The 71,305-nt window shown below is 49.3% G+C and overlaps 2 protein-coding genes across 2 annotated transcripts; one reads left to right on the plus strand and one right to left on the minus strand.

Moving 5' to 3' along the window:
• Positions 1-2,700: 2,700 nt before the first annotated feature.
• DLX5 (distal-less homeobox 5) lies at positions 2,701-5,087 on the plus strand (the record flags this gene model as incomplete). Its single annotated transcript, XM_084280323.1, is given in 4 exon segments — positions 2,701-2,736; positions 2,739-3,180; positions 4,326-4,510; positions 4,755-5,087. Coding segments are annotated over 4 exon segments (996 nt in total).
• A 9,313-nt stretch (positions 5,088-14,400) lies between these two features.
• DLX6 (distal-less homeobox 6) lies at positions 14,401-18,003 on the minus strand (the record flags this gene model as incomplete). Its single annotated transcript, XM_084260014.1, has 3 exons — positions 14,401-14,652; positions 16,482-16,675; positions 17,643-18,003. 3 exons carry the CDS (start codon positions 18,001-18,003, stop codon positions 14,401-14,403), a joined length of 807 nt encoding a protein of 268 aa, XP_084116140.1.
• Positions 18,004-71,305: the final 53,302 nt, after the last annotated feature.

Here is a 71,305-nt window from a genome sequence, read left to right on the forward strand (position 1 = left end):
CGCTGGCGGGGCCGCCCGGCTCCGCGGCCGCCGCCGCCGCTCAGTCTGGCCCCGGCGGGGGCGGCGGCGGCGGAGGAAGGGCGGGGGGGGGGGGTGAAGCGCTGGGCGGGGGGGAGCGGGCGGCGCGCAGGTAGCGCGGCGGCCCCGCGCGGCCACGCCGTGGCGCTCTTGTCACGGGCACCGCCGCCGCGCGCCTTCGACGTGTCCGCGGCCGCGGCGCCCTGCGCACCGGGACCGGCTGCAACCGCGGCACACACACACCCCCCCCCAACACACACACCCCTCCCTCACCCCACCCCCCATCCTCCGCGGAATAGCGGGGTTTGGGCCCGAAAGGGCCGCGGCTGGACGCGGGGGCCGCTCAGGCGGGGCGGCGGGCATGTGCCGGTAAACAATGACCATATTGTGAAATGGAAAACAGACTCCGGCTCCCTCCGAAACGCTCGGTCCCCACCGGATGTGTTAAATAAAAACCGCTGGGGGAAAAGAACAGCACAAAGTCAGGAAAATCGGGTTCGGGGCGGGAAGGACGGGGGGCAGGAAACCCGCAAACAGGCAGATTTGTAGGTCCTCATCGCCGTAATCCCCGCACGGGCTGCGACGGCTGCGGATGGCTCCGAAAAAAAACCCAGCTTGGGGGTTTTGCGGTTGTATCTGCTGGTTTCTGCCTCTTTTTTATCCCTTTTTAATATCGAAAGTTTTGATGGTTTGGGGGTTTGGGGATTTTGATTTTTTTTTCCGTGCCTTGCCTCTGAATAAAACAAGAGCCAACTTTCTCTGCTGCAGGAAACCGACCCAGATTTGCCTGGTGAGCTGCAAAAACAGCTTGTCAGGACGGCTTGGCCGGGACCCGCCGCCGCTCCGGACGCTGCCGGGGCTGGGTGCGATACCAGCGCCCAGCTCCTCTCCTGTTTTCTCCCTTCAAACGGCACCTTCCTGTCCGGACGTGTTGAAGTGCAGTGCCCTGGAATTTATGACACAAATGGGCTTCTCCCCGACTTTCAGCCCCCTGCCCCCCTTCATCTGTTTAAAATCTCTACCGTCCTTTCCAACTGGATGCAAATTGGGAGCTTTAATAAACTTACTTTCCCCCTTCCCGTTTTCCAGTCGTAAACATATATCCCTCTCCGGTTCCTCTCCTTAGAAAAAATGGGGGTGGTGGGATGGTGGTGACATATTCCGAATGTATTTAAGTGATTCATATAATGAAATGCTTTGGGATTTGTTTAATGTGATTTTATATGAGCTGTGGATATTTCCAAAGCAAACAATAAGTTCAAGTACAACATGCATGGTTGTGTTACAAGTGTTACCCAGCTGGCTAGGAGATCTTCGGTGAGCAAACAGGCTAAATCTGGAGAGTAAACAACTTCAGAAAAATCTACAACTCCAGGTCACTGAAAACAGCCTTTTATTTGTTTTCCTTAGTGTCTAGTAAAATCTGATCCTTCTTTTTCTTTTTCTTTTTTTTTTCTTTTTGCAGCGCTGCTGTAAAATTACCAGCGATGGGAGAGATGGGCATCAGCACCCGCGGCTCGCCGCGGCCCGGCCGCGGAGCCCATTGCTCGGGACCTGAGTGCGCAGACGGGCGCGGAGGAGCGGGTGCTGGGGAAGGAGGGTGCTGCCGGTCAGGGTGCTGCGGAAGGGAGGGACTTGGGGGGCGAGGAGAAGAGGGGAGAGCCCTCCGCTTTTGGAGGGCTGTCACCCGGGAAGTGGGTCCTTGAGGCGGCATCCAAGCGTGGAAGCCCCGAGGCGGCCTCACAATGGTCCTGCCCACGCGTGAGGGTGATTTGATCTCCCCTCGTGACGGGCATCTGACCCTGGGCCGGAGCCGGACCAGATGGTGACATCGCCCCGGGGCGGTAGGGTGCGGCCACGCGTGGGGCCGAGCGCGGCCGCGGGTGCACCTGAAGGGGCACCGGCGCTCCCACCCCCGGGGGGGCGGGGGAGGGCCGGGGGCTCTCCGCCCATTTCGGGAGCCCCACGGGGTGGGCGCCCCTAGGCACCGTGTGGTGCCCCCAGCAGCTCCCCCACGGCAGGGCGTCCTGCCGAGAGACTCCCGCCTGGCTCCGGGCCGCGCTGGGGTCTTCGGCGCAGGAAATGATGTAACTAAAAGGCAAGATTTGGGGGGTGGGGGGGTGGGGGGGAGTGTGATTTACTTTATTTAACGCGGAGGTCCCGGGCGGCCGGAGAGGGAGGACGATCCGAAGGAAACATCCCTGGTTAGACGCTAATGGTTATCGCCACCAGATCGTTTTGGGAACCAGGAGCGCCCGGTGCGTTGTTCCCGAGCCGTCACCGTAGGCAAGAGGGACCGGACGGCAAATCCGAGCGGCGTGGCTGCAGCCCTCCCCCAGGGCGCTGCGGGCTGGAGGTGCGGGGGCACCGGGCTGCGCGCCCGCGGGGCCGGCCGAGCCCCTCACCGGCTGCGGGAGCGGGGGGGGGGCGGAGGGGGGAGCCGGAAACCTCTCGATCGCGACGCTTCGGCTCGGAGATTGCTGTTGGTATTCACTTTAAAAGAGCTTGAATGGGACTTTTTTTTTTTTCCCCTCCTTCCCCCCCCTTTTTTTTTAAGCCAAAGCTTTGTTGTGCTAAACTAGTTGGACGAGTTAGGGTGTCGCTGCTCCCGATTGCTCTGGCCAATGGAACCCGATCCACCCTGCTGTGCGTAAGAGCGCAATTAAGGATTTAACCAAGCCTATGCTGCGCCCCAGCCAGCAGTCTGCCGGAGACAGACAGAGCGCCGCAGCCTCCTCCCCCAGACATGTCTGCTTAGACCCGAGCAGCCCCAGCAGCCAGCTCCAGCCAGCCGACGGCTCCGAGCTATGACAGGAGTATTTGACAGAAGGGTCCCCAACATCAGATCCGGCGACTTCCAGGCTCCTTTCCAGACGGCCGCAGCCATGCACCACCCGTCCCAGGAATCTCCCACTTTACCCGAGTCCTCGGCTACGGATTCCGACTACTACAGCCCGGCGGGGGGAGCCCCGCACGGTTACTGCTCGCCTACCTCGGCTTCCTACGGCAAAGCGCTCAACCCTTACCAGTATCAGTACCACGGCATGAACGGATCTGCTGGGAACTATCCTGCCAAAGCCTATGCAGACTACAGCTACGCCAGCCCCTACCACCAGTACAGCGGGGCTTACAACCGCGTACAGAGCTCCGCCAGCCAGCCAGGTGAGAGCCGGGGGGCCGGGGGCGTGCGGGGAGCTTCCGCGGCGGTGGGGAGCCTGGGAGAGAGCGCCCCGGCAGATCCCTGCCCCGCGGACCGCGGGGATGCTGCTTTCCCTAAAGCAGAGGGACGAAAAAAAAAATGAAAAGGAAAACAAGATTTAAAAGTAAATTTAAAGAAAGTAAAAAGAGGTGGAAAGCTGTTCTAGTTTTCTTGACTAGCCCGCACGATCTAAGACGCAAATTCTAGGACTAATGCTTAAGGGAAGCAAACGTCGGTCAGCTGCCCCCCGGCCCCCACGGCTGCCTCCCTCCACTTTCTCCCCGCAGGAAAAGGGGGAGGGGGGGGGAATAGCCGAGCCTTGTTGCGTGTCTCAAACTCAGGTTCGCGGTGGCAAAGAAAGTTTCCTTCCCCCTGTGCTAGAGGGGCGGGGGAGGAGACTGGGAGGGGGGAGCCCAGCCGTGGTGGGGCTGCGAAGCCGGGAGGGATTTTTACCAGAAAGCGCCGCGTTTTTAGCGCTTTCCATTTACTTCTTTGTAAGTTGTTGCGGGGGGGGGGGGGGGGGGGGAAGGGGAGGAGGAGGGAAAAAAAAAACCGGAGACTGGCAAAAAGAAAAATAAAGCAAGCCCGTAGCCAAGCCAGGCGGCTGGGGCTTGGCTTGGGCGAGCGCGGCTGCGGCGGCGCTTGGGGACACGCCGGCGGCGGCGGGGGGGGGAAGGCGCGGGCGTGCGGGGGAAGCGGCCGGTGCCCCGGGTAGGTCTCGGCTCCCGGCCGGCCTCTTCCCGGCAAGGGACCAATAATCCGCCTAATGCCCGCGGCGCCGCCGCCCTCCGCAGAGGATGCCCCGGGCGGTCGCGGGAGGCGGAGGAGAGCCGGGGGCGGCCAAGGCCACGACGAGGAGGAAGGGGGACCCCGCTCTTCTCACGGCGGGGAGCCGGCGGAGGGTGCGCGGGGCCGCCGCCCGGCGGCGGGAGCCTCGGTGGGAGCCGCGGGGGCCCGTCGGGCCGGCGCCGCTGCCCTACCCGGCCGGGCCCGGCCCGGCCCGCGGGCGGGACGCCGCCGGCGGCAGCGCATGCTGCGCGGAGCGGAGCCCTGACCCGCGCCTTAACGTCTGCGTCTGTGTCTCTCTCCCGCCCTTGCGCCCGTGCAGAGAAGGAGGTGGCGGAGCCCGAGGTGAGGATGGTGAACGGCAAACCAAAGAAAGTGCGCAAACCCCGGACTATTTATTCCAGCTTTCAGCTGGCGGCGTTGCAGAGGAGGTTTCAGAAGACCCAGTACCTCGCCCTGCCCGAGCGGGCCGAGCTAGCCGCCTCCCTGGGGCTCACGCAGACACAGGTACCGCGTTCGACTCGGCTTGGCCCGGCCCGGCGGGGCGCTGAGCCCCGGGTCTCCCTTGGCGCGGCGTGAAGGGCCGGATCTGGCCCCGCGGAGGGGCCGGGAGGGCGGCGGGGAGCGGGTCCCTCGCAGCCGCGGAGCGACGGCTTTCCGGGCGGGCATTAACGGTGTCGGTTTCCCTCCCCCCCCCTCCTTCTTTCCTCCCCTCTCCTTCTCCCTCACACCTCCCCCGCCCCCCCTCCAGGTGAAAATTTGGTTTCAGAATAAAAGATCCAAGATCAAGAAGATCATGAAGAACGGCGAGATGCCTCCGGAACACAGCCCCAGCTCCAGCGACCCCATGGCCTGCAATTCTCCACAGTCGCCTGCAGTTTGGGAACCTCAGGGCACATCCCGCTCCCTAAACCACCATGCCCACGCACACGGTCACCCTCCAAACTCCAACCCATCCCCTGCATCCACCTACCTGGAGAGCTCCGCTTCCTGGTACCCCGCTGCCAACTCCATCAACTCCCACCTCCAACCCCACGGCTCCCTACAGCACCCGTTAGCACTGGCCTCTGGGACAATTTATTAGAGTCTGACCCTTATTATTTTATTTTTTAAATTTTTTTTTGGTTGTTCCTTGGACTCCTGTGTTTTACTGTTAAGGAATAATAACGAAAGGAATGCATATGGGGGATTTTTAAAAGGGAAAAGAAACAAAAAGATTAAAATGTGTAAAGCTTGTGCATGTAACTTATTGCATTTCAAAGGAACCCCTTTTTTATACAATACGGACATTTTTTGGCTCAGCTGTGGACACTATCAATGGTGCCTTGAAATCTATGACCTCAACTTTTCCAGAGACTTTTTTCATTGTTATTTTAACCCTGTAAATAATTGTAGATAGAGGAATTAAACTGTATATTCTGAATAAAATAAAATTATTTCGACCACGAGAAACGTTTCCAAATTACCCCTTCTTCTGTTAGCAAGGGAGGAAACAAACAGGAAAATAAAATAATGGCAATTAGCTCGCCGAGAATGAGTGAGGAAAGCGGGAATTTGAAGGGCCCGATCCTGGGGGCTCGGTCGCCATGCCATGCCACCACAGCCGGGTGGACCTGACCCTTGTAGGTCCCTCACGAGCAAGTCCAGGGGCGGCGATGCTCTCATCCCCGCTGGAAAGGGGGCTTTGGCCAGACCGCGTGCACCTTCTCTCATAGCTGTTTAAGCTGAAGGGAAAGCTGCCCATCCTAACGCTAGAAAGCAAATCTCTCGCCCTAAGCCGTCCTGAATCCTTTGCTGAGAGCAATTAGCGTCGAGAGCTGCACACTCCACAGCCCATCAGTCGCCCGTGTGCGCTCGGCTAATTATACAAATTACGTTTCCGTCAAAGGGAGCCACTAAATATGAGAAAAGGATAAAATGAGGGCCCCGCTCTCCTTGCTCCTGCTAAAAGCCTGCGGCGGCTCCGGCTGAAGAAGGGACTTCGCGGAGGTAATTTTTTTTTTGTTTGCTTGGTTTAATCTGTTGTCTACACGATTTAGGGAAAAGGACGGGCGGCGGAGCCCTCGCCAGCGCTGCCCGGTGCAGCGGGGCGGGGGATGGGGGCACGGCTTCGGCCAGGTGGCCGGAGAGCTGTCCAGGGGCGCGGAGCACTGGCGCGGCGGCCCATACCGAGTGGGGGCCCCTCTGCCAGCAGAAACCCCGGGTGTTCCCCGGCAGCAGCCGGCCCTTGGGAACCCCACACCGGCACACGTTCCTGCGGGGGCCTGCCCTCGCCCCGGCTGCCGTGGGGGGAGCCGCCCTAAGAATTCACGGCCGTGCGGGGTAGAGCCGGCAGCAGTGCATGTGACAAAGGCGTCGCTTGAAAGATCCCCGAGATTATAAAAAACACCCCTTGTCACCCGAGGATGGCGGGGAGAGCTGGCAGGGCCGGGAGAGGAGGCCTGAAAAGGCACGCTCCTGCCCTGGGGCGCACTTACCTGTCTCTAGTCTTCCTCCCCGCTGCCCTCCCCCTCCTTTCTTCTCCCTCCGCTCCTGCCTGCCATGTTTTGTTGCGTGTGCCTGAGTGTGAGTGCGTGTGTGAGTGTGCGTGTCCTTCTCCGCAAAGAAAGAAGCCCGAGGTTGCTGTTTTGTAACAGGTTTGGGGGTTGGTAAATGGCTTGCAGTACAATAGACCAGTCTGTTCGGTGAAGCTGTTCCCTGCACGCCGGGGAGGCGTGCGTGGGTGCCGGCGGCAGGGCGGCGGGGGCCGCCGCCGGTTGCCCACCCCTGCCCGCTGCCGGGCGGGCGCTGGCGGCTAGAGGGCCGCCCTGCCGCCGCTGCCCCGCCGCTCCCCGCGTCCTCTCAGCCGGCTCCCGCTGATTTCACTCGCAAGGTTTCAGGCGCTTACCGCGACTGCTGGAAAGCTCGGCTTTGTCTCTTTTGCTAAGTTCCACCCTGTGAAAAAATAAACCAACAACAAAAAAAAAAACAACCCTAAAACCAAACCCACAAGAAAAGGCAACCCGACCTTTCATTTTCTCCCGTTCTTTTCCTCGCTTCCCTCTAGACAAGCAGTAATTTTTTTTTTCAGTCTGCGGTAAAAGATTCCCCACTCCCCTAGGTCCATTCCCTTTGCAGAAAGACTTGGACACAAGAGGTGGAAGTCTATTTCCCAGGTCGGTCCACCCACCCTTTTCTTTGAGGAGCTGCCGGGGGGCTGTTTGGTTAGGGTAACCTGCCGGGGCCGGGAGGGCTCGGGCGGACAGCGCAGGAACAGCTCCGGGCAGGCGAGGTGCCGGCAGGGTTGGGAATTCACACTGCCGGCGCTGGCCGGGCAGCCTGCGCTCTGGCACTGCTCCCCTTTGCGAGCCAGCCGAGTCAGCTCGGGTTGGTTTCCATGTCGGTCCCTCTCCCTGCTTAATTTCTCTTCCTCACAGCTCAGGGCAAGTCGGGGAGAGCATAGCACCTTTTCCCGGGAGAGGGTAGCCAGATACGCTCAGGAAATGCCCCTCGCCGGGGCACCCCGTCGCCGCAGCCTCGGCTCAGATGCATACACAGGATCTACAGCTGCCCGCCCTTTCGTGAGAACCCTGGGCCGAGGGGATGCTCCTGTCCCTGTACGTACAGGCAGACACACCCCGGCGCCTCTATCCCCGCCCGGGCGCACCCCGGGGGCTACAGCGGCGGCCGGAGGGAGCCTGGCTTGTCAGGGCCTCCCCCCTTGCCTCCCCGGGAAAGGGATGGGATGAACTGTCCTTTGTCTGACGCTGGGTTTGGGCTCGGCGGATTGCTGGCTCGGGGCTTGCCTTGGGGTTTTTTTTTTTTCTCCCCCCCCTCTCCCCCAGCTTCTCCCCCCTCTTCCCCTCCCTGCTCTTTTCCTGGCGGCCACTTCCATGTGGAGCCGGGGCAGCTCGGGGAGCCGAGAGGAGCCACATTCCTGTGGGTGCCGAGCGGCTCCAGGGCTGAGCCACAGGGCCTGACACACACACGCACAGAGACACACACATACAGAGAACAGCCCAGCTCGACATCTCCTGACACCGCCTGCACCCCCGGGGCTCTCCCACCCACAGCAGATCCACCTCCCCACCGCGTTCTCCCCCGGATGGGGCGCACACCCACAACACCCGCACCTAAACACGCACAGCTGGCTGCCCGCGCAACCCCCCAGCTACGGACACCGAGGGAACACCTTCCTCCATTTCCCAGCCCCCCCTCCTCCTCCCCAGGAACCCCCCCTGCTGCTCCCTGCCCGGGTATCTCCGCATCGCTCGGTGGGGAAGAGCCTCCATCCGGGAGAGCGCTGCCTCCTCACCAAGCGATTCAGTTTCCCTCCCCCTCTTCCCCCGAGGAATTAAAAAAACCCACCCCCTCCAACCTGTCACCGCGTCAAGGCAGCCCGCTCGTCAGGCGTTCCTGTCTCCCTTTCGCTCCCCTCGGTCTCCCCCATAAATTCGTTCCCCCGCGGCTCCCGCTGCCGGCGCGGGCCCCCGGGCGCTGCCCGCCCCGCCGCAGGCAGCGCTGCATCCCGAACGCGCATCGCACATGTGGCATCGATTAAAGATTTCTACCACGCAATTTTGCGACTGACAGACTTTAGGTGGTTCGGTTGTGGATTACGGAAAGGAGATCTATTGCTTCAGGAAAGTTGGGAGGGTGGGAGGCTGGGAGGGGGGGAAGCCCCTCTTCTTGCTTTTAGTCATTTGAGCGGTTGCCTGCAGTAACGCAATAACCTGTTTTATAGGTCAGACAAGAGCCGTGAAAGTAGGAACCGCGGAGTTTACGTTCAGCCTCCATTTCTCTCTCTCTCTCTTTCTCTCTCTCTTTTTTTTTCCTGCTTTTTTAGGGAGAATCTGTGTTACATCAATTAAATGTTTCTGCTCTTTGTTCGGCGGTGCATCTATTTAAACGCCATTTGGGAGGATAAGCAACGGTTTATCAGCCAGGAATACAGACCTGATAAATCCCGACACACATCCACACCCCCACCCCCACACACACGCGTGTCTGTGCTAACACCCTCCATGGACACGACCTCCAAGGCCGCGGGAAAAACTCCCAGGCCTCCTCGCCTCCTTATTTCCCTTCAGGTGAGGGCTCGGGAAGCCGGGTCTGGTCTGAAACTGCGACTGATTCAGCACTTTGCAAGGAGGAGCTTGGGGATGGCTCCTCGCTCTCCTCCCGCAGCTGCCTGCCCCTCGGCAGTCCCGGAGAGGTTGCCTAAACCTCGGCCCGGGCTTTGCAGCAGGGATCAGCGAGCTTCGCCGGGCCGGATCCTGACTTGGCTCCCTGCTCTGCAGCGGCATCGTCTGCCTGACTGCGGAGCTGGCCGGCCGGCCCTCCATCCATCCATCCAATCCATCCATCCATCCATCCATCCATCCATCCATCCATCCCAGGAAACCTTTACAGTCTCCTCGAAACGCGCCATATAACGCGTTTTATAGGGTTTTCGCTTCGCGGTATCCACTGAGCTTTCCTTTCCCTTTCTTCACGTTATTTTTATTAATTCCCGCGGAGAAAAGCGCGCAGATGAAGGCTGCGGGCTGCCAGGTGCTGCTGCAGAGGGGGGGAGGCCAGCAAAGGCCGGGCAGGCACCCCTCCCGCCGGGCACTGCCCCCCGCCCCCGGACCCCGCCGATACCTGCCGGCGGGGCAGCAACCGCGCTTTGATGATTTGGCCCATTAAAAATGAAGCGGTTTTGTGTATGTCGTGTCCAGGGTTAATAAAAGCTAATCAGGAGTCGAAAGTGAACTAGCCCGATGAGTTAACCTCGCTAGCTGCAGGTAGTCCTGTTAGCCAGGCTCTTTTGGTTAATTAATTACAATTGAGTCGGTTCCGTGATAATTTCCTTAAGGACCCCTGACGTCCAGCAGGTACGCGAGAGCGCAAAAGGCCGCGGGCTCCGCGGCGTGTCCGGCGCCGGCTTCCCGCATCCCGCACTCCACCCCCCCTAAATCCCCCACCCCTTCACACACACATACACACACACCCCCCCCACCACCACCCTCCCGGTTACGAGGGTTCTTGCCCGAAAGTGACGTTCAGTCACCTGAGAGGAGGCATACGACAAGGGCAAGCCGGATTTTGGGGATGGGTGGGGAGCCCGGGGATCCTTCGGGTACCGGGGCGAGATTGCCGGGAAGAGCCGAGCCGAGAGGCGGACTGATGCAGGCGGGAGCCAGAAGCATCAGCCCCTGCCTGCACATCAGGCTCGCACTCGTTGAGATTTGGACACGTAACGCTGCAGACCACTGATTTGCTATTTTCTTAATTCCCGCTCTTCTCATTCCCTATGAATCAAACAGTCTTTTGTCCTTCAGAGTTTGATTTGATCGCTACTGTTCACATTTCACTTTTGTATTTTTCTCTCCCTATACCATTACTCATTGAGTGCCCCGTGAAATTACAATCGTACATTTTCAACTCAGCAACCCATTTGCAGTGCAAAAATAGGGTCTAAATAATGGCTGAATTAGCCCTACTGGACAGTTTCAGATGTAACACTCTGTAATAATTATATTGCAGGCTGGATTAGGATGCTATTATCATAATCTGGACGTTTACAATTATCTGTAATTTGCAAAGATGCGCCAGGTCTTGATTACAGCAGTTTTTTTTTATCAAGCTAACCATCACTAAACAGTGACAGTAATAACAGCTAATTTTGCTGGCAATATAAGAGGTGCTGGGGTGTGCAAACAATTTCACACCTGGATGTGCTCACTCAACCAAGAATATAGAGAAAGAGCTTCTGCCCTGAGACTCAGAAAAATATTCTCCACTGCTTCTGTTCAGTATAGATTTCTAGACCCCGGTCCTTGCTTAGCAGATTTTCACAGGGGGTAAGTTTTGGGGATCGCTTGGGTTTGGGGTCCGTTTGTGACTGCTTCGCGCCTTCCCCTTCGAAGCACGCCCCGTCTGCGCTCGTCCCCCCGCTTTCGCGGTCAGTCTTGTGCCGGCGGTTTCCATCACCGGGCCGGACCTCGGCAGCTCCGCGTCCCTTTACCCCCCTCCCTCCAACTCCCGGTGTTGCCGGGGGCGGCGGGAGGTGCGGAACTTGGGGGGGGGGGGGGGGGGCGCGGGGGGGGGGCGGGGGTGGCAAAGGAGGGGGGAAGCGGCGGGGGCGTCCCCGGGCTCCCGGAGGGGCGGCGCGGGTCGTCGGCGACCGGCGGAAAAACCGCGCGAACCTCGGGGCCAGCCCCGTCCGCCCGGCCCCGCAGCGGGACGGCGACGGCGCGCCTTTCCGCGGCTCTCCGCGGCGCCCATCCCGGCGGCCCCGAGGCGGCGGAGCCCGGCGGCGGCCGGTCGGGCTGGCGGGCAGGCGGTGGCGGAGCCGGCGCTGTCAGCCCGGCGGCGGCAGGTTTGGCGGCGGGCGTGGGGAGCTGCCGCCGCTCCATCCATAGATGACGCTGTTTCACGAGAGTCTCCCGGGGCGGCAGCCGCGAGTGGGAGCCGGCGCTGCCGCTGCCGCCACCCGCTCCCACCCTGCTCTCGGGAGGCCTGCCTCTCGCACCTTCTCCCACTCCTCTAAGCTATCCGCCTCGCTTTTTTTGTTGTTGTTTTTAATCATTATTATTGTTATTATTATAATGCATTTGTTTGCTCGCTTCCTCGTTGCCTGGGCTTTCTTTAAGCCTGTCTGAGAAAGCAGTAGTGGGGGAGGAGGGCACGACGCACCCGAGAGGCTTTCCACGCCGGCCCCCACGCTGGTGTGCAGGCGAGGAGGAAGCCCCCGAAAGCCCACAAGAAAGCAGCGAGCCCCCTCTGCCACCCCTACCCCCCGGGCCCGCCAGCGGGGCGGGGTGGGGGGGCGGAGGTGTAGGGGGGGTGGGGAACCGCCCGCCGCCGTTCTCACTCGGGGACTGCATCGAAAGGGTTAAAGCGGCTGCGGGGGCCGTGGGGGGCCGGGACCCGCCGGGTTGGGCTCGGCTGGGCTCGGCTCAGCTGGGCCGGGCTTCGCGGGCTTGCGGGGCTCGCTCACCGGGGCATCCGCCTCCCTTCTCCGGGGGCGAGGGTGATCCCGAGCAGGGGCCAGCGTGCGGGGGTGTGGAGCGGGGTTTTCTGAGCGATGCACGGGCTCGCACACAGGCGCACACGGGCGCTGTTGGTTTAAATGTATGGTAGCTTTCCCTCCAGTGTCATTTGAATAATTCAGTGAGCCCCACTACCAGCTGTACTTCTGAAGCCTCTTCCATTCTTTTCAGCATTATAATTTTGGTTAATTTTCAATTTTAGGCCCTACGTCTCTGCAATTTGTGTATGAATAACAGAATAATTTTCCTCTTTTGTTTCGCCTTTCCTGTTCCTGAATCTAAATAAAGATGGCTTTTTAGTATTAAAAGTGGAAGAAAATTACAGGTAATTATCTTTGACGGTAAAAACGCTGTAATCAGCGGGCTACATGAAAAATTACTCTAATTATGGCTGCATTTAAGAGAATGGAAAAAAACCTTCTTGTGGATAAAAACCTTAAATTGTCCCCAATGTCTGCTTCAAATTGGATGGCACTGCAGCTGGAGGCTTTGTTCAGAATTGATCCTGGGGAGCTCTGAACCCAAAGTTTCACAGTGGGAAGGGGAAAAAAAGAAAAGAAAACATTTTTCCTAATGTAACAATACGAATGGTAGAAAATGACAAGACTGATCGGTTTTAAACCACTCTGAAGACTGACTGAGCGTGGAAGTTGCTCAAAAAAAAACAAAAAAACACCCCCCAAAAAACTGGTATATTGGTAAGTAGTCTTTGCTTTGTGTCTAATTATAGTGACTGTCCTTTTGCACGACTGTATGTAGCTGTCATTATATGGAGCACTCTGAGGATCTCTATTGACTTCTGATAAATGGCTCAGTGGTTTCAAGGTTCATAATTTGAAGGATGCCCAGGTCTCTAGCCATTAATTCTCGCAGTATGGGGCACCCAGCTTGGATGAGGAAAGGGCTTTTCATTGTCAGTAGTTGCTGTGCTTTCCACAAGCTGGTGAGGCTGGAGCTGGCTGGACAGCGTGTTGTGTGCCTGGGCACCTCTCAGGGCTTTGCAAAACATTCCTCAGCTTGCATTGTCTGCTCTTTAAAAACAAAGGAGGGCGCCTCCTTTCTTAATAATTTGGAGTCTCCAACCTTTGGGAAGAAAGGCAGGGCTCTGAGCTTTGCCTGCGCGAGAAAGCTCAGCTCAGCTGAGCAGTGGTACAGTGAAATAGCAGCAGAAATGGCTGGGTGATTAGAAACTTCTTCTAGGCTTATCTTTGCGGTCTCGGTGTCTCTTGTCTTAGTCGGAGCCTTAAAACTAAACAAACCACCCGCCCCCCCCCTCTTTCTCCCCCCACCCTCCTCCCCCCAATATCTTTTCTGTCGTTGCTCGCAGATGTATGTTCAGGTAGTGGTGTCTGTGCGCGCAGGCGAGCGGGGGGACAGCGTCCAGCTGCCCGGGCTAAGCTCGGGGGGCAGGTCGGGGGAGGTGGGGATCCGCTAAAGGCGGGGAGGAATAGGAGCCAGGCGGGCGTTTTGTGGCTTTTACTCTATATATGAAAGAAGACAAAAACATACAAAGTATATGTACAACTAAAATTCAACAATATATACAGAAAGGTTGCTCGTGGGGAGGGGTCCCTCTCGCACAGTGGGTGAGACTGCCGTCAGGCAGCGCTGGACCTTCCTCCCCCGGACCGCGGCGGCGGGGCTTGCCGCGGATCCCTCGCTCTGTCTTTCCTGCTCGTCTCCGGGAGTCTGTCCGGCTGCGTGCGGGTGTGTGCGGGTGCGGGTGAGGGGGCTCTTCGCGGGAGAGACGGTGGTTTCTTCTGAGCCGCAGCCCATTGCATTTGGAGAAAGCATGCAGGTTTTGCTTCTTGGTAATGTTCTAATCTTACAGTATATTTTCAAATTTTCAACCAGTTCGACCTTTTTTCCCCTCTTCTTTCTTTCATTTAATTTTCTTCTTCTTTTTTTTTTTTAAAATCCCTTCTTTGCTCTTTTAGTATATTCTTTTTCCCCAGTCCGGATTTGGTGAATAAAAATGAAGGAGCTTTGACTAGTGTCTCTTTCATCATGTAATGTCTTTAGATCATTAAACAAGTAAAAACGGCTGCCATGGTAGATTCAGGTTCTTCTTGTGGGCAAAGTCTGTAAAAAGTTTGTTTTGACGTATACTCCACAGAGAAAGAGGCTGGTGCCTTGGAGTCCAAAGGAAAATATCCTAAAGAGAAGTGTCTTCTGTGCGCCAGAATGAAAATTGTGTCTTTCTGTTCAAGATCAATCGCTGAGGTTACTTAAAAAAAATAAAATAAAGTAAAGCCACTCTGTCTCTTTGCCGCATCTACAAGTTCACACAGAGCCTGTTAGCTGGCACGGCTTGGCAAAGCAGGGGAACTTCTTGCCATGTCGAGACGAGGCGTTCTTGGGAGATTATTTCTCTTGGACAATTCACATCATTTGTGGTCTCTGCATTGTGTCTTGATGTGGAGAAGAATACCAGTGAGAATAGCCAGGCATGTAGCTGTTGGGAGGCATATTGACTCCCTTGGCAGAAGCTGAAACGTCCCAGACTGGAGGCAGAGCCGGAGAGCGAGGGGAGAGGGCGGCGGAGCCGGGCAGAGGGTCGCTCTCGTGGGGGTTGCTGCCCTGCTTCAGCAGCTTCTTGAATTTGGAGCGTTTGTTCTGAAACCAGATCTTCACCTGCAAACCAAAAAGCAGTAGATATTAGGCTGCCGTCAGCACCCAGGGCATGGCAGGGGAGACCCCCGGGGGCCGCGGGGTTTGCTCTAGGGAATGTCTGAGAGCCCGCGCCAGTCGGGTGTGGGGTTGGAGATGGGGAGAGGGAAAGGAGGGGGGCAGCTGCTCCTGCTGCTGCTGCTCTTGGGTTCTGGATGCAGATGGAGATAACAGGAGAGGCAGGGCAGAGCAGAGCTGGAAAGCCAGAGGGATGCAGCTTTCAACCTGGAACCTTATTTTCCCCGGGCAGGCCAGACTGATGGAGATGAAGCAGAGTACATGTTCTGAGCTCTTCTGCTTTAACGCCTCATTCAGAATTTTGGAGGTCATTTGATCATTTGGGCAAACTGTTGTCAAACACGGGCAATCATATGATTTTGTGCCAGGAGACAGGAGCCAATAGACAAAGGGCATCTTACGAGGAAATCGTGCATCCAAAAACATGCATGATCAAGCGATCCTTGCTGATGTGAACGGGGAGGAGGCACAATAGAACCAGGATTGTGGCTTTATTTTAAAAGTAATTTTTAAAGAAGAGAAAATTCTCTCCTCTCGGAGAGTAACTGGCTATTGTGATTTCTTTGGGTCTAATCCTGCTCCTAATCCAGCAGAAATCCCGAGGAGGGAGCCTGAGATGTGCGAGGATGGGGCCCACCGTGGCAGATCAGAATTATTATAGGCATGACATGTACGAAAGGCATATATCTACACACATGTCTTAAAATCATACAAACAAAGAAAACAACTCCCACATGTGTGCTTGGCCTTGCAGACTTCACGGATGTAATGCTAAGGCATAAGCAGGGGTGCTTGTCTTGGTACTTGTTCAGGATCGAACACCTAAACCCAAAATCTGTGCGTGCGAGAGAGAAAAGGGAGACAGCAAAGCAGAGGCAGGGCATGCATGCTAAGGATACTCAGATCCCATTTGTAAAAAACATCGGGTCTATTCCAATGATTAATGCTTGCCGAGTATTTAAAAATCGCTGGCTGGAAGCGACTGTTATCAATGGCGATGATAAAATCCTGAAGTTATTTGTTAAACTCATAAATTCGCGTGATTACATTTTACCCGAATTGATCCCATCTATCCACGCACTCCGCCGCAAACCCCAGCCTGGGAAGCCTGTAATGCTTCATGTGTCTTTCAAGCTTAAATTAGCAGAATGGCACAGCTACTCCAACCACACTTAACTATGGCTTAACCTGCTATAATTTTGTACACGGCTGTCTTTGATCTCCAGATCTATTATCACCTTTTGTACATTTTGCCCAGGGGTAACCACTGCATTTGCGTTAGTCATCCAGGATGAATTAACTATTGATTTTACAGGTATTTCCTAACGTGTTCCTGCCCCCTCGCTACCTATAGGCTGCTACGAGGCAGCTTCGCTGTGCTTTTAGCTCTACCTCAGGCCCAGCGATTCCTTGCCTTTGTTTTGTTCTCCTTTCCATAGCTGGGCAATTGCAGCTCGGCGCTGGAATTATCCGAAAACACAGGCAATTTTAAAAACGTATCAGCGGGATCAAAAAACCCCCAAAACCAGCCCCAAGAACCCAGGAGCGCTTGCTCTCCGGACGGCTGAGGGAAGGGCGCGTTCAGCTCCTTCTGCGGCAGAGCGGTCTCCCCCGTCGTGCATTAGGCAGGTCCTATCACACAGAGTTGGGGGACCGTGTGCGTTACCTTTTCTACCGTTCCCATACAGAGGCCAAAACGCCTAGGGAGCATCGTACTTCGCGCGGCCTTTATTGCTCGCGTAGGATTTCGGCGATTTGGGATTCCCAGTAATTACCTGTGTCTGGGTAAGTCCTAATGAAGCTGCCAGTTCAGCTCTCTCTGGAAGAGCCAGGTACTGAGTCTGCTGAAAGCGATGATTTAAAGCCTGGAGTTGTAGACTAGAGTAAATGGTGCGAGGCTTCCGAATCTTTTTCCCTTTTCCATTGAATCTGATTTCACCGTTTTCAATCACTGTGGTTTTTTGCTGATCTGCAAGCGAAACAGCACAGCTGAAACATCACTCTCCGTAGCTATTTAATCGCGGGCATTTTGGCTGCCACGGCTCCCGAAAACCCCGACGCCGGGTTCAACAGCATCGCGTACACAGGGGCTCCGGCTCCTTAAAGCCACGCCGCGACACACGTCGCTGCCCGGGTGATACCGGGAGGAAAAACAACTGTCCGGGCATCGCGGGCACGGTGCCTTTTCCCCGGGGAAAGGGAGGGAAAGGGGGGAAAAAAAGAAAAGTAAACCCAAAAAAGTGCAGCGCTGGGTGGGTGAAGGGATGTCTGGTTGCAGGACCATCCAGGTTTTACCCAGCTAATTGACTTCGAGTCGCCAGTTTGGTGGTCAATGAATCACCAGTCCGAGACTTCTAACAATGCTTCCCCCCTCCCCTTAGCACCCCCCTCCCGCCGTGCCCCTCTGGATGAATACGTACAAATGAGCGGTTCCCTGGAAAAAAAATAAAATACATAAATCAAACGGCCCCCGAGCGGAATGCGACCCGCTCGCCTGGAAACTTTCACTCCTCAGGTGTTAGCAGGAATTTTGCCTGAAACCGGTCCCGCCGTAACAAAGGAGCACCGAGCGCAGCCCTCTGCCCGCCGGCCGCGGGGCGACCGGGGAGGCGCCGGTGCCCAACGCCGCGATACCGACGGTAGCCGCCGGCGGCGGGGCTTGACGCGGGGGGGTGGGGGGAAGAGCGGCGGCCCCGCCGCCCGGTACCGGAGTGGTAGGCCCGCGGAGGGGCCGCAGGAACAAGCAACATCCCCCTCCCCTTCACTCCCCGCCGCCCCGCGCACCCCAGGGCCGGCATCTCCGCCGGCAGGAGCGGGGGCACGGCCGGGGGTCGTTATGCTGCTGGCCGGGGGTGGCCGGGAAGAGGCCCGGGGATGGAGGGAGAGGGAGCGTGGGGAGAAGCTGGCAGCGGGTTGGGGAAGCGGTGCCGGCTCACCTGCATCGTCCGCCCGCGTCTGGCTGGCCGCGCTGCTGTTGTGGTAGGACTGGAGGTAAGGGCTGTGCTGCGAGTGGCTCACGTAGGGGTAGGCGGCCAGCGAGCGGTGGTTGTAGGAGCCGGCGCTGCCGGAGTAGGGCGAGCTGTGGTGGTGATGCTGGTGGTGCGGGTGCGAGCCGGCGGCGGAGTGCAGGCAGTGCAGCGGGTAGTGGGCGCCGGCCATGGCCGGCGAGCTCTGCTGGGAGTGGGGCGGCGGCGGCGGCTGCGGCGGCGGCGGCTGCTGCTGCCCGAACTCCATGAAGGCGGATTTGGAGGAGTCTTGCGCGTCCAGCCCGTCAGCCATCGTAGTCATGGTCATCATCAAAGTTTGGGAGGGAGAGCGCGGCGCTCCCCGGCTCGCCCCCCGCGCTCTGCCTCCTCTCTGCCCAGCCACCGCCGCTCCCCTTACCCGCCGCGGCACCGCTGGAGAGGCGGCGGTGATTTAATTTAATTTCTTTTCTTTTTTTTTTTTTTTTCTTTTCCGCCTTTTTTTTTTTTCCTTCCCCCCCCTCCTCTCCAAGGAGCCGTTGTGCGAGGGGCCTCGTTCACTGAGGGAGGGGAGGAAGGGGAGGGCGGTGTGCGGGGTGTGTGGAGGGGGAGGGCGGGCTACTCCCGGCGCTTTTTTACGCCGCTGTTTCCCTTCATCCCCCCGGCGCGTGGGGTGGGTTGTTTTTTTTTGGTGGGGTTTTTTTTTTTAGGAGGGGGGGGGGCGGGCCGGGCGTAGAAGGGGAGCGGGGCGGGGGGGTGAGGGGGGGGGCTTTAAGGTGGGAGCTGGGAAAGTTGGGGCTCCGGCGCTTCGACTTGAAGGGCAGGGACGCGCACAAGTCGAATGGTTCGTCTCCGGAGGGCAGCGCCTCCCTCATTGGTCATTCAACCCCCTGACGTCACCGCCCCGCCGCGCCGGCAGCGCGCGCGCTGCCCGCGCCCGCCCCCCCCCCCCCCAACCTCCTTCCCTCCCCCCCCCCCTTTTTCCTTTTTTCCCCACCCGCGCGCGGGGCGCGGAGCGCGCGCCGCTCCGCGCCCCGCGCGCGGGTGGGGAAAAAGGGTACCGCCTGCCCCCATCCTCCCTTCTTCCCCCCTCCCCCCAAAAATCACGCATCCCCACACTCCGTGACCCCCTCCATTCCTTCCCACACCCCCCCCCTTTCTTTTCCTTTCTTTGCGCGGTATTTTCGCTGGGGCGAAGCGACGCGCAGCGCATTTTCCCCCCGCTGGAAGCAGCGGCAGCAGCTCCCGTAATCGCTTTCAAATATATGCAAATGGCTACGTGCGGTTGGCGGTTTTGGCAAAAGCTTGATTAGGATATAAACGACCCAAGGAAAAAAAAAAGTGCCTGCGCCCTAAATTTGTCTTTAGATTACAATTCCAGTTGATTTTATTTTATTGTCAACATTGTTAATGATAAAAATAGAGTCGTTTTACAGTTATTTTTACTTTCTGGAAGGAGGCAATTAGACTTCTAATCAGGAATACACAAAAATCTCCCATGATTAACTGCAGTACTTTGTTCAAATTGCTGCTATAAAATTCAGAACAATTTGCCTGTAATGATTATGGACTGGGTTTATTTTGGGAGGTGGAATAAAAGTGGATATAGCATAAATTATCCTCTAATTATACACCAGTGTCGCCTCAATTATCCTCTTATCAAAATGGTTGTCTAACTGCCGCATTTAGTTTCAATTCTCTCCTTTTTTCTATAAAAAGAACTTCATACCTTGTTATTATTAATCCATTTATTATTTGCAAGGGGATTTATATCCGAACATCCAGGTGGTATTACCACTTCTCTTTCAAAGATGGACTGGGGAAAGACATTAAGTTTGATCCAGCGCGGCGGAGGATCTCTCTCTCTCTCTCCCCTCTCCTCTCTCTCCCCTCTCTCTCTCTCTCTCACTCCCTCTCTCTTTTTTCCCCCCTTTCCCTCGCTTAAATCTCCTCGCGTCCAGCTAAGCATGAACTCCAGAGACAGACCCCACCGGAGAGTACCGAGGTAGGAAGGACCCGGCGGAACTCGCTGATCTTAGAGAAATCCGAAAGTTGCTCTGGATGGGGAAATGGGCTTGGAGGCTTCGGGCTTTGAAAACCAACACCGGCACCAGCCGCCGCCGCTTGCAAAACCCCGCACAGCCCAGAGACACCCCCAGACCGAGCACAGGTCCTGACACTGCCTCTCACAGCGACGCTGCCTGAGGATGGGTTTCTAGATTTTACAGATCTGATTTTATTATTTTTTTTTCCTTAACGCGTCGCTTTTGGACATACTTAAGAGGGGTTTTCTTTTGCTTTCTGGGATTATTATTTTTTCTTCTTCCCTCCTTTCTCCGTTTATTTTTTTGAGTTTGGTTTCTCCCCTGCCCGGTCATTAGCTCTGGGAAGTCGGGGGATGCGAGCTCCCCTGTTTGCATAACGCACAGTCCATGGGGGGTGGAGGAGGGGATGGGGGTTGAGAAACGATGCTCGATCGGTGGCAGGGCATAACCTGCAGTTCTCGACGTTTATTTCAGCTGCTTCGTTTCGGGGGGTGGTGGTGGTGGTGGTGCGTTTTTTTCCCGTGCTGCTGGTATGTTGTGCCCCCTTACCCCCCTCCCCACCCCCACGTTGTTTCACTTCTTGAGCCCTTGGAGTCGGTTCAGTAACTCTGAATGCAGTTGTAAGTGTCTTGCCTTGTTCTCCTGCCTTTAACAAGAGTTCCACTTTAACACGCGAAAGGGTAACCCGATCCAGGCGTTTACAAATCTACAATGAATAAAAATATAGAGAAAGGGGAAGAGAAGGTAAAGAATTCCTACTGGGACCCTTTATTCATAGGTGTAGTTAATGTACTCAATAGGAACAGGTACATTTGGCAGTTTTATTGCTTTATACCCTCCAGCTTGCTGTTAACATTATGAAGGCGTTTTTCCGCAGGTGCACATACTAGCATTTTCTCCATCAGTAAGAGCATGCATGACAAAAGGTGTCAGAAAATGGGCTGGGGAGTGTTTGCAACGCGGTGCTTTCTTATTTCGAACTAATTCAAGCCGCTCAATGGATGCTAACCCGGGAATGGGGAAAAGTTGGGCAGGAGCGGAGACCGGTTTGCAGTAATACCTAAATGCCGCTGCCTTAGCGAGGGGGATAAGGCGTCTGAGCCAGGCAGCGTGAAACAAAAAGAAGAAGAAGAAAAGGTCTTCGTTAGGCAGCAAACCGAGATACATGTGCATCCCTGGCTCAGGCTAGCTGGCGGACGAGCTGGCGGTGGGGAGAAGCGGATGTCGCGCCCGCGGGACAGGCAACGGCTCCCGGTGCGGGCCGGGGGGAGCGGTGGTGCCGTGGGGGTGCGGGAGCTCCCGCCGAGCCGTCGGTGGGGGCCAAGGAAGCGCTGGGCACACGGCGCTGATCTTCCCCGCCGTGCTCAAACATCCTCACCTGTTGTCAGGACAGTTGACTCCATCCAGCCTCACACCGATAATTTTCCCCAATTTAATTAGGCAAATCTCTCGGTATGGAGCTGCCGGTGATTGGTCGATGTTAATGACTCGGCTGCAGAGAGTCACGCTGCTTGTCAATATTTATTGTTTTATTTTCTTTTTCTCGCCCCCATCCTCCTTTTCCCCGTGGCCTCTGCCACGAAAGATCCGCGCCCGCGGGGAGGGGGAGCGCGGCGGGGCCGGGGCACGGCAGGTGGTGGGGCCGGGCTGCGCGGCGCGGCTCGGCTCGGCACCGGCACGGGCAGGGTTTGTATTGGCACGGCTCGGCACTGCTCCGCTGCCCGCCCGACGGAGCCGCACCACGCCCCGCTGCTCCGCCGCCCTGACCCCCTCTCGTTACCCGCACCGGCGAGCGGAGGGTAAAAGGGACGGCTACCGGGAGAGGCAATACGGACCCGGACCGTCAGCTGCAGGGCTGGGCAGCTGCAGGGCTATTTCTTCTTCGGGGACAGGCAGGCCCCGGGCCCACACTCTGGCAGCGGGTCGGGGGGCTCCGGGGCGGCCGGTAGGTCCCTCCCCGCTGGGAGCCCGCGCTGTCGGACACCGGCCCTTCCCCGCTCCAGTTTACGTGCAGCCGAGCTTAGTTACCGGCCTCCTGAGGAAATTAGACCTGAATCAATCGCTCTGGACGCACCGGAGCAATGGGGTGCTCATTTCCATGGTGGGTGACTCACGAAAAGGGGAGGGGAGGCCGGACACCCCGCACCTCCTAGTGAGCGCCTGAAGTGCCGCCGAACGCGAGCCGGTAGTAGTGATGAGCGGGACGCGGAGCTGCGGGGGTGGGAGCCCACCGGGGGGGCTGCCTGGCCTCAACCGAACTCCCGGGGAGCTGCGCGGAGCCGGGCGGGCGGAGAGCCGGGCCGGCTGGGGCAAGGTGCGAGTTAGGGGGTGGCTTGGGGGCTGCCCAGGGATGATAGCTCCCCCGCACCGAGGCTCGGGAGTACCCATCCCTCCCCGGGGAAATGCAGTGCCTGCGACCCCCCCTGCCCGGCTTCTCCGCTCCTTTCGCGGCCAAACCCGCGCTCCCAGAGACGGACGCTGCAGCCCTGGCCTAGGGTGATAGGGACGCGTCCTGCGCGTTGCTCCGCGATCTGCCCGCTCCGGACAGCGGACGACACCGCGCTCTGTCCGCACATCCCCGGCCGGGTTTCTCCTCCCTTAACCCCCCGGTTTAACCTTCCCCGGGGATGCGCACCTTAAATCGCCCTCGCTCGCCAGGAGGGCAGGGAGGCCTTGGCACACCGAGCGGGATTAGGGCCAGTCTCCCTCCTCCCCCAGGTTGGCTGAGAGCCGTGGGGGCAGCTCGGCCTTCCCTTCTTTTCCCCGGCTCCACTCCCCCCCCTCCCCGCCCCCCCCATGCTCCTCCGCTCCGCTGCTGCGGTGGCACCGCGCACCGGGCTCTCCGTGCCCCGGGACTGGGTGACTCCGTGCTGCCGGTCCTCCGTGTCACCTTAAGCCGCGTCGCATTAATGATGTTTGCGGGAAATACTTGCAAAATACCGAAGCGTGTGTGTATGGTTTAAAGTCACATTTATGAGTCGAAAGATGTCACACAACAGACACAACAGTTGGAAGGAGCTGACGAACAACAGGAAACGGGGTTCTATTTTTAGGGTATAATAGGAAGTTAATATAAGCGGCCAGAGGCTTCCTATATGCCTTCGAGCACCTTCTGTTCCATTCATTCATTCATTCATTCATTCATGGCTTCAACAATAACAACAGGGGAAAACAAACATTCCCGTTCCGTTTCTCATCCCCTCCTTCCCGGGAAGTCCCGCTCTGGCGTTTGGACGGGTGGGCTCTGCGAGAGGAGTCCCTCTTTGGGGTTTCTTTCCTTGTTTGTTGGTTTGGGGGGGGGGAGGGGAGGGGAGGGAGGGGGGGAGGATCTGTGATAGGCGATGGCGTACATCAAGCGAGCATCCCCCCACCCCCCAAGGTGCTCTCGCTGGGGGGTTCCTGCTCGCAGAAAGAATGCGCAGTGGACTAGGGCTGTTCTCTGGGAGCACATGTCCCCCCCATATATTCCCCCCGTCCCCTCAATTCACACCGGAGTCACGGAGCGTGTTTTCTGTCCCACGCCGACCAGCGTGGCTGGGCAAGTCCGGGAGAAGCTTATTTCAGGCATTATGTTAGTGCGCGTGTTTTTCCTCGGGAAGACCATATGTATGTTCATTAAGCGGATCTTGCAGCGGGGTCTTTTAAAGGGACAGAGAGGGGGAGAGGTACAGGTTAGTGCGGGATGCCCTGGGGTTTTTTTAGCGACAGAACGGGACGCGCAAAGCAGTCGTAAGGCACTCGGGAGAGAGTGGGGGTCTCCCGCAACGCGGTGGTGGGAAAATCTCGAGGGAAGTGGAAAGCCGGGGAATATTCCCGCTGGCGGCGGCCCGCTCCAGATGCATTTTTGCGGAGAGGCTCCCTCCGCAGAGGCACGGGAGTCTCCCCGGCTGCAGGGCGGCTAAGGCGGCCGCCAAACTCGCGCCCCCGCCCCGCGCGGTCGTGGGCGCTCCGCGGGTGTCCGCGACCGCACGACGCGACGCGAGTGTGCGAGGCGGCTGCCCGGCACGGCTCGGTACCCGCCGTCGTGCCCTGGCAGCGCGGCTCTACCCGCTTTACTTGGAGCTCTGAGAGACGCAACAACCAAGGATCTCGCTTTACATCTACCGATGGCATCTTTCCCCCCGGTCTCTCGAGATTGTTTGCCCCAAAACACATGGCCTCCTTTCTCTCTGCCAGCATGTCATATTGCCATCGTCTTAATAGCAGCTGAGTGGTGAGCAAAGGCTCCCGCAAAAGGAGGTCACCTCCTCAAGCTGGAAGCGAGCTATTTTAAGGAGAGACTGGGGAATTTGAGCGCTGCCAATGCGAGAGCAAGAGCGGAGCGGAGGCTCCTCTGGATTTCAACCCACTAACATTATAACAGACAGGCAGGCGTCAATGGCTTTCCATACCGCGAGTGTGAAGGAAGTGGCAGGGAGGCGGGGGGGGTGGGGGGGTGTAAACCCCAGCCCAGCCTCGCAGATGGATCACACACGCCGCGCTCTATGTTGTAGCGTGGGTCAAAATAATAGGAGTCAGAAGGGGAAAGATCCAGAGGGAACCAGCCACTGTCTCTTGTACAGATTTGTAGCGAAGCTTTCGCTGTAATTAAAACCTTACAGGCAGATTCATTCAATGTGTGGCTCTGCAGAGGGTCGGGGGTTGGGGCTTTTTGTTTGGTTAATGTTTTATAGTGTTGTTGTCGTTGGTTATTTTCCCTGATGGGGGGTGGGGGGCTGGATATCTGCTGTAAAATGGCATTAGGCTTGAGGCGAGTGGCTGCCTGGCTGGGGGACGCCCCCCCCTCCAGCCCACCCCCCCGCGGAGGGCCTGTCCGCCCGCCTCTCCCCGCACCTGGCCAGGTGTGCATCCTCAACGCCGTACCGAAACCCCGGGTACAAGGTCGCTCCCGCGCTGCCCACACGGTGACCCCGGCCCCGGCATGCGGGATCTCCGTTCAAGAGCGTGAGCGGGTGGGTTTGCCTCCTTCGCCCCTCCGCTGGGACTCTTACGTGGGAGCGGCGGGGCGGGGGGGGCATCCCCTCCATGGGTCGTGGGGGAACCTCCCCGAGTGCAGCCGTAGGTTTGCAGACCTCCGCCTGCGAGGCTTTTACTTGGCAGGCGTCCCCGCCTGCTCGGGTGCTGCTGAAATAGAGATGTTGGTTTTAGCGGGGACTTTTGTTGTTTTGTTTTGTTTTCGAATGAAAGAAAAAACAACAACAATTAAAAAAAAAAGTTCCCCTCTTCTGGCAGAAGAAGAAGACGCCATCCAATTAAAACAAAAACAAAAACAAAAAAAGAAAACCCCACCGCTCTTAAGTGCTCATCTTGGAAGGGCTCAGAGGCGAATGGAAACTCGAGGCTCTTTCAAGTCATCGGAGAGGCTGCAATTTCTCCTGCGGTAGCGGCCAGTTTCTCCCCCGAGCCAAGCGCCGCGCCGAGCCCTCCTCAGCTCGGCCCCGCCGGGTCGAGCCGCAGCTCCCCGGGGCCTCCCCACGGCCGCTCGGGTCCTGTCCCGGTGACAGCCGCGGGGAACGTGTCACCCCGGCTGCGCTCGGGAAGCCTCGGATTCCGGCGAGCGAAAGCAGAGGCTCTAATTGCGGCAAACGAGCGCGATGTCCTCTCTCTTCAGACTGTTTCGCCTCCGTTTATTTTTAGCACACTTCAAATGCCTACACATTTCCCTTGTTGAGATCAGTGCAATTATTTACTCTACCTTTAGGGATGCATTTACCCAAGCATTGAATGGAAATGTAGTAAACACTGCGCAAAGTCAATGCAGTTATTGAGGTTTATTTAATAGGAAAAGAAGTAAATATCTCGGCTTTAGTTGTTTCTTCAGACAGCCTCGTTATCTGGAGTAGATTGCAAGGAGAGTTCTTCGCTCATTCCCGTGTAATGAGATTGCCTTATGTGTTTATCTCGTATCCGTATCTAGCTACAGCCTCTTTTGTCAGGGTCTCAGCGGACTATAAAAACAAATCTAAAAGTTAATTTAGAAAGGTAATCCGGAGGGATCCATTATCTGATCTCTCTACAGAAACTCAGCTAGGCGAGGTCCCGTATCCGAGGGCGTAAAAAGAAACAGACCAACAGGGCATCGCCCCTAGGAACCTGAATTCCGCCTGCATCCGCCGGCCAGAGCGGGAAAGCTCTTGACACCGAGCGAGATTTCACCGGCGGAGTGAAACTCCTTTGCTCGATGAACTGGTCCCAGTCTCGCCACGACGCTTTCCTCCATTCCGCCAGGAATTATTTTTATTTTCGCGAGTGGAGATCTCACCTTTCTCCACCTGTTTGCCCTGACCCCTCTACCCTTTTTCCCCACTCCCTGCTCCCCCGCCCCGAGCATCCTTCGCAGGGAACCAACGCAGGAGTAAGGGACGGGGTGGAGGAGGCGGTGAGAGCACATTAGATATCCGCAGCGTGAGACGCGGGAGGTATCCCGGGGTTCTGACAGCTGGATCTGAAACAAATCAGATCTGGATTAACTTGCCTGTTTTGTGAATTGTCTGAATTTGAGCAAGCAGCCCTCGCCCACTCCGCTTCTGGCAGGTTTTGTTACACGTGCCTCTATAAATATATTATCCCAACCCTCTTTCCTCGTTGGAGCTCTCTATTCAACAAAACAGAAACCAGAACGAGGAGAAGCGATTTTCTTTTTTAAATGAAGACATTTATAAGTAACCTAATTTCGTATCGTGGAAGTAAATTTCATGCTAGGATATATTTTGCGCAACATGTAATCTTTTAGAGCCGGAAGACATTTAATTAAAGCCATATTCGGAGAAGTACAGCTTAAAAGCAGTCATACGACCACATACCTCATTCATATTCAGGATCCGTCCACGAATTCATATTGTTTTAATGTGGGACATCGCCTTTACGGCATAACTCTGCGAGGCCTGGGCAGCACGAGAGATAACACAAAGGAGACCAGACGAGGAACAGTACGGGGTGCTTTACCAAGCGGAGGGGTGTCTGTTTAACCTAAAGCCCATCGCTTTCCGCTTGCCAGCTCCCGACTTTCGATCGGAAGAACTCCCGGCAACGCACACCCTGTAGTTGGGGGCGGGGGTGTGTGGGGGAGAAGCCCACCGAGGATGGGCCGGGGGTTAAGCATCTAGAGCTGGGTGCCCCCGCTTCGTTTCCGCACGCTGCTGCCCACTTCACGTCGCCTTGAGAAACACGTGCGTGGGGCAAGGTTTGATCACCTCCTTTGCCGCCTCCCCTCACCCCTCCAGGACAAGGTGGGGGGGATTTCCTCAGCAGCCCCATTTCCTAGCTCTTCGGGCTGGTGCCTGGGAGCGGGCAGGCAGCCCCCCACACCCTGTGGCTGAGAAGGGATCTTTGGAGAAGATGGCACACTACGGCCCCATGCACGGGCGCCTCTGAACTTTTGATCCTCCGTGCCGTTGGAACGGAAAACACACTCTCCGTTCTTTGCCCCGTCTATGCTCAGCCGTTCGATTATTCAAATGGCCATCAGGGACCACGGAGGAAACGGGGGTGCAGGAAGGGAATAGCCCTGCCCCGAGCTGAGCTGAGACGCCGTCCCATCGTCTGAGGGGCTCGGGTGCCGCCTGACCCCGGTCCTTCCCGGTTCTGCCGGCGGAGGACTCGCTCTTTAGTTGAAACAACTCGTAAAAACTGCCCTGAACTCGGTGCGAGTCGGGTCGGGCTGCCCCGCGCTAATTCTCCTTATGTCTGAGCGGTAGCTTGCTCCGTCCAGCCTCTCCCCCGCCGTCCCCGGGACCGCCGGTGCGTTAGGCTGCTTTTCGGGGAGCCGGCTGGCTTGCGCGCCCCGGGGTCCTGTCAACAAGCACGTTCATTTTCTTCTTCTCGAAAGGGGTGGCAAAACACTTCCAAAGGCGTGGGGTAAAAGCGAAGCGAAATAAACCGAAAACATTTTTTTCCACCAAAATAAGTACCCCCCGCCCATCCAGCCCGAGGCAAAATAACCCCACAGAACACCCCCCTGCCCCCATCCCCCTTTTGCCCCCTGCCCCCATCCCCTTCGGCCGCCCGGCTTCGCATTGGGACTCCTCCGTTTCAGAGGGGATGAAATTCATCGGTCAAATCAAATCAGAAAGGTCCTGGTTAGTTTCCTTGTAGCGGTAATTAAAAGTATTAATTGGTTGTGTCGACAGCTTAAAAAGACAGGTGTTGCTAAAAAAGCCTCATTAATCTTCCAGTCATTACTGAGCGGCGGTGAGAACCGGGCTCGGAGAAGGAGCCGATTGTTTACAAGGGTCTTGCAAGGTTTAAGAATGGAGATTATAATAATACCACTGCTAATCGGACGACTTTCTCCATTCCTTTGAAAAAGAAAAATAAATCAAATGGTCTGCCTTGCTGCCCACAGCTAGAATAGGGCAAGCAGTCTTTCATGGACTTCACCGCCTTTAAAATGGAAGTTTAAAGGGTTCGCCTGATTTTATAGATGCACGGACCCGGATTAAAAAAAGAAAAAATTATGAGGGAAATCATTCACGCTTAGTGCCTTCGGACTTCTTTTCTCCAGGTGGCCCGTGGCCCGTGGATAAATTAAGTTTGTGACAAGTTCTCGGGACACTGATCTAAACTTCAAAGGTTCTCACTGCCCGGGCGGGGGCTGATTGCTCTTCCTCTTCCACCGCGCAGAGCAAGCGCCAGGGGTTTTGCAGCCCGTGTGCGGGAGGAAAAGGCAAGGAGGAAAACCAGGCCCCGGCGTGAGACCCGGCCCCGGGCTTCTTAGCCGGGCTCTTTGGGGCTCCTTTGTGTTTGTTTCTGGAGGGCTGCTCGGCCGCGCCCCGCGAAGAGACCACCCCGAGTGGCTTCGCCGTGGGAAGCAGAGCGGCGTGCCCCTGTCCCCCTGTGCACGTCGAGGGCACGGGCAACTACACGGGACGCTGCCGGCAGCCCCGGGGACCACACAGCCGCTCTCTATAGGCGATGCCCAGGCCTCCGGCCCGACCGCCCCTGAGAGGGGAAACCGGCGCCCCCGCTGCCACCAGGCGCCTCGGAGCCGGGTCCCCTCCCTTCGCACCGGGCAGCGCGGCCGGGCCATGTGCCGGGACTCCTCCGACGGCCTCCCCTGCGCGGCCCGGCCTCCTCCTGCGCGCCGCTTCCCTCGGAGCGGGTTGGTGTGGAAGGGAGGGGGGGGGGGCTGCCCGGCAGGGTCCCGGCGGCCTCTCCTCACAGCCGTTACCGCCGCCCGCGCGGCACGTGACCGCGGCGCGGGGCATGCGCGCGGCGATGGGCCTCAACGGCCCTAACGGCCGCTCGCCAGGGGCTGTTGCTGCGGGCGGGCACGAGGAGCCTCGGCGATCCCCGCGGCCGGCCGTGCCCGGGCGGCGGCCGCAGTGCTTCCCAGCTCACCCCCGCCGCCCTCCTGGGCCCCCCGACGGGTCTCCGGCCTGCAGCCTGCCCGCCGAGGCTGAGAAAAGCCCCGAATCGGTGCGGCACCCTATGAAGTCATCCCGTCCGAAGCCGGCAGCCCTCCCGTTCGGACTGTTCCCAGCCGCCAGCCGGCGCAGGTGCCGGGGTGCGGGGGCTTGTCGGCGGCCCTCGCACCTTCCCTCCTCTTCTGGCCCGTCGGGTACGCGGGAGAGGGCCGGCGCTGCCTCCCCGCCGCTCGGGTGGTGGTGGGTGCCGCCGTCACCTGCCTCTGCCCGGCCTGTGGCACCTTACGCCGTGCCCACCTCTTACCGCCATGCCGCCCCTCATCCTTGGCAACGGCCGGCGGGGGATTCTCGCCACAGCTCCGTAATTCCCCGCCCCCTTCCCCCCCCTCCCCCCCAAATAACCTCTAATGGTTGAAGATCCACTCTTGCAGCGTCGTTTATTACCGAGGGGTCCTTTCATAGACAGAGCGCGTCGGCTGCCCGGCGTCGGCACCCGCCGGCAACGCACCGGCGCTGGCAGCACGTTTGCGGGGGTGTTGCCGGGGCGAGGAGCGGAAGCCCCGCGGAGGCAGCGGCACAGCCTGCACCAAGAGAGCCCCGCGACCCCAGCGAGGCTCCCCACGCCCAGGGCAGCCTCCCCTAGCCGGCTTGTTAGGAGCCCTGGGGCTTAACCCCCCGCGGAACCGCAAAGACAGCACATGCACAGCCTCTCCCTGCTGCCTGGCAGTAATGACTCCCCCCCTCCCCCCGCTCTAAAACAACAAAACACAGACTTACCTGAAGTGGTTTTTATTTTCACAACAAGGGATATTCCCCGCGTTACACACATACACACAACGCATGCACACGCACACGCACACAAACACACATATTAACCAATAGAAAAGCAAGATATGAGGGTTTGATGCTCTGCTGTGACATGAATAATTGTTGCATCGTGTAACTTCCTACATCTTGGTTTTAATTTGCAGTGAACCAAACAAAGATATTTGCAATTTTTAAATAAGCACTCTGTGTAATAAATGGGAACATTGTGCATGAATGCTGTTTCTTCCCCTTTTCTTTAGAAGACATTATTAGCTCTGACAGCATGCAGCTCAGGTTTGGAGGAGAGGATTTTGTAAAGGGATGACAGACAGGAAGGGCAGCAATCATGGGCTTCTTGGGCTAAAGCTTTTTTTTTTCTTTTTTATCAGAATGTTCTGTTCGATGCCATTTATCCTTGATGATAGAAAATTGCTCTGTTGCCAGGACGCTGCTGCTGAAATAGAGGGCAGGAGCCACATTTCCATTTTGCAGCTTGAAAGCTATTCAAATGAATTTGCAGAAAGGGGAAAAAATCTAGAGATAAACAAATGAGAATAAATCGAGTTCCCCTTTCCTCTCTTTTCTTTCTCTCTCTCTTTTTCTTCCTTTTTTTTTGGGGGGGTGGGGGGAGGTGTGTATGTGTGCGGGAACTATTCATTTTCTACATAAGGATTTTGGTTCATCAGTGTTTGCAGTACCTGGGAAGTGCTCTAAATCAGGGAACACTTATTTCCAGCCACTGAACATATAAACATATTAGAGAAATTTACGTGTGTGTGCAGATATGCAGCCACCTACGATTTCCTTACGTGTGTGTGTACATACAGACAGACCCAGAAACGCAGCGCTGCGTGTTCCTCCCTGTGCGAGGCGGAGGGGATACCAAAGACACGCACCATCACCTTTCGGCAAGCGCGATTTCTCCCAACCTTTACGTGAAATACCTCGTCGCTTCAGAACAATTATAATCTGAAATGCGTAAGCCACTGTCCTTCCATCATAACTAATTGACTAGGAAATCTTCATTTCTCCCTCCCAGTCCATTTAGATATTTCCGGAGTCCCAAGGAGAAGTAATAACGCATCTGGCTATAATCCAGCACGTAGCCCAAGGGCTAATTTTTAATCATTATTTTTAAATCAAGCATTGAATAAAATAAAGCCAGAAACATTATTTATAAATCGGAATGAATATAATGACAAGTAATTATGCTCTTCCTTCGCTGGTGATTCAAGGCTCAGCTCAGCTCCTCAGTTCAAATCCAAATAAATGGAACGTGTGAAGCCTGTTAAACACTTCCATTTCATTTACTTGTTCCGTCTGTAGGCTGCTGCTGTGTCAGGCTGGAAATACTGGGCATACCTTGACTGGGGCTGTAAAAACTCTCAGAGGTCCGAGAGCCTGGTTACCACAAAATAGCCTTAAATGAGTTCTAACTTCAGTTCCCTGAGCAAAAGCCGGTGCAGGGAGTCACGGGGTTGAGCAGAGCGTCCTCTTAAACACACGACTTTCAGCCACCGTCATACATTTGATGACACTGTAAATTTGATCACCCTGGGGTTTTTTTCTTTTTCACTATGTCACCTCAACCGAGTTTTGCCTCTTATTAATCTATAATTAGCACGCTGGCTTCAAGCATGATGTATTTCAAAGTGGCACCTTGCTAGATGTGGTCCCCTTCTGCAAGGAAAATTCTGGAGGCAGAAAAGAAACAAACAGGACGGAGAAAGAGAAAGGATTGATTTATCGGCCTTGGCCAACAGCTTTTCCATAAGTGCCCAAGCAGTCAGGCATGCGACTTCACTATTGATTTTTAAATCTCCCTTCAGCCGAAAAGATCAGCGCGCAAATAGTAATAAACTCTAATCACTGCTGCTATTAGATTAGGCTAAACGCGGGGATCCGAGGGTCCAGCCGTGCCCAGCTCTTCCACCCGCTCAAGGAAGCAGCCCCTCCAGCCGGCCCCGCGCCGTCCCGGCCGGCAGCCCGGCTCCCTCCTCGCCTGCGACCTGTCTGCCGGCGGGACGGCCGGGAGCGGACCAGGGGATCCGGCCCGCGAGGGCAGAAGGGTGCGCCCCGCCGCCCGCCGTCCCCGGGAGCCCCGGCCGAGGCCCCGCTCTGGGAGGGTGGGGGGCTGCACCCCAGTGAGGAATAAGCGAGCGGGGCCGGGCGGGGGCGCGGCGGCCGGAGGCGGGCTCCGGGCGGTGGCGCGGAGCCGGCCCTCTCGCCCCGCCGCCAGGCTGCCGGGGAGCGGGCGGGAGCGGCTGCAGGGCCTCCGGGAGCGGCGCACCTGGGGGGACTTCCCGGGCCCCGCGGACCTGGCGCCTGGCGGGCGGCGGAAACCCGCCATGCCGGGGAAAGTGCCGACTCCCCCGCCCGCGGCGGCGGCGGCCGGGCTGCACCGCCCCGCCTCAGCGCGGCCCCGGCGGCTGCTCTGGGCCTCCCGCGGCCGGCCCTGTCCCAGGGGGCCGTGCCCGGCACTGCCCGGCCTGGCTGGCTTGGTTGCCGCAGCGGGCCGCCTTAGACTGAAGCCTCCTGACGTCTCTGCAGCCCGCATGTTTACCAGGCACCCCCCGCCCCGAGTTTTGTCGCGCCTGGTACAAGCGGGGGTTGGGGTGGTGGTTGTGGTGGTGGGAATGAGTCCCACTTTGATGCCAGCCGGGGGATCCCGGGAGATATTCGGGTCGCCCCGGCCAGGGAAATGAGCGCTTCGCGGGGAGCTCCCTCAGAGGAGTCCGTGCTTCCCTTGCCAGGTGCCTCACTGGCAATGGAAACGGGTAAATTGGGATTCGAGAGGTGAGATTAAAGCCGCTCCTGCCCAGTCTCCTGCTATTATCTGGGAGATGAGAGCCTCTGTCTGGGCTTCCCACCCCCCACCGTTCTTAATGTGGTGGCTTGACTTGGGCTCAAGAAAGCCAACGCCTGCACATTGAAGTGATTGTGGAAGTCAAACCAAATATCTGTAATACCCACTGCGGTTCAGAGGGTGCTAGCGTGTTTTCAGGCAGCAGATGATTAGAGTCATAACAATTATCTAGAGGTCTTTTGTTTAAGAAAACTTCAGGCCTAGATGAGTCCTTGCTCACTTACAAAGTAGTGACTACTTTGTTCGGAGGGTTAGAAAAGCAAAGATAGCTGGACCTGGGTATAAAGTTTCAAAGGCACAAGGCTGAACAAAGAAATATTTAGAGAAGAGGTGACAAAAGCCACGGAACTGCCAGCAAATACCAGAACAACCAAAAAAAAAAGAAAACCAACAAACCCCACCACCCCAACTTTGTCAGTACTGTACTTGTAATGTGAACCAGATTGCCGTGGAAAACAAAAACGGGTCATAGGCTGGGGAGCAACCTTGGCTGCAGTCTGCCCCTTTTTGTCAGCGATTCCCTTGATGGTGTGTGGCATGCCACGCTGCTGCAGTCCTGGTCTGCAACCTCCCTTCCTCCCTTTCTCCTCACATGGCTGTGCAGGAGGTTACTGGCATGGCAGCGGTGGGAAGGAACCTGTTGACATGGCAGCAGAACATTTCACAGCCTCCCACCTCCATCCAGGGCAGAGCTGAGTTGTTCGACCCATTTCTTGCCACGCAGACCTGGTAATTCTGTCTTTTGTCAGGGCTATCCAGCACAGAACATGGTATTACTCTTTTGTCCTCTAAGTCACAGAGCTCACACTTTGTCCCGTGGAAAAAGTGTATGTGGCCATGCCATAAAAGCATGTCTAATCACGAGCTTACATAAGGAACTGAATTTGGGTTGCATATGTAACCTCACATCTGGCACTTTCTACCTTTTAAGGCACTAACTTCACAATCTTATTGTTCTTTTAGGTTCAAGGTGTGTGTGTGTGTGTGTGTGTGAAAGATCTTAGTATAAACCAAAGCAAAATAAGCAAGCGTGACTTTTTTGTAAAGTTTTTTTGAAACGGTGGTTGTCCACAGTTTGGATGTGTGCCATGAGAGCAGAAGCGTGTCTGCTGTTTGAATTCTGGCAGACACAGTACCTAAAAAAAAATCTCTTCTCTCCAATTTGGGTTCAGACACAGCCAAAGTCTCATGAGAAGGGCTTGAGACACAGCCTGGTTATCACTTGATCTCTGGCGCCTTCTCTTCCCCAGAAGAGAATTAGAATGCCCCTTTTCTGATTACTCGTTTAAGAGATTAGGTGTTGGAAAATTAAAGAGCTAAACATTTGAATATGCATCTGCCTTCTTATTACCACTTTCAAATGGATAAGTTCTAATGGCACATTCCATCAGGAAACCATCGACTTCAGTTAAAAAACCGCGGAGGTTTTTGCCCTATCTTTTTAACAGATTCACATTGTTCCTGCAAGGGGTAAGAAATCCAGGAGATCTCTAGTTTACAGATCACTCTTAGCCTGGGCAAGGCATCAGGGTAAGGGCAGGGCCTGTGCATCCTTGCTTTCTGAGCTTGAAGGACATTCTGGATCCATAAGATGTACTGTTGCCTCTTCTTGAACCAGATTCATGAGGTCACCTTTGCAGGAGGCCTGTTGCATGAATTTGCTATCCTTAGACAAATGCTCCTGGTCTGTAAATGCATCTGCTTTATACTGAGTGATTCGGGAGAACTTTTTCTCAGGTGCTTTTTTTAGCCACCCTCCACCTGACTTTCAGAAAACAGCTCTGTGGTACTTGGCTGTATTGAAAAGCTTTACAATCGGGTCTTGTAGGGCTCAGATGGACCTTAAGCAAGGTCAGACAACAAAGAACATTTCGTAACAGTTTTATTTGAAAGCATCTGGTTCAGAGAGTTGTCAGATTGGCTGCCTACGGACAGTCCAAGATTACGTCTGTGTTTCTCAAGTATTTAAGAACTCTGGAGTTAAAAGAAAATTAACCTCGAGTGTGTGAAGAAAACTTCTTTTCTCTGTGATTCAGTAACTCAGTAAACTAAGAAACTGTTCATAGCCTGTTAATGAAGAACTCCCCACATGAAAATGACCGATTTTAATGATATTTTATAGAAAAAACCCCACCATAGGGGTACATTTTGGCGAAGGGTTGATTGCAACATGGAACAGAGCTACTGTACCAGCCACACAAAAATGAGAGCTCCTCATGCTTCGGGTTAGAAACCTGGAGATTTTTATCACTTGACCTAAAGGGAGGATTCCTCTGCTGAAGACAGGAGGAAAAGCTTGTGTTGTCTGTACAGGTATTTTCACATGCTTCCAGGTGACCGAGCAGTTCCTACCCCACAGCCGAATGTGCTCACCCCTCAGGTAAGGCACATTCGCTCACCAGCTGCAGTGCCCTTTGCTGGTGCAACTGTGAAGCAAAGTGTGAGATGGCTTTGCTCAAGCCAAACACTGTTGACTGTTGGGGGATAAATTACATCTGTTCATTCTACAGATATTATAAATTAGATACAAATTGTAATAATTACACTTAATTGCTACTTAATTACTGATTAAAAGAAATCTTTTTACTTTTCTTTATTACAATCCCATGCATGGGTTTTTTCTTTTTTTTCAAGGATGTTTAATCAAGCAGACGTTCTGAAGAACAGCCACAAATCATATTTTAGTGGAAGGATTAGAAAGATAGTATTCCATACGCAAATTTGAATAAGAGCAATCTACATATGACCCAAACTTCAATACAGTTGGATCATTTTTGTCCTAGTGTTGCCAAAACCCAAAAAACTAACCCCGCTTTTTGGAACAAAGATGTTTTAATTGTCCAGACCATGTTAGTGCACTAAATTGATGACAGAATTACATCTTTTTTTCCTCCTGTATCATAGCCCTTCGTTAAACAGACCAACTTGCAGGCAGCTATGAGGGAAAATAACTTTTAAAAATACACCTGGGATTTTTACTCTTCATAGCAAAGTCCTTCTTTAAATGAATCAAGAGGAAGAAGTGAAGGAATCTTTTCATGCTTTGCTGTAGAGCAGGGAAGGTGGAGATGCTGTAGAGACACAGAGTGGTAGTCTGCTTGCATTTGAAGAAGAGCCAGGCGAGTCATTAATCAAGATCATGCCTGGATAATTGGCTGAGCATCAACAGTGGGGTTGACTCTACATTTATGGCTTTGAGAGAACAGCTCATGGATATCAAAATGATTTTGACTGTGCAGCAAATGCTGGTTTGGGCCAGTTCTTCTGTATGTGTGAATTGACTATCCCTTTTGAAGTCAGTGCAGATACACTGGTAACAACAGCTGAGGTCTGACCCTAGGTATTTACAGTCTGAAAAAAATCCTATTTTGTAGATATGAAGTCTATTTGAAATAATTTCCCAAGCATTAGAGAGACCAACTGCTGCTAGCTGTTTAGAGGGTTGGAGTAATTATGCCCATGCACTGTACAATATAAAGCACTTATGACTACTATATGGATTGTTTTACTGAGGGGGGGGGGCTCGTCATTTGGAAAGGAAAAATAATCACCTATTCTTTTCTCTCTTTGCTTGTTACAAAGCCCATTGAAGTCAATGGGAGTGTTGCCATTGATTTGTGTGGGCTTTCATCAGGCCCTGTGTATGCTACTGCAAACTGGAGGGGGAAAAGAAGTATGGTTAAAGGGAAGAGAAACAAGAGGGAGGGAGTTAAACACAGGCGAAGAATAGAGCCCTTTGTCTATTAATTAGGGTTTACATGGCTTGCGGAAAGCAGCGTTCCTCCAACACTGAATCCTTCTGCCCCATTATTTCATTTTTACATTTCCCATGTTAGTTGCTTTTCAGATCCATATAATGCTAATAAACTCTGTGCTGCTCAGCACTAACCGTAGCGCTCTGCTGCTCTGCTGCGAAAGGATCGGAGAAGGAGGAAAGGAAGGCACTGTGAATTGAACAAGCTTCTCTGGGGTCAAAAATGGTTTTTATTTCTGCAACTGATGCTTGCTTCCCCTGAAATGTGTTGTCTGGCAGCAACACCTACACTTACCACAAGAACTTTTCTCTGGGTTACTCAACAATGTCTAACCATTTGTTGTCTTTGGAGAGGCAGGACCTGGTGGACCCATGGAGTTTTCCTGGTGAGGCCCTGCCAGTGTGCTTCAACCGAAGCTGGAAGGGCTCACTGGACAGTCCCAGTTCATTCCCATGTCCATTTTCTCCTGGTTACACCCACCAGAAGACAGTGACAATTGGTCCCAATTAGAGAGGAAAAGTGCCATTGTATTTGACACTAGGCTGGACTCCGGAGATGTTGTTCAGTCGCTGGGTGTGTCTCAAACTGCTGGGTGACCTCGGGTAAGCCATTTGGGACTCAGACTTATGATAAGTTTATGACAATTTAACAAGCTATTGTGTCTCAGTTGAAGAGCAGTGACTGTCCTCGTGTGCACTCTTACCAAAGGCAAACATGGGCTGTTGTGATCCAAAGTGTACTTACACGAGCAAATTAAGCCAGTGCAACCAACTCTGCTGCTATGAGATTGTACTCCTGAGAAGGCAGATAATCTAGTTTAAAATATGGGAGGTTTTCTGGTTTTATGTCCCCCCATTGTTTTTAACCTCCACCGGTTCCACAGTGCAGGTCACTGCAGGAATACACCACGCACATGCACTTCCTGCTGTTAGGGCAACACTTTCGTTCCATTTTCTACCTCTTTCAGTGGACAGACAAAGTAATGCATGTGTATTTGTCTGTGTGAGTTGAGGATGACCTGGAATCTACTTGAGAACATTAAAGAAGTAAAAAAATAGCTTGCAGTGCAGAAGACAGGTATGTACCTCAAAGAGGAGCCTGCTTCTCAGGGGCTGCAAGGTTGTGTCTCGGTGAGTGAGGAAGGCAGAACCCAGCCGCCACTGGGTTGTGAGAATAAACCGTGTCATGCAGAAGAGGCTGTACATCAATTTTACTACATAGATTTAATTTCATGTCTGCAAGTCTGCTGCATTGATATGCATTAGCTCTAGAGAAATTCCTCTTTGCTGAGCTGGTTTGCAGTCAAAAGCAGAGTATTTACAGTTTGTTCTTGGGTGCTGAGTAATGAAAACTATGTGTTGGTCCTTAAAATTACAATCACATTATATCGTGATGGTAAATATTTGAGTTACAAAGAATGTGCAAAGAGGGGCACCTGGACAGGTCACGGTCAGGCTGCCACCCAGCTCCTCTAACAAGGGCTTCACACCAGCGTGTTCCAGGTCTCTGAAATTATTCTCTTCTTATGTAGTAGCTACTAGCTAGCAATTAAATTTCTGTCTATAGAAAATGAGTCCAGCTGGCTCTGCTTCCTCTCTCTTGAGAAACTCTTCAAGGTTCTAGGTTCCCACAGCCAGGCTTCCATGGCTTCAAAGGCATAATTTGGCACATGCCCACTGGGCATGCGTTTGTCAAAGTACACATACAAAATATCACTGTTGAAGATTTGTGCCCCAGGGAAACTTCCACTCTGAGGTGAAATTACTTCTTTCCAAATGCCGTACTTGAACTGTGTAAGCATGCACCCTTTAACATAATAACAGTGACTTCCAAACGCAGAGACACAGCCTCTGATTTACAGCAAGCATACCCACCGCAGACTACCTCTTACGATATCTGAAGGCAAAGTATTATGGCAAGAGCTGTTTACCTTAGATTCTGCCTCATTACAAATCATCCTTGTACATTATGCTGGAGGAACAATAAAACAACCTCTTATTACCCCTCACAGAGTGGCAGACAGATCAAAACGCTCTCATTCCTTACTGCTCCTCATTCAGACAGCCACGGTGCTCAAGTCTAACCTCCTAAACGAGCCCCACCTTTTTGAGAGGAGGGCATTTTTTTTTCCCACCACGCACAACTTTTTGTGAGAGGGGAATACTGAATGACAAGTAGTACTTTTTCATGGAAAGAAGCCATATGAGGTTTGTTCGTCAGGTGAGACACCCAAGCAGCCTGCGGGGTGGCTCTCTGAGAGCTCTTCTGACATCTTCTGTTCTCATAAGCTCACTCTGTTTGACACTGTCCTTTTTGTCACACACAGGAGAGGTTACATCAGTAACCACAGGTGTGCTGGTGAAAGACCTGACAACTTACCACATCCCAATACACAAGAACTAGTGTTTGTGTCACTTGACTTGTGCTGTCCCGAAGTGGTGTGTCTAGACTCCAGTCAATGGAGTGGATGGACTGTGCTGTTTGTCAGAGATTTGTTTGTTTGGGTTTGGCACCATGTTTCAGGGAGAGAACATCTACCTCCATGACTATAAAAGAGGCAGACACAACTGAGTTATGCTAGATACCCAACTCTTAGACAGCTAAATCTAAGGAGATGGATATCATACAAGTGGATGAAACAAGATGCCCAACTAACAGCTACACAGGAAAGTAAAGATGTGTGAAAAAAAGAAATCCAACTGTGACTGGATGTTTGGCATCCTACAGGTTTTCTTGTGTGCTTAGTCTATGAAGGATCAGAATAGCTTCCAATCAGACCAGTTTTGCTTTTCTGTTATGTCTGTGGAAGTGCAGTATGGTTTTGGCACTAGACATCCAAATTAACTGCTCATCAGGAAGGTGATGGGCACTGCTTGATGCAATGGGAAGAATAGAACATGCACACTTCAGGTACTGCAGAGGTCATCCCTGTGCTCATCTCACCAGCTAGTTTTCATCTCATCTGACACGCTCAGCAGAAAGGCTGTGCAGGCGGGGTTGAAACCAGCTAATGAGGTAGATCTCTGTCTGCTGTTTATGTACCGTTTCGTACATAAAATTCGGTCTCATTGATTGTTTCACGGGAAGGAGGGGATGGGACCTTAGGCACCTAATTAGGGCTTATCTATCTAAGCCATTTTTGAGGATGAGGCCTAAGCAGCTACATACTGAACCTGCAAGGACTTTGTTCTTATGGAAGGACACTGCTCTGGAACTTTGGTCTCACTGAACCTGAAACTTTTGTCCTGCAGAGAACTGTTACCTTCTCACACTCGGTCCTGAGGGCCAGGTTGAGCTTCAGGAGAGTTTCTTTTTGTGAAAAGATGCAGTGTCAGTGTTTTTATCTGTTAAAGCATTTTGCATTTGCAGTGATTTCTGTGCATGTGGCTGTTGATTCATTGCAACAAAATTAATTTAATTAATTACAAGAAGATTTATTACAACATCCTTAGCTTTCTCAGGACAGCATAGGTTTGTAGTCTTCTCTTCAGTCTGTTTTGTTACCTGTAACACTCCTTCCTTTGAATCAGAGCTTGTTCTGGTTAGGAGGCTAAACCACTGATGAAGTCAGGCCTTTCTTGGATGCAGTTCTACCTGTTTACAGAGACCTCACACACTCCCCTTTCCCTGACTGCAGATGCAATCAAACCACCAAAGACAGTATCTTTGCTTATAGCATCACATTTTTTTTGTTCGGCACCCCGATAAGCTCTCCCTTTAGGCATTATATGCCTGGATAGCTTCCTTTTAGCCCCTGTGTTTAGAGCTTATTTCTCTCTGTTTCAGCTAGCTTGTTTTCCTGTACATGCATACACACAGATACACCCTTACACAAAGCAATAACCAGCTGTACCACCTGCCCACATTATTCAGGATTTAGAGTGTGCTTTTGCCTTGTCTCAGGAACCTGTATTACCTCATCAAAGAACTTACTTGGCTCTGTTCTCTCAAATGAAGGGTGGTGGTTACCTCCATCAGCTTCAATGACGCTTCTCCCAATCTTTAACAATAATACATCATGTTCACCCTGCCTTTGCCCTTACAGGATTTTCTACTTGCTTATCTTTCATTCATGTCTGTATTGCTTTATTTGGCATTAAAACACTGCATGAAGGTTCTGTGGCCAGATTCCTCTCTTGCTGACACAGTCACTACCTTCTATCCCCAGATACTAGATAGTGGAGCTACTTTTGATGTACATCTACAAATGAAAGAAGAGATAAGAGTCTTGGTTTTTTTTGTTAGTTTTGTCAACTCCTCCTAGGCTTTTTATTTTGGTTTGGTTTAATTTTTGTGTCTCTAATACCTCAACTTTTTTTTAGTTGACTTTTCAAGGGACATGGTAACTTTAAGCGGCAGTGAAGGAGAATACAGAGCTATCTGAGTACCACAAGGAAATTACATCTAAATTAAGAGAATAGAAGTTAAAGCCCAGTTTTTGTCTATCAAACAATCATCTTTGAAATTAGGCAAATAATGCTTTCACAGTTAGGAAGATATTAACTGCTAAAGCTTTTAGCTGTTTCCCCTGTCAGACAACATCTGATATCCAACAGCCACACTGACAGGGATTCACTTATGTCACAGACTTTCTTTGGGGAGAAATACAAAGAAACATATGGGTCAGTATGACCCACCCCTTCATTACAACTGTGGAAACGCAGTTTTTTTACAACAGAATAACATCTCTGTGATACCTTGGTTGTCAAAAACCACAATTATAGTCATTGTTTATGCATTAGGGAAACCTCATCCTAAATCTGGCACCATATGGGGGTGAAAAGAGCAGCTGCTGACATTTCAGGATAATCATTATGATCTAGCTGCAGATATGACTCAGCATGATGAGCCTGACAGCAAGAAGGGGGGAAAAAAAAAAAGCAGAGCAGCATGGGCAGGTTTCAAATGTCACTTCAAGGCACCAGCCCAAACGCATTTCCAAGGGGAGACACTTTCAACACGCAGAGTGGGACAGCTCCTTATGAGCTCCACACTGAAAGCCTGGCCAGGACTCCAGACCAACATCACCAAAAGGGTTATTTATACTCACGGGTGTTGTAATCCAAGAGAGAAAAATAATTAATAACTGCCCTAGAAGAGTTTTGGAATATTGTTTTTTCTCTTCATTTTTGAGAAAAATGAAACTGTGCCAAGGAAAACTATGCAAGCAGCCCCACCTCCTTTCTTTCAATCCCTCTCTGAAGCACTAGATCATCACTTTTCAGTGAGTTTGGAGTTCAATAGATTCCTTTTGATCAGAAACTAACATATTTTGTTTCTTCTATGCAGCCCCACTGGTACTATTTGGCATCCCTGAGTTTTTTCACCAGGCCACTACCTTCTCTGCTTTCCATCTACGTATGATTTGCCATCTTATGACATCTGCAGAAAAATCTCTCTGTTGACCTTCTGAAGGTTTTACTCTCCGGACCTTTTTTTGCCTTTCTGTTCTTGGAGTGTTGATTTCCCATGGCAGGGATGCTCTTCTTCTGCGTGCATCTGAAACACAGATACACTTTCATTGTCATGGGTGAATCATCATGACAGAAAGATTTAGGAAAAATGCCAGAGTGTTGCTATGTATATCCAAAGCCAAGTTCTGGTACATTAGTTCTGGCAAGAAATAATAGCTGTGTTTACTCCATAAATATGGAATCCACATACCTTGTGTCAATCTCAGCCCTTTGGTCTGAAAGATGTGTGTAATTTTTTAGGAAGGGATTCATATGCCCCTACCTCTGGCTTGATGAGAGGCATGTCCATTAGAAAATCAAATTGCAGCTCTTCCTTCAGGAAATGCTCATTTTGGCAATAGATGAGGAGGTTCAAGTAGTGCCTGCCTCAAGGCTGAGATTCATTAGTACTTTTATCATAGGGCTGTTCGTACCACCCCCTGTGCTGGGGGCATGCCTGAATTAGGATAGGTGCAGTTCCTGGTTGGTAATGGTGTAGAGGCCACGGGGCCTTGGGGAGAATGATACTAAGACCAGGCTGCTGGCCATCTTTTTGCTGATTTAGCAGCTTCCCTGAGAATCAGGGCTTCAGTGAAGGATGTGACAATACAGCGTGGCTATTGGTTGGAGAATTTATCTTGGCCTTTGGAAGCTAGCCCAGAGGCCATAGGTTGAGTATTTCTCCTTTATTCTTAAAGGTTAAAAAATACCAAAACAAAATCCAGAATTAAAAGTGATATATATAATCAATAGAATAATTAATTGAGGCCTTTGGTTGATTTGTAGGTACAAGCTAAGTTTTTCAAAACACTGCAGGGAATATAGGTGTGCATTAATCCTCTCCTGTCCCATTTTGAAAGAAAGTCTCTGCTGTTTTGTCAGTTTTTGTAGATTCTTCCACAACTCAAATATTCTTTTTGCTTCTAATACTATTTAAATTCTCAGAGAGACATTAGGAGCTCAACTCCCCAAACTCCTGTCATGCCAATTCAAAATGATACTGTTTATGAGCTAATAAATATATTTCAATAATTTTCCTGCCTACTTTTGGCCATGTAGGAGGGAAATGAAGCTAAAGAGTCCATGACCTGTGCTCTTATAGAAGACAACTGAATATTTATGTATTTATAATGGATACATGCTCAAGGTTCAGCATTGCTATCCGTACCTATTATTACTGTTGTGTTATCATCATCATTATTTTTTTCCCCTGTGGTAGAGATACCCCTAAAGATCAAAGTCCCTTTGTATCTGAGTCTGCATGAAGAAAACGAGAGGCCCTGCCCCCATGCTAATCACCTCTGCTCATGCTTCAGCCTCACAGGCATTTTACTTAATAAGTAGCCTCTGATTGTACAGTGTTGGACATCAGGGATGGAAAATGTGTATCAGCTCTGTCCCGGTGTCCACCCAAGTCTTTGGAGAATACAGCTACGGCTACATCTTTGTGGATGCATGGCTACATCTGTTTTTCTATAATTTGACTTGTTTACATACTCTATTAATTCCTCTACCAATGGCTCTTTAATGACCTGGACATTTTGTCTAATGCATTCTTGCATGACAATGGGACCTGATCTCTGTAAAGGCTGAGAATTATGTGACTTGATTGGCATCAGTGATGATTTGGAGAGCATTCTCTGCAGTTCAGGACAAGGGATGTGATTGTTTGATTGGTGCTGAAAGTTTAGAGCTATATGGATACGCAGAGTTTTCATCCTGTGTGGTGTACTGCCAGGAGCTGGTGCTTCACTCTTCTGGGGAACCTACTCCTCTGTGGTGATAGCCACATTTGGTGCATAAATAGAACAAATGCAGAGAAGTGATTTCAATTTAACATGGACCCATTAGATAATTCCCCTCTGTTATTTGAAAACCAGTGTGCTTCCTTCAGAGTGAGATGACATCCACTGTGCAAGCCAAGACCGTTGCTTACTGGAAAGGCTGTTCAGATAAAGCTGTGCATACGTGGTAGAACTGGATAACTCGGGACAGAAACACATTTGTGACTGAGGTGTCCAAAATAACTGCTGAGTTGCATTGTCTGTTCAGGAGTTTTATTGCCTCGTATTTTTCTTGATCTTTTGTGAGATCTGTTATAAAGAATGGGAGGAAACACAATGCCTGGGTTATATTTGTAACACAGGCGAGATCTTGTGTTGCGGCTGGGTAACGTGCTCTGTCAGACCAGTGAAACTCTTGTGAATAAAACACAAGATTTTTGCTCACCTTCAACAGCACTGACAAAACTGTTTCAATATCTTAATTCTCAACGTGCTCTTGACTCTGCAGCTTACAGTGGGAGAACTGTGCTCATGGCAGCCATGGTTAGAATAGACAGCTGTTTTTCCAGCTGTGATGTGGCAATCATCATTTAGCTGCCAAAGTAGAAAAAGCTGTTTTTTTAAAACAACAATGGTAGCAAAAGCTGTCCTTCTAACAAATGTATGGTATTATTCCTCAATTCGTTTTTAAGACATTATGTTTCTCTTTCTACTTAACAGTATACAGAAGGAAACAATAAAACTTGCATCATAGATCTGAAGAGTAGTTTTGGGGCTGTGCCCTCATGCTGGTTTAGAGGAAAATAAGGAGCTGGAGGCTGAGCTGAGAACATGTGTGGAGACCAGCACCATGAAAATACTCCGAATTCCTGGTCCGATCCCCGCTGCTTTTTGTGTGCCCATTCTAGGCAGTGTGACAATGTGTTTGCTTACTGGTTATATCACCACTGGAGGCAGAATGTCCTCTGGGGCTCCTCCAATAGGAGGATGATTTGTTGGTTTAGCAATCATTAACTCATCCCTGTGTTGTTTTTTTTTTTTAAACACAAATTAGAGTCGGCAGTAGAATAGGCTCATGCTGCTCAGTGGCAGCTCCTTGGCAGCTCCTTTATGCTCTCTGGTTAGGTCCCCTTTGCCAACCAACACATGGGCTTCAGCAATTGTTTGGAGTGCTTCGGCTGGCTTGCAATTGGACGTATCTTCACAGAGCTGTGCTGGCAGGTAATTAGAAGACCTCTCAGAAATCATCCAGGGTTTTCAATCAAACCACTAAAGCATATGTTAGCTATGTTATTTACAACTGGAAGTAAGCAGCTGGACACCCTGTATGCGTTTATCTAATCATCTAGTAGAACAGGAATTTGAGGTTGCTGAGCAGTTATAACCAGAGTGTTTTGGTACATGCAAATACTTTCAGTGTAGGATGAGGCCAGTAGTCTCTACTGATTTCTGAGGCACTGATGGGAAGGTATCTGTAACATTCAAAAGGCTGCTGACAACATCAATCAAAACCTGTTATGTGACACGTTATTTGCTTGGTAATCTGCTGTATTAAGGTTCCATGTGGTTGGAACCAGATCATTTTAATTGTTATCATATGTAATTGTCAGTCACATAATCGTGTCTGGTTGATCTTTAACAGTGTTTGGTTTTCAGGCTTTTTTCCTGAGGCCCAAGCTCTGTGTGCATTACTTCAGTGGCTTTTCTAACATCAAAAGAAAAACTCAAGTTTTCAGAGACTGGACATTGCAGTGGTCCTACATCTAAACAATAGTGTCTGATGTTAAACCAACATTGTAATCTGACTTTCCCCAAAATTTCAGAGCTCATTAAAAAATGTTATTTAGCTGTAAAAGTAGCAATGGAACATTTTGTTCTGACAATGCAAAAACAAAAAGACAGATTCTGCTTTTAGTCACATTGTTTTGAATGGATTTACTCTCTGGTTTTGCTAATGTAACTGGCTCAGCAAGTTTCTGGGAGGTATCTGGGGGAGGATGCTAACAGTTATTAATTTTTGATATTTGATAGAAGCAGAAAATATCTGAAGATGTATTGTGGTTGTCATTGTTTTAATAGTAACACTGAGGCACACTTTATGCCACCATGTAGTACAAAGCATATGTAGTGGCAGTGTTTTCAGAGTTAGCCTGTTAATATTTGCTGATCTAAGATGAGTTCCATTCCTTTGTTGCATTTTACCTCAGGTTTGCATCTCACAAATAAGGGCTGTTCTCTCCAGCAACTTGTAGTGTTGCATGACAAGTTGTATTGTAGACTTCATTACACTTTCCAAATGTTTGATAAACTTTTTATTTCATAATATCCCTTAAGGTAAGATTAAACAATGATAATCCACCTCCTTAGAAGATTGTTCTTAACAAGCAATTGTCTTAATGAGACATACCACAGACAGGTGAGGAAATGTTGGCTCTGGTAAATTTGCATACATTCATAGAATATGATCAATTTGTCTGCTTATATGTCTTTACTATCTCCAGTCATTCTTATGTTAAACAAAAAACTCTGGTTTTGGCTGAAGCATGTCTTCCTCTTGGCCTTAAGAGACCATAAAATGTTTCTGATATATCCCTGGAGAGATTTTTTTTCCCAACAGATAGGCATCTTCATTGTTGAAAAGGCACCTTGCTTTCAGTCTATCTGGCTTAAGTTTCCATCCCATGGTTCTGCTAGATGGAAGAGTCATTTCTTACTTGGTATTTCCCTCTCTGTGAATTACTTTGGGAATTACTTATGTACAACTCACCTCTTCCCATCTTCTTGCTGGTAAACTAAACAGATGGAACTCTTTAGGTTTTTTTATTTCTTTTTTTTTTTACTGGAAGGAATTCTCCTTTAAATAATTTTGTGGTTCTTTGCTGTACCATTCCCGATTCCTCTTTGACTGCCCAGTCTTCACCATTGTATACCATCCTGCCAAACTCATGTCATTCACAGATTGTAGTTAGGGTTACGGTTACATGACCATTGCTGAAATTCATGAAGAATATTAGGCCTTGTAAGGAGCCCAAGGGAACATTGGGAACCTTCATTCAGTCTGAAATCCCAGCTGATGCCTAGCTTTTGAGATCTGTCAGCCAGTTTTTAATCCATTTGATATGTGCTTTATTTCTATTGCACAATGCTAAAATCATAATAATGTGTCACTTTCCGTGGATATTAATTTAACCCTTCCTTTCTCCTTGTTCCTTCTGTACTACTGCAGTAGCTGAGCACCTTCTACATAGAATAAATACTGCTAAAGAAGTCCTGTTGAAGAGATTCCACAGTATACCTGCCACTTTCCCTACATTGGGATTTAAGAGCAAATGGTTTATTTGACTATTAGGCATGTTTTGTTACTGGTTGAATACCCACTTGACTAAACTGCTATCAGTAGAGGATCTGGTGGTGTAAATGCTTAACTGCAGATAGTAATTGTGAGTTACCTTCCAGTCTTCATTTTGATTTGAACAAAATATTATAGTATACATCCAGAAAGTATAAAAAGAAAAGCCATTAATGACACATACAAACAAAGACAATATTACGTTTGGAATTGTGGCTCCGAATTTCAAAGCATGATGAGTTTAGTGTCTCATGCTAAAAGCTGATCCATTGTAAGTGCTAAAACCAGCATATATACTATTGAAATCAGGAACCTATGTTGTTGGTATTCTTGAAGTTGCATAATTGAATGAGACGTGCGTAACCAATTTAACTATAACGCATGACAAGGAAATTAGCTTCTACGAGCTTTGACTATTCAGTATGTTTAATGTACCTAGAGCCCCAAAATACATGTATTTATTACCAAACCCTGTGGATAAACAGAAGTAAATCGTCCCCAAGAAAACCTGCTGATAACAGTATTCTGTAGTTGGCAGTCAAATAAGTTGTTTTCTGTGCAACTGCGTTAGAGTATCGTACCTGGAGTCTGGAAAACACTGAATACAAGACTAAGTTAGCAGAGCTGAAAACTGCAGTCCTGTAGCTAATATATGTTAATACTTACAGTATGTCTAACGTAAATATGGCTAAATGTAGCGTAACTAATGTGTGATTAGTATAACAGTGTTAGTTAAGTGCAAAAGGAGCTGAGAGGGGTGAAATGTTCACAAGGCAAAGGGCCGTGTATCTTCATGACCTTCATGAAGCTGTAACAGGCTTTCTGCCTCCAGATTCTGCAGAGAAAGTGAAGAATCACTATGGTATTTCAGAGTGAAGGTATCCTTCATTTGTGTCAGATTTGAATTGCTGGGCAAGGAGAGGAGGGTTGGTTTGGTTTGTGCATTTGGGGTTTTTTTTAACATCTATATGTCTGGCAGCTTCTCTCTGGTTGCTCACCTGAAGAAGACACTTAGATACATGATTTCATCAAAAAATAATGGAGTAAATTGGACAAAGTTTAGGGAAAATGGTGCTTTATCCTAGAAAGAATGTCAGTTGTGAACAATAAAAATCTTCATTCTGTCCAATAACAAACCCTTTTTTGACTGTAGCCACCTCAAAAGTGGACACCAGGCAGATCAAATGGCTCCTGAACTCTGCAGGGCATTGATGCTCTTCAGCTTTGAGAATAAGAAGTGATGTTGTTGCAGTAACTTGGGATATTGACTACAAATAAGATGGTAGCTTTTGATCATTTTATTCTAGATTACTAGTATGAAAGAGGATTTGTAAAAAAAGAAATGTTTCTACCTCTCTCAAATAGTAATAAAAAAAAATAAAATTCCAGCGAACAATCAGTTGGCTGAATTCAGGATTCACATACATGTGCCATTTCCTGTTTGCCATCAATGAGAAACTTCTGTATACAGCCTGGAGCAAAAATCTGGCTCATCGTATGTAGCACTTTAACATTAATTTAGAATGATTAATGATCAAGTCAGTAGCTGTGTAGTATTTGTGAATTCTATTCTACCACTGCTTAACTTTATATTATTTTTAAATTTACAGCTGCCATGGAAAATGACCAGAAATCTACAATCTGAGAAAATCCATCCATCATCTTCAGGCAGTCTTCCAATCTGTTAACTTTAGCTGCTACTAATAAGTGTCTCAGTCCAGGAAAAGCAATTATTACAATGTTTCAGAGAATAGCTTCCAGATAGCATATGATGTAAACTGCTCTTGGGCAACATTTATTCTGTGGAAGCCGCCTTTCTTTCTTCAGTAATCGACTTTACCGACGCAAGTGTGATAAAAACAGAGGGAGAGAAGCAGCTCTGTTGGAGATGAGGATAGACTGTAGCTGCTGAGCCTGTTCACATCTTCCAAAGACTTGGATCACTGTGCTTTGTAAAGTCATTGTCATGGATTTTATCAGTGACTCTTTGAGTAAGGAGAGTTCTTAAATGAGATCAAGATGTAGTCACTAACATGCTACATCACATCATGACGCATCCTGTTTTGACGGCAGGTTCATGTCCAGAACGCGTTATTTCATCTGCTCTCTAACACACGTAATCCGCAGTCCAAAACAAGCCTAAACTCAGCACTTTAGCATTTGTATTTTAGTTTGAAATGATATTTCTATTTTGAAGCCCTTACTAAAAATGTGGCATCATTGCAGGCTGCTGCTTGCAATCAGCACGCCCATCAGCGTGCTTGCACGTGGCAGTTACCTGCATTGCTTTCAGGGCTTTGTCTCTGCAGCATGAGGACACTGGGGAGCTGCCACTTGTGAGCATCGCTGTGAGGGTGTTCACCGGGCTGGAGAGATGGAGGCCTCCCCAAGGTTGTTAGATGGATATCCTGCAGAAGAAGACAGGACAGTGGAGGAACTCAAGTGAGCACCAAATACAGAAAGCTTCCTCTTAGAGAAGGGGAAACCAAACAAGGAGAGCATCACAGGAACAGTGTATGCTTTATTTAGGACTGCCATCACCTACAACTGCCTTCACTGTAACCTGATTTCTGTATGTGAGGCACCTCTGGCGAGGAATTGAGGAGGAAAAATTGACAACTCCTTTATGACAACAAACATACATTGGCAAAGCTCTACTTCAGGACCTTAGAGCCAACACATTTAGGATCAGTCAGATAATCATATGGTGGCATCTTACCAAGCCTCTCCGATTAGTTTGTGCTGAAATTTCTTCACTACTGCTTCCTGGCTGTTCTTCGCATGTCCTTGTAAGCAGATGTTAGCTCATGAGTAACTTCAGAATCAATTCAGTCTGCCTCTGCCTGACTCCTTGATCTTGATGGCTGTTGTTAGCAGATGACATTCAGCATGCTTCCAGACACCCATCTACCTCATCAGACTGAATGACTTGTCTTTTCAATTCCACTTTTGTAGCATATTATAGATCGTCTTGGCGTGTTTGGATTTCTGATTGCAGGCTTGCTTTCTGAACCTTAAAGAATTTGACACTAAGAGGAAAGCATGGTCTGGATTCCTTCTGAAAGTTTCAAATTAATGCACTAGATCTTTCTGCATAACATGCAATCCAAACCTAAATACCCATTTACTTTGCAAGCAAAATTTTGGTCTTGAATACCATCGTTACATTGTTTTCTAGGAGAAATGAGATCAACGGGACCATGGTACACTTGTAATCTTTGTTTGGCAGTTGGTTCTTAATGAAGGAGACACATACACTAGGAGGTTAGAAACCATAATTTGCCTGGCTTCAAAGCAGCTGTTTGGTATATTGAGGTATTTGTTCTAAATCATCAAAGCTCTTTTGGCCAGCAGATGTGCAATACACATACCTGTTCTTAAAAATACGTGCAATATACAGGTATTCCTTATATACATTATTTGGATATAATTTGTACATCATTGTCCTTATAAATACATGAAATTCCTTCTTATATACACATCCACATACATCTATATGTTCCTATTCGATATGTCCTCTTGCCTTTAATGGTTGAAGACTGATGTATGCCAGCAAACAATCTGGTTTTGGCATCAGGGTAAGATACATTGCTGAAAAGTCAGCAGTGGGTGTTTGGGAGTTCTCGGTCCCGTGGCCACCCTGAAAACAACTGTGTGGAAAGGCTGACCTTGCAGTAAGGCTGTGATCAGACTTTGACTATAGGTATATCTCTAGGTTTTTTTGTTGTTGTTTGTGCTTCATGTGAAATGTTTTTGGGTTTTAGTGATGAAATATATTAAAACGTGATGATGAAATTGTGATCAGGAAACATTTAAGGGTGCCTCCTTGATTCCTGACAGCATTATGCTATTGATAAGGATGAGAAAGGTGAAAAAATAATAATAAAAAAGACATTTACTATTTGTCAGATGCTCTGTAGCACTAACAGAAAGTCTCACAGTCAGATGATTTTAAGGCTAAAGATTGCCATAGTCCCAGTGAACTGAAAAATGCTACTTCTTCCTGTCTGATATAGTAGAACTTTCTTTTAAATTAAATATGTAAATGAAGATGTGTATGAGCAATAAATACCAAGTTTGAAGTCATGCTTTGTCATTAATTTGAAACCAGAAATCATCATTGCTTTCCTAGGGACATCTGTTTGCTGTGAGAGTGACTCTGGTCTTCTTGGTATTGCTCTGTTACGTTATTTGCAGCCTATAAAGTAAGCACCAGTAATGAATACGTATATATATATATATATATTCATCCAGATACTAATTTTTTTGTATAAAGCAATTTTATTCCCTAAATCTTTACAAACCAATGACTGGGCTTATGTGCACAGCAAGTCATTGACAGCTCAGTATCTCTTCCTAAAACAAAACGCCAGAGGAAAAGAAAGAGTTCTTATGTCTAAGGATTTGAAACTTACTCTGGGCCAGATTACACTATAGCACAACTCTAACAGTACATATTTAAAAAAAAATAATGACTACATGTAGAATACAACATTCCAGGCACACCAGATTGTATCCAAACTCATACAAGCCTTTTGTCCAAGTAATTTGCCCTGCCAAGAGGTATGGGGAAAATGGGTGGTGTTTTTTCCATTTCATCCTGTGCAATTCACTGAGGTCCCACAGTCATGCTTCCTGATGTCGTTCCTCTGTACTCGCTGGGTTTGTCAGAGGACACGTGTGAATGAAAACAGATCTGAAATGTGCATTGATTTGGGGCTTGGCTCGAAGGGGATTGACAGCCGTAGAAGGATCTCAGAGAAGGCTTCCATGACTTACAGTCAGGCCGTTAACAAAGGTCTTTTGAACATTTTGGTCTTCAACCTTCCATATGAAGAGGAACAATGATCCTGCCTTTGAAAAAGGTTTTGAAATTGCCAGGGATGGAGATATTAATCACTGTTATACCTCCTTACAAGCAGCAAGAAATGAAACACCATTTAACGGAAAGACTGTGTTTTATTATATTTACAACAATAGAACTGGAATATAACCTTTTTATTTAAAAATCAAGCTGCAGATTAGGTTTTGATTGCAGCATTTTGTACTGAAAATAAGAATAATGGAAGCAATTAAGTATTCATAGTCCTGCTCTCAAACAAACACCTTCCATGGTGAGCCTGTTTATGCAACTGAGTGTGCCATACAATTGTTTTTATTACCTTCTTATAAAACAGCCTGTATAAAACACTTTTTTTTATTGTTTCTTTGTGTATTGTTGAGCGTGTTTGCATTCTAAAGGGCTTTGCCTCATTAAAGCAATTACCATAAACTTGCTGTAGTTTCTTGCCTTTCCCCCCCACCCCCTTCTCCCTCTGAGCACTAGAAATATCCATAAAGAGCTCTTGCCCAGCCGGGATGTTCTGTGTCTCCCAAGGCTAGCAGTGGGAAGCTTTATTCTGAGGATAAAAAAATCTGCAGAGAGATTTTATCTGGAGCATCAAAACAGCTGTGAGCCTGAAAGGGGAGTGGGGTGGGGGGTGGGGAGTGAGGTGGGGGGAAATGTGATTGCATGCTGCCTGCTCCAGCAGCCCTTCCCTCCCTCTTCTTGAAGCAGGCATGAGAAAAGCAAGACTTCTGAGTCCAAGCTTTGCCAAGTGAGGGGAAGAAATAAAGGAAGGGTGGACAGGTCTGTTAAGGGGCAAGATTTTGATTGATTCTTCTATGGGTTATGTGATTTTCAAGGGGGCAGGGCCATTCTTCATCTCTGCCCATGACAGTCCTCACCCTCTCCCCTCATCTAGGATTCACTTAATCAGATGGAAGGGACCTCCAGTTTCTCACCATAATACCTCAGGTACCCCTGCACAGCTGGTGAGGTGTAAAGTGTATAACATCTGCCCAACAATCTGGGGGATGAAGAAAGAGAGAACTCTCTAAGGTTGCACCTGGGTGAGCATAACTGCACAGTGATTGAAAGCATGGCGAATAAAAAATTATCAGAGCCTATGCAGTGGAAAAGCTGATACTGTAGTCTCCAGTGTTTTTTCTTGAATCAACAAAAAGTTCTTAGAAAAGTGAAGACTCACAGGTGGAGAAGCCTACTGAAGATCTACAGGTAAAGGTAACAGGGAACATTGATGATTGGGAGTTTTTCAAAATGCTGACTTGTCAAATCCAGACCTTGCAATGGGAAGATGTTCACTGATTTGATGAGTTTCCGGTAAAAATAAGAGACCTTCATTTGCCTCAGGGCTGCCAGAAGTTCCTGAGTAGATTATTTAGATCCAGGAGATCACATATAGGGCTATAGTTTCTTTAAGTTGATCCAGGGGCGTGATGTTCAGCACCCCACAGTCCGGATGCATTCTGGGCTGCTGACTGCTTCAGTGTGAGGTTTCTCCTGTTGGAGATCTTCCAGTTTGTGTAGGTGATGAGACAATCGTTAGGCAAAAGAGACAAAGGACCTGAGCTGGTCCTCCAGGAATTAGATCACTATGCTGGGAGCAGATGGAAGTCCAGGTCTCTTCTCAGATTGACATGTCATTACTTGTACAGAGTGAAGTATCGTCAGCCAGGGAAACGAGCAAAAGCACCCCACCCTCTTCTAGCATATTGAGCTGATCTTGGACTACAGCAGATTTTATTCTTATTTCTGTATAGCAATGTTTTTTTTTAAACCCAGTCCTCCAACAGCTCCAATGAGAGACTTAATCCCTGATTGACTGCCCTGAGCAGGCCCTATTTGAAAGGCTTTGGTAGCATCCTGAAGTAGAACAGCAGCAGGGACCTTCTTGAAACTCAGAGATATTTCGCTGTGCAGGGAAACCATTTTTGTAGCCAGCTTTAATAAGGAACAAGTCATTGAAAACTATATTAAAAAAAAATCAAGGCCAGGAAAGTATATAGCAATGTAGCACTCAATAAAGGAGCACTTTATTTTCAGGAGCGTGCTGAAGTAACGAATATGAGTCTCTTGATATCTATAGAAATGCTAAACAGAGCTGCAGGGAGAAGAATTAGTCAGGGAGAAAGTTCTACAGTGTGCTTGGGGGCAGCCCTGGGTGAGGAAAACCATGATTATTACTGCTGTCCAAAAACACAGCAGTGCCATACCCACAGATGTTCCTCCCTTCAGACTGCACACCCAGAGAGCTGGATGTGCTTACTTCCCACTGTCCCATAGCCTTTTCAGTCCTTCACTTCTATGTAAAGGAGTTTCAAAGGCTCAGTGATGCAAGCGCTGACCTCACCAGGGTGCTGTGGGGAAACACAAGGGACAGGGCCACATAGAAACCTGAGGGACTTTGTTCTGAAGCCAGTAGAGAAACTTCTGTGCATGGATGTAGGAAAATAAACTTAATCCTGCTTTCCTGTTTCATGCAAGCTCCCATTTAACTGGAATGTTACCATATTACATTCTCTAGTTCCGCTACAAACAGTAGACTGACTCTTGCTTTCAAACCAGGCGGATATTCCAGTGGTGACTGCAAAGGGTTAATCCAGAAATCTATAATCTCCCTACTTTCCTGGTGAGTTGTTGCTCATGCTGTTGGCTCTAATCCCTGGGAGGTGCTGAACACCTACCTTTCAGCATCTGACTCCAAATCTCTATTCTTTAAATAAACCCAAACCGTAAAACCATAAATAATTCTTTTCTTTATGATCATGAAAAAGAATTCCCTCCCAGTGCCCACACCAGTTCTGAGTTTGCCTTAACATTGTTTTTATTGCTGTTATATTACTCCGATGCAAGACTGTTCAAAACATCTGCATTGTTATCAGAGCTGCTGTGATTTACATGTCAGTAACTGCAGGTCTGTCCTACAGCTTTAAAAGTGCTCACATCAGCACCACTTCTCCTTATCTCGACACCATCGCACTGCTGCACTATATCTGACTCTGAAGAAGTGGCTTGTATTTATTTGTTGGTTGTCTCAATGATTTTGGAAGCTGCCAGTGACTTTCCTAATTCAATAATGCTGCTACTACAGCATTAATCATTCATCGTATCCTGAAAGCAAAAGTGGAATGATTTAAGAACAAAAGGATTTAAAGAAAAATAAACACATGACCCACTGCGGCTGCTTTGGGGAAAGTAGCAATATATGCATGGCAAAGGCAGTAATGAATAGCATCTGCTTTATCTGTGGAAGAGCAAACAGTTGTAGACATTGATCATTTCTCAAAAAGAGTGGTGTTGACCAAAAACATGGAGGAAAGCCATCCAGAAGCTATTTTGTGCAAATGAAGTGCAGATTTGTGTATATGAGTCGATACCCCATTTGCTGTTTCCTTTCATTAAAACCACAACATTAGCACTGGAAAATGATTATAATGGTTACAGTCAGAGCCACTGTAATGCTCAATTCACAGAGAACTCAGTGGGGGCAGGGGAGGAAAAAGGAATCCTTCACATCTCAAAAAAGTGTGTGTTCATGTAACGAAGCTCTAGTGCGTCAGGCTCAGGTATCTTATCATTTCATGCTCTCACTAGCCTGTTGTGTAAATCATTCACTGCACCCTATTACCACCTCAGCTTCCTTCCTGTATTGAGGCCAAATCCTGCTCCTTGCAGGAGGAGCTCCAGTGGGCCAAAGTATTTCACGGTGTCTCTTGGCTGACTTTAACTTGAGGGTTATTTTAGCGCCCTGGCTCCTAGAGACAGAGCTCTGCAACCCCCTGCCCCCCCTCTCCCCAGCAGCCACACATGCCTGGAGCCTGCCCAGCGCTTCACGCTGACCTTGTCCCATGCCCCCATCCACGAACAAGATGAGTGTCCAGGAATTGTGGAAACTAGTACTCGGGGGGATGCCTTGGCTTTACATCCTGACATGTCTCCATATGTGAAGAAGAGTTTCTGTACAGTTTCTTTTTCTGTATCTGAAGTTGCCCTTCATCATTCAGTGCTTGTGAGGGGATTGGTCCAGGGAGATGCTCACAGGAGGAGGGATGCAAGGTTATGTCCTATGACCGCGACTTTCAGCCTTGGAGCAGCTGACTGAGCAGCTCTTTTTTCTTCCCTATTTAATGTTGTCTTGTTGCTCATTATCCTTGCTATCAGGCGACTCCTCCCAAGATTATGCAATCCTTCTGTGTTGAGCTGAGCTTTGTGTCAACAAAACCAGGAGGAAAACCTCCACTGGCTTCAGTAGCAAGGGATGGGAACCCAAGCCGTGCCTACAGCTATCCAGTGAAATCCTCCTCAAATAGCCCTTCCCAGTCATCCCTTTCCCTGGAGGTGTTCAGGAGCAGATCCTGCTTGCCCCTTAAAACGTAGCAAACCTCCTACCCAAGACCACAAAGTCCTTGCTGTCCTGAGCAGCAGCCATAGCACAGTATCCCCTCGCTAATGAGAGACCTTTTAGGCACACAGACCTTGACGCTACTTTTGATGTGTGTGATGTAAAAAGTGTATTAGCCAATTTGTTACTCAGGCCATACACCTCTTCCCTCCTGAGATGGCTATAAAGGGTGAAGGGCAAGTGAGATTTCTTGGCATCACTTCTAGACCTGAGTTAAGTTCGGCGAATGGTCCCGAGAGCTGCCTCCCCTCTTGCCTCCTGTAAAGCTGCAGCCCCACGCTTGAGCATAGCTGGGGTTTGGCACACTAATGCTCCACCTCGGCGTTGCTGGGAGAGGCCACTGAAAATATACAATCCCCAGACGGGAGCGATTTAGTGAAATTAAAAACAGACAGGGGGCATTGAAACAAGGAGGTGTCAAATGTTCGCCCTGCCCCACCAAGATTTTGATGTGGCTGTTATATATACCTGTCTGTCTCCTCTTCGCTGCTGTCTAGGTTTGAAAGTTAAAATGCACCGAAGGAGTGGAATTAGAGCAAAGACACACACACCCTCACAGACACACAGACACACACACGCGCTTTTAATTGTACATTATTACCAGTTGAGTTCAGCTTGTCCAAAGGCAGGAAGAAAACAGCCTATGGTGGGCCTCCAGAGGTATTGTAAAACATAACATCCAAAGGCCTTCCTTCACTCCCTTGCTTCCTGTAGCCCACAAAGAATGTATTAAGTCACATTGTTTAGTTTTTCCAGACGCCGTCTCTTTCCCATCATAGTCCTATTTTTGGGGGGAGTGGGGTGGTGTGTAGAAAATATAGCCTAAATACATGAGTGGATGATAATGGTGCTGCCGTTTAGCAAGAAGAAAAATAGGAAGTCAAGGTAGGTTTTTGCTGGCCCAAGTAACTGAATGTCTCAAACAGAGTAAGAATGCTTTATTTGAATGTATCACAAGCTTCAAGGCTTCAAGGGAATCACGGCATTGCTTGGGCTCACGGGTATTAAAGAGGGACCAAAGGAAGACTTTTTATAACATAAGGTTTTGGAAAGTTCACCTATTCTCCACCTTCTCTTTCTTAGTAGTGGTAATGATGGTACAGAGCGTGAAACAAAGGTGTCACTGAATAAAAGTGGCAAATTAAAAGCAAATTAATTAACATACAACATGAATCTATCACTGTCAAGTGATAGGATAACGTTTGCGTTTCCTTATTAATGATAGGAATAGGAGAAATTCTAGGAGATGGAAGACTAGATTTAAAGTAGTAGACTACCAGTATTTAAAATTGGGATTAATGGACCAGTGGGACTCTTTATCTGCACCCTTCAAATGCCAAATAAAAATAAAACAGCAACAGGAATATGTGAGCAGAGAAGGTCTGGTGCAGATTTTGTCAAATCGTACCTCCTTGATATCTCTGAGTCTTTGCTCATGCTTGGGGGGTGGACAGAAATGAACTAGGCATCTATCCTTCTACAGTCTCAGTAAGTCTTTACAAAACACATGCATGAAGCTAAGGATGCAAGTTAAGCTGAATATTTCCATCAATCAAAACTGTCTAGAACATAGGAAGCAAAGTACTCTTTACACCTCGTGACTAAACAACTGCTCATGTAGGGATTGTACAGTTAGCTTCTGTCAAGGTAAAAGGTTTACCTTTGAGATGCTCCCTTTCTTAGGATCAGTGCAGTTACTTAGTATGCTGCTATTACTCTATTACCATTACTACTCTACTTACTATGCAAGTGGGCAGTGTGATTTAAAATAAACAGAGGACTGAGTTTTTTTAAACGCAAAAAAAGAGCATTTTGAGGAAGTTCATGTGGTTTTGAACAGAGGAACGAGCGATAAAATGATGGCTGACATCCAGTGGTGCTAAAGTATTTGTATACACACATTGAAAGGAGCAAACCCCTTCTTTTGAAAGAGACTGAAACTTAAGCACTGGTTTAGAGGGGAATCCTAGTTGGTGGTTCATTGAGGATGCTCAATTAATGTGAAGCGCTGGGTTAAAACCCTGGCGGGGATTTAATGGGATGGGTAAGGAACAGGACAGCAGAATGCTGTTATGTAAGGCACTGCCACCACTTCCCCTGGTGCTGCATAGGTGGGACTGGTTGTTCTGTCTGCAGAAAGAGAAGGTGCTTGGAAATGAGCTGAGAAATGACTGACTCATCCGTGGAGAAATTGGAAAGCCAGGGTTTGTTTCTCTTTGAAATGGAGAGAAAAAGAAAGGGACATGATAAAAGTAGAGAAAATAATGACTGTGCCCTCTCATACACAGCAAAAAGCAGGCACTTGATGAAAATGAAAGGCAACTAATCCTACAGCACTCGTGGGCAAGTTTCCTGCTCCCTGAGGGCTCATGCTGACTTTGGACTGGTTTGCCAGAGGATACCACGCAGGCCAGGAATTCAAGAAAGTCCGAAGAAGCACTGAGCTTTCTCTTGGACAATAAAGCTATCTGCAATTAAAATAACTAATGCAAGTAAAATAAATTAAAGAAAAATTCAGGAACTCATACTTGCTGTCTTTGGGATTATTCTGCAGTCTTCATTAGAACATGGTCAGGACAGGTAACACATCAGGTTACTATGAGCTCTCTCAGATACAGGACAGTGAGCAGATGGATCAAGCGGCTGGTCTAAAAGAGCAACTTCCATATTATTGTCCCACCTAAGATATAAATATATGTTTTTTGTAAGGCCCTGTGATAGGAACTGTGCAGCAGCATTAACAGCCATGGCTTTTCCTCTGTATTTTTGTAATTCACTTTTATTAAGAAGTAGGATTTTTCCAGACTGAAGTTTGAACAGGATTTCTACCTGGAGAGCTGCTGATAAATGCATATATTTTTTAATTACTGTCTTTGTGTAAAAAACCTGAATGGTTTATTAAATGATGGAAAATGGCATAGGAAAGACAGACACTGCTTTAAGTGTTCTGCTTCTGTTCCCTAACCTTTTACAACACACAGGATCCAGGATCCGGGCCGGTCGGATGCTTGGTATCTTTTATTTTCTTCAAATACTCTGTATTTAAAATACTACTCCAGTGGTTTCTGACAACTGCTTAGGGCAATTTTGCTTAGCCTAGCGGAATGTCCTGGAAACTACTGGCAATGATTTAGCTCCCAAAATTGGAACACATTTAGCAGAGACAGAAAGCCTATGAACAAATAATGGACAAATGCCAGAGTAAATAAATGCGGTTCATGAGCTGTGGTCAGAAATGTCTCTCTTTCAGTATGCAGTGCAAATCTTTTGCCAACATTTACCATAAAGTTATTACACAAAGCAGTTTTTCCTCTCAGTAAGACAAACTCAATGAAAGACTGCTTCTAGTCTAGCAGCCTACCATTAAAGCTGAGATAGCCTGTCATGCCAGGAGAAAACCTGTGTGCAGTGGGCTCGCCTCAAGCTGTGCTTTTGATTTTGCCAGTTGGGCTTCTGTGTGGAAAGACCAAAACGATAGCAAGCAAGCGAGGGGGACTCCTCACGGTTCAACACTCCTTCAGGAGCCCACATTAGACCTCGTGCCTCCCACACCCACCTCTTGGCCCACTGCACAAGTCCTTCTAAATCATTTCATGAGGCTGTCACTATGGAGAGAGGCATTGTGGGCACCACCACCCCCCAGCAGCATCACCTTCCTTTTCGAGCACCCCATTAGTGGCTCTGAGAGAGAGGAAAGGGTGAATGTAAATTGGCAGCATGCTATTGTCAGTGCTTCTTTCTGAAGCTCCTTCACTGCATGTGGCAGGATGATTTCAAGTGTTTGCAATGTGAATTCCCCCGTTTACTGATGCTTGCTGGTCATGGGTCTGAGTGGATGGGACTTCTGTAGTCTTTGCCGTCTTTGGAGGAGGTGACTGATGTCATCTTCATAACTCTGCAGAAGAAACCAAAGAATTTGCAGAACCTCTCTGTACCATTAGGAATCCTGACTCCAAAGCTCCACAGCCAGAGGTGGCTGGCTTTGGCTGTGCTCCCACCAAAAAGACCTTTCCAGCTACCAACCTCCCATGCAAGAACAGAAAGAAAAGAATTCTGGAGGAAGGGCCCAGTCATTCTCAAGCAGTTTGGGGTTGAACCAACACCAGGGTAAAAGAGATGAGGGATCCAAAATGACGTTGTTCTGCTCTAGTCTCCCCTATACGAATGGATGGAAATGCAGAAACAGAGACTATATTAACCTCTGCACACTGCCCATCACTGCTAAGCCTCCGAGCGTACCAGCCCAGGCACGGTGCCATGTGGAGCAACGATCAGCTCCATCCCTTGTCACGTGAACGAGAGGGCGGCTGGTTGGAGAAGTGAAATCAGAATTTTTGTTTCAAACCTCGCCCCACCTCTCCTCCCACGCCCGCGGATACATAACGCACACTGCCCCCAGACAGTTAGGGAGGCACACGGGTTAAAGCAGAAGAAGAATCCTTATTGAAACAGTTAATGGGGATCTTGTTGCGTACAACTTTACGAAATCCTTAATAAATGTTGCTCTGGCAGTTTTCTGGATTCTCAGCGCTGACAGGATCCAGGCAAACAAAGCTAAATGCTTTCAGTAATGCCAGCCAGAATCTGAACTGATGGTACAGGGTTACAATCCATCCTACTTGTAGAATTTGGATTATTCCTGTATCTGAAAACCTCCAAGCCCACTCGAGTATTCTCTAACAGGGACTGAACGAATTTGCTTTGCTTGAACCCCATTCCTTTAATGAACATGCATCATTCTGTGCTGTGCCCAGCAGATGTAATAATAGCAATGTCTGGCGAGCTTCTGCAAGGAGCCCTGCAATAAAAGCACCTTCCCCTCCCGCCAAGTTAAAAGAGAACAGGCTGACATGTATTGGAAATGCACGGGCAATATAATGATAGCAAATTGCTTTGAAAAGAAAAAGGTTCCGTGGCGCACATGTCATTTCAATCCCCGGCTATGAGGCAGTGCTTCAGCTCCATCCTTTGTGTCTCCCTGCGGATCTACCCCCTCCCTCACCCCCGCCTTTGGGGAGAGCTCTTCCAGCGCTGTGGATGAAAAGCAGTTTCTTCACTACAAAGGAGATGAGAGCCCACGAGTTCATACTGCGCCTCTCTCCCCACCCCACTCCCCCGAAAAGGGCAGCCTTTTTCCCCCCTTCATCACTCTTTTAAGAGCATATTGGAAAAATTCATTCCTTTTGGTCTCTGCCGATGAATTCCTCTGACTGGGACGTTCCTGCTGGTGCCTGTTTCCCTGTTCAGCCCCATCCGGGCTGTGCCATGAGGCTTTTGTCACAACAATGGTTCTTCTGAGATGGTGACAGAATGTCTTCTAACACCCAGGAAAATGGGGCTTAGCCATTATTTCTAGAATATATTTAAGCCCTTTGGGAGGTTGCTATTGAAAAGGCCAGGGATGCTGATTATCGCTTTTTATTCTGATGTCTAACAAATATAAAGATTGTCTGCTGTGCTGAGGAGGAGCTTAGTTTTCAGTACGCTGAGTGGGCTGCCACCGTGGGTCCAGAGCTATCAGGCACGGAGGGGGAGATCACGTTATCCCCTCATTTATCCCTCTGGACTCTTTCCTCATCCACCCTCTACTTCCTTGACCCCTGGGCTGTGTTTGTGCAATTCCGAATGCATTTTACAAAGCACTGTTTTTATTTTTGCCCAGAACTCTTCGGCTTTTTCAGCTGTGCGAAAAAAAAAAAACCCAACCCCAAACCACCCAATTGCGAAATGGTGTAAATCACACTCATCCACCTTTCTGATGTGTAATGCGGTCAGAGTATCTGGACATTGTCAGGGCATTGTAGCGCATATCCCAGAGTGACTTTGTTATAAGAAAGGAGTTTAATTTTTTCCTCTTTTGTAACCTTGTGAAATTTCCACATTAAAAAGCAATCACATCTTTCAAACCAGCAATGATTGTGTTTGGCATAATGGCTGCAAACCCCCAGTGTGCAGGGCTGAGCTTGTTTTCACTAAAATGAAATCAGCTTTCAAAATAAATGATCTGCAACAACATTATATTCCCCAAATCTTATAATCCTATTAACAGAGTTGATTTTTTTTTCCTTTTTCCTTTTTTTAATTTTTTTTTATTCATTGCCACCGGACTGACAAGATTGGCCCAGTTTCAAGGTGGAGAAACAGAAAGTCGGTTGAGGATGTAGCCAAGACATGCACTGGAAGCCGAGCACCAGCCCTGCCAGGGCCTGTGGTTAGAAGCTCTTAACGACTATTGTAAGCCCTTAAATATAATCATCTGTATTTCACCTCCACCTAATGCACTTCATGTGTAGCATGTTTATCTGCTCGCGCAGTCTTGCAAGAGGCTCAACAAACAGCCCTGTTTGCAGGAGCGAGAGGCGGGCGGGTTGCCCCGGCTCTCCCGATGAATGAGACTTCTATCACAAGTGACACGGCGGTGCCAATGTGGTGAAGGGAAATGTCTCCAAATTAGCCTGGGCAAAAGAAATCTCTTTGCCAGAAGTGGAAATTACGTGGTAATATCAAAAGGCAACTTTACTTATATATAATTCCAGGTTTCTCTGCAAGTATTTTTATTGGAAGAAAGTCAGAAGTGCTGCTTTTGCTGGGCCTGCCCCCCATGCCCTTCCCTCAGAGAGGACAGGGGCCCCCTCCTCTCACAGGCACCGTGCACCTTGGAATCACTTTGCTGTCTTAAACCCTGGCTTAAAAGGTGAAATAATTGGCCCAGGAGGAAGGTATCCTCATCATCACAGCAGAAGTTTTCCTTTTGGGAGTGGGGAGGAACACCCAGAAAATGACAAGACTGTACAGAAGGAGCGTGGGAGGGTCATGGTCCCCCTGCAATGCCTCCCTTGGGGAAACTGTTGTCTCCCCCAGCAAACCCCACGCTTTTGATGGGTGAAAGCTCCCACAGGCATGGCGGGACAGAAGCTGATGGGGGCTGCTGAATGCTGGGACACAGCATTTGCAGTGAAAAGCTGTCAGGCTTCTCCAGCTGCTCTTGGGATGCCCAGCAAAGCCTGGGAAGGAACCTGGGGCGTGCATGCAAGTGTGCACGGGACGCTGAGGCTAAAACACCCCAGGCCCTCCCCAGGCACCTTTCCCTGCAACAAAATGCTGACTGGGGATGCAAACGTGGCCTTTATTTTTTGAGGTTTTTCTTTTATCAGTGCAGCAGGACCGTCGTGGTGTCTTTGTGCTGACGGGTCCCCGCGGCCACAGGAAAGCCGGGCTCTGCGCAGTAGCCTCTGGTCAGATGCTGCTGTTGCGATAGCAGCTGCTGCCTGCTCGAGCGCTGCTGCTCCCTCCACTACTTAATAAATGGCTTTGTGACAGCTTTATGTGAAATTTAAAACTATAAAGTAGAACCATTAGATGATAAAGTAAATAGGCACAGTCCTCTCTATTAAAACATAACACGTGCTTCTTGTCCCCTTGACTTTTGCTAACGCTGGCAGCTGAAACCTAAGTGATGGATGAATCACTGACATCAGACCAGATCTGCTACCAGTGGAAGCCAGGATAGATGTGGTGCTGATGGTGCTGGGCACCCCTCGATTGGTCTCATAGTCCCAGTTATTTAAAAAACAGCACTGAGATCCCTGGAATAATGAGCTTAGCTTAGAAATCAGGGGACATTTAGATCTAGGAAACAGGGACTCTATCTGATTTCTGATTTTCAAGCCTCTAGAAGACTACATGACTGTGCTTTGCACTATAACCAGGGTGATTTGAGGCTTCAAAAGATAAACAAAGGAAAGCTGATACTCTGCCAGACTGCTTCTGCCAGGAGCTGGGATTTTGATGGGGCACATTATTTCAAAGCTTGTGACAAAAATCTTCAGGGCCACAGCACAAGTAGGTCCATGGACTGGTCAAAACGTTTGTACCCAGCTGCAATTTGGCAAATACACGAGCTTCTTAGGAACTGCATTCATGTTCCTGGCCCCGTGGTTGTAAATGGGATCTGGTATGTACAACTGCTGTTTGGGCAGGTAATTTCAAGATCAGACTCAAAAATTATTACGGTCTCTTCCACTGTTATGATTTTAATAGCTGCAGCTAGAGGTAGGAATTTTCCATCCGAGTTGCTGTTTGGATGTTATTAGCCTTCCAATAACAAACAGACGTACCTGTTGAGAACAGATCCAAGCTGCATCTGTTCACTGTGTTTGTTAAATGGCCATATTATTCCTCAGGTGTTGTTCCAGATACTAAGGGCAGTAACATGAGTAAGGTATAGATTTACCTATGGTTTCTCCAGCACACTCTTCTTAGGCGTGGGCTCTTCTCTGACCCTTACAGTGTAAGGGCAGATGTGACAGATGTCCATAGGCACCTCAACAAGTCTGCTCTGGACTTGTCTGCCTTCCCACTTACAAGCCTCCTGGTGAAACTTCACTGCAGATTTGTTTGGAAATTACATCTAGATGGTGCCTGTTGCATAGCTTCTTTGTACAAAAGAAATTACTGAAAAGGCTGGCTAGTGCTAAGTATCAGAAGAGTTATTAATTCCAGTCCTATCATTATGAACACCTAATGCTGTGTATAAAAGAAAGCAGATCCCTCTTCTGGCTTCTGCCCCCATTTTCAAGGAGTTCCAACCTCTTGATATCCAGATCTGTTAAATACTGCCTCGTTTCTCCGACTGCCAGAGCAAACCCCTCAGTGCATCTTAATGCTGGAGGGGGCAGAGCGAGTGCAGACTGCTGCGTGCGGAATTAAGCATTTGGATAAATATCTTGCTGAACTGGAATCTTTCTGGGAAGGGCTGGATGTGAGCACTGAAGTGCGATGCCGACAGTGAGGTTGTATAATCATTTTCTTTTCAGAGCTCTTTGCCATCCAAGAGAAATGTTGTCATAACAAACGAATGTAGGCAGGTGATAATTTGGGAAGAAATCTAGGTGAGATTTGCAGAGGAGTGAGGGAGATTGAGATGCAAAAGCCTCACTTTTTATTTGGGATCGGGTAAACTCAGATTCTTAAGCAGGTATGATAATGACAGTTTATATGCTAGTTCTGAAGTACTGGGATTTTACCATAAACAATGGTAGAAAAAAGTCCTGGAATAATTATGAAAAATATACTGACATTTTCCTTTTAAGAAATTTCAGTTGTTTTTTTTTTTTTCCTGAAGAAACAGTTTTCTAAGACAATTTACTCAGACAATAATAGAAGTGTATTTATGTAGCTGAAAAGATTAGTAACTCTCTTGAGAGAAAACAACAGATTCCATCTACCCATTGGGGAACTACCACAACTTGCAGTGGCAGAGCAAAAGAATAAGATCTGCAGAAGTTTGAGCCAGGAAGAGACTGCTCACACCCCAGCTCACCGGCCTGTCTTTTACTGGCAGCCCTCCTGCGAGCCTTGACGGCCGTGCCTATAAGCTAGGAGTCTGATGGCTGGTATTTGCACTGCAGAAGTGTTCAGTCAGCATAGCATAAACTTATAAAGTGCTCTCCAAACAGGCGGAGGGCTTGGTGAAGTTTCCTCTCCAGTTGTTCCAAAGCCCCAGCCAAAAATCTCAGTGGGATTTCCCGGAGGAATTGCAGATCAAGGGCAGCAGAGCTGCAGCCCAACACCAAGGCTGGAGGTTTGTGTATTTGCCGCTCTCTTTCCTGGGGCTCCTGGGGTGGACCCCACTTGCTGTGGGTTAGACGAGGCTGTCACCAGCCCTGCTCAGCCACTCTCACCTGAGCCTTTGCGCCCCTCTCCGTGTCCCACTTTTCTCTGTCAGCTCTCTCACTGCAGCATTTCATTGTTTGAAAGAGATTCTGCAAAGGGCATTTTTTATTAAGGCTCTAGAGTGTCTTAATTACATGTTAATCTCAGTTTTTGTTCTAAAAGAAGTGAAATGCGCTAGGGCAGCTTACAGGGCCTTGGTTTTATTTCCTCCCTCTGTTTCCAATACACGCTTCTGCTTTTAGGGATGGCAGGGAGAAGGTTGGACATTGCAGCCTTTGGGGCTTGCAGAAGGCAAATAATAACGCCTAGTGCAGATATATTTAATTTCATGGTTTTGGGGTGGAAGACAAACATTTTACAGTACCTCAAGATTGGCAATAGCACACGTGGTTTCGAACCGAGCTAAGGAGGGTCCTTTAACATAGTTCCAACAGGACTGACTTTTCTTCTTTTGGCCCTTATTTATTTCTGGAGCATGATGTGCTTGTGGCTTGGCAAGTAAGTCTCTCTGGACCATTGTAATATTTTATTGGTGCACATACAGCTATTGGGACAACAGCTGTAAACCAGAAGCGAATTCTTATTTTCTTTTTGTTTCATGCTCTGGCATGGCAGACATTATAACCTCGGTATTTTCTGAAAAGGCAACAAAGTGTCTTACATTTCCTGGTATGAGAAATATGGGTAGAGAAAACAAACACCTCCAATCAGCAGCCTTTTTTTTTTTGGCTTAATGGCCCTTTCTAGGGTGGATGCCTTAATATCCCTCTGTGCTTGCAAGGCCACATATTTCTTTCTGAATCTTACTCTAAATGCAGGGGTCATATTAGGCCAAAGATGATTGTCCTCAGCTAGATTTTATCTGCCTTCTGTGGTAGGAGAACAGGCTTCCAAGAGCTCCGTCTGGAGGGCTTACTACCTTTCTGCAGCTTACAGGGTCACAGTTTTCTTTCCTCCCTCTGTTTCAAATGCATGGCGATACTTTTAGATGATGACAAAAGCAGTTCCTCATTACAGAGGCAAAATAAGTCCTCCATGGTAAGGCTGTACCTGTGTAAGGTGGATCAGGCCTTAGGACAGGCATACAAGCTCTTTCTTACAGTTTCGTAAGTTGTTGCACTTCACAGAAACCCTTAGGTGTTCAGGCATGCTGGGATGGGACCACGAAGGGTTCAAATGACATAAAGGCCATTGCCCTACATTAGTCAAGACAGGTTATAATTTGCCATGGATACTTGAGGTACGGCTAGCTGCGTCCAGACTTGATCAGCTATAAGCACATAAGCATGAAAAAAAACCAACCCCAAACCAAAACAATTAAATGTAACAATGTTGAAGCATCAACACTGCAGAAAGAGTGGGTATCTTCTGATGAAAAGGTGAACACCAGCATGACATACCCAGCTGGAGAGAGAACAGCTTACTTACAGATGATGGGGATTCCTTAATAGTACTTATGCTCCTATTATCTGCTGCCCACAAACTGTGGCCCTTTTCACGAGGGAGGTATGGCTTTGTGGTTTCACTCCTTTGCTAAGTTGGCAGTGTCTTGCCCCATCACATTTCTCTTGCTGCTGACTCTTTCCCAAGAGGAAAACTGTGGAGACATGGCTCTGATGGTGAAGCAGCAGTCATGGAGGGAGCAGAGAGTATCTGCGTGGGCGATGCCAGCTCAAAGGGAGATGCCATTTGTGGAGACACCCTCCTTTTCCACCAGAGTGGTGGGATGAAGGTGAAGCTGGATGAAGGCAGACCCCAGTGTTGCTGGAAAGCGTTCTGAGAAAACTTGGTAAGTAGTTTTTTGGCCTCAGTATGGGCTTTTTCTACTTGAAGGTACAATTTAACACTTAAACTATTAATTGCTTGGTTCAGGAATTTCTGCATTATGACTTAAACATTGATGGCACTTAATAAATAAAGTGCTGCCTCTCTTCTCTGCTCCCCACTTTTTTCTTTTCTTGTTTATCGCTTGCTCTCTCAGAACAGCTGCAGAACTTGTATACTTTCACTCCAGGTAACCTCTGATCACTTCTCAGTCTTCCCCCATGATAACTTCTCGTTTTGGGTTTTCATTTTTCATTTTCAGTACAAAAATCTGTTTTGTATGGAAAGTGACAGGATGAAAGCAGGATGACTGGGAGGAAGGTAAGATTGAAAAATCACAGGATCATCTGTGTTGGCTTTTGTTCAATGCTTATTTATTAAAGGCCTCCATGTTTAATATCTAGGGGAAGCTGCTGCAGAATGTGCCTGCTGAAACTGTAGTTGATAAAGCTGGTTTAAACTTTGTACAGAATATGTTCAGTTTTGAGTGTTTTCACTCATCTTGATGGAACTTCTTTTTGTTTAACACTGAATTGGTTGGCATTTGTTGTTACTTCATTAAGACATCAGCTGAGATCAGGCTCCCTTGTAGCTGACACTGAGCATGTATGGAGTTCTCCATCCCAAAGAGCTTCACCTACAGATACACAAGACAGCACGAGATGGGAAAGGAGACAGAGGAATAAATAGATGCAGGAGTTTGTCCTAGGACAAATGGCAGGAGACTAGCGGTGATGTGGTGAGAAACAAAGTCTTTCAGCACCTAAGTCAATGCCCTTTCCACTGGGCTTCAGTAATAACAGCAATGAGTCCTGCTAACAAGGAGGTAATTTTGGTATTCATAGCAAGATTAACCAACGCACCATGTCCAGTAGAGATAACTCAAAATTCATATATACAAAGGGCACATTTGTTACAAACTCACTGAATCCTTTTAACCTTTTTCCATTTATGTCTGAACATTAACACTTGGAAATATGCAGAACCAGGGCTTAACAAGCTAGAAGAGCTAGATTATGGATGTTACTGTGCTCCTTCAATTTCATTAAATGGCATGCAAGGTAATTATCAGTCATTGAGTTTCCCCTCCTTAGAGACAAACCAAAAGGGCTCAATTATTGCTGCAAAATCTAAGAGGAAAAAGAGAGACAGATTTAGATATAGATATAGTTGTAGATATCTGTCTATCAGATAACTAAGCTGTTTGCAGCTACCAGCAAGTGGTCTGTTCCAAAAGGACTAAGGGCCACATACCCTGCAGTTGACTCCGCATGGATAGGAATGAACAGTAGTGTCCAGAGATTAGAGTGAGCAGAGCTGGCTTTTGGATGTGACAGAGGGAAAACGACTGCTTCCTTGCCTTCCCCCCTCTTGTGGGTGAGGCAGAGAAAGATGTCAGATTGCTCAGTGGCCTGGCTCTCAGAAGAGCTGGGGTTCATATTCAGCTTGGGCAACTCCCATTGTGTCTCAGTGTTTAGCTCTGTAGAAGACACTGGTAGCTGCATCCTCTGTGAGATCTCTGAAGGATCTGTCTGGGAGGGCCGAGCCTGGAATACAGGCTCCTATTAGTAAGATTGGGTTTTGTCTAGGAAGAACTCAGAGCAGACCTTTGTTTCAAACAGCTACCATCTAACCAAATTGCTTTTGTGCTGCTGTGGTACTGGTTGTCTTCTTGATCAGAAGATGCATTCTAAAATAAAGTCTGGGTTATTTTTTAGGGACACAAGTAAAGCTTTAGACCATTTCCAGATGACCACTGTATAAATAATACTGTAAGGAAAATGGCAAATTTTGAATGTGAAGTTTCAAATTGCTTCTTCACAAAGGGGAGCCCACGCAGTTTACCTGGGAGGGGGGGATAGTCACTATGACAAAAGTATCTACCAGATACTTTGAAACAGGCAGCATTGATGGCAACAGTGAGGAATTCCACAGGCTTTCCAAATCAGGCAACTTTCATCTGACTCTCTTCACTTGCCTTCAGCACCTGACCAGAGCCGCCTATGCTATGGGGACAACATATCAGGGGAAACTCATGTGTTGGCAGAGGGTGACCTAGATCACCCACCAATTCATCTTCCCTGATGTCTTTGGTCATTCTGAACCACACTGACAAGCATCCTGTAGCAGTGCTAAAAGCTCACACACAGACAGGACAACATGGGATGTTTCCACGCTTATATGGAGGAGTGTGGAGATGTGGGATGAAGATGCATCCAAAATATGTCCCTTTCTCACCAGGGGCTGAGCTGCTTGTGAGCCCTGTGTGGCAAACTGAAGCATTTTGGCAGAACTTCAGAGCATAAACATTGTTTCCTGACGAGGAGATGGAAGGAAGGTTCCTATGGTCATCTGAATAGTTAGACCAAACACGAGTAGCAGTAAACTGAAGAAAGGTCTCCTTTTTTCATACCCTCTGTGTCCTTTGTGGATGTTTGCTCTGAAACCATTTGTTCAGCTGCCTGTATAAGTTAGCATGCAGATAATTGAAATTCTGCCATGAGGACCTGACCCCACCATTTGTATCACTTTGAAACATGGGCTTGTGCTGTCCTTAAGGCCTGTTTCCAAAAATATGTCCTGTTGCCATTAGGCATTGCAGTTCTATCTCAACATAAGGTATTTTCCACGTGGAATTGGCTGAACCCGCTCTAACAGTGATCATCCTATCTAACATATTTACCATGGGAAGATTACTAGACCACTAAGAAGAAGGGATACAGTTCAAAAGCTGAGCTGGTATGTGTTCAGATTTCATTATATAAGTATAAATAGCCCCCAAATAGATGCTTGAATCCGAATTGTGAAGCTTAAAGAGGGCAGCTTCAGGACGCAGACCTAGGGCTGCAAAGGAATTCCATGACTGGTTCCTCTCCTGGGTTGTCCTGCCCTTGTGCTGCCTATAGTCAAAAGTCAGGAGAAATGTTAAGATTTCCATCACTGATGACTGCGATGGCCCTTGCCAGGAGGAACAGACTTGTGGTTGTCTCAGTATGCTGGAGGTCCAAAGACCTTGGTTCCCTTCCTAACATTTGGACTTCAGGTAGTTGCTTTCTCCTCAAGTCAAACTGTTTTCTCCTTGAAAATGAGACTCAATACTTCCCTAAGCAACACAAACAAAGTCCATTGATAATGGCTGCTATTTAAAAGCCAAATAGAGAAACAAAATACCCAGTACAACCTATATAGTCTTCTCAGTTTAAACATAACTTTCTGTATCCATACTACTCACTTGAACTTCACAGAGAAGCTGGCTGTGATAATTTGGGGTTCCTAGTGGCAAAAAATTCCTTTTCTCCCCCCAAAAAGGATTTTTCTTAATGCATTGAAAACCAGCCACTCAGAGACCAACATTCCCTTGTGTTTGTATTGAAAAAGAGATGTGCTCATAGAATGCAGATGAAGGGCAGCTTTCCTGCAGTCACAAGTCAGTGTATTCAGAGCACTAACATATGTTATCTGCTAAAA

The sequence above is a fragment of the Gallinula chloropus genome (genome assembly GCF_964237585.1).
Source record: "Gallinula chloropus genome assembly, chromosome: 2".
In the NCBI taxonomy this organism is placed as follows: domain Eukaryota; kingdom Metazoa; phylum Chordata; class Aves; order Gruiformes; family Rallidae; genus Gallinula; species Gallinula chloropus.